This window comes from Salvia splendens, chromosome 6 (assembly GCF_004379255.2).
Source record: "Salvia splendens isolate huo1 chromosome 6, SspV2, whole genome shotgun sequence".
Taxonomy (NCBI): Eukaryota; Viridiplantae; Streptophyta; class Magnoliopsida; order Lamiales; family Lamiaceae; genus Salvia; species Salvia splendens.
In genome coordinates, this window is record NC_056037.1 from 18,518,421 (window position 1) to 18,590,509 (window position 72,089).

General features: G+C 39.8%; 5 protein-coding genes and 3 pseudogenes across 5 annotated transcripts in view; 1 reads left to right on the plus strand and 7 right to left on the minus strand.

Moving 5' to 3' along the window:
• LOC121809876 overlaps nt 1-506 on the minus strand; it is a 1,174-nt gene extending 668 nt beyond the window's left edge. Inside the window, exon 1 of the mRNA XM_042210709.1 lies at nt 379-506. Coding sequence (XP_042066643.1) covers nt 379-500 — 122 coding nt within the window. The 5' untranslated portion in view covers nt 501-506. The remainder of the gene's footprint in view (nt 1-378) is intronic.
• Nucleotides 507-5,873: 5,367 nt separating this feature from the next.
• On the plus strand, nt 5,874-17,290 carry LOC121808917 (polyubiquitin-like). The gene is made up of 3 exons (XM_042209476.1): nt 5,874-6,135; nt 17,035-17,121; nt 17,205-17,290. Exons 1-3 carry the CDS (start codon nt 5,874-5,876, stop codon nt 17,288-17,290), a joined length of 435 nt encoding a protein of 144 aa, XP_042065410.1.
• A 12,689-nt stretch (nt 17,291-29,979) lies between these two features.
• Nucleotides 29,980-32,271, minus strand: LOC121808918 (annotated as a pseudogene).
• A 225-nt stretch (nt 32,272-32,496) lies between these two features.
• Nucleotides 32,497-33,225, minus strand: LOC121808919 (G-type lectin S-receptor-like serine/threonine-protein kinase At4g27290). The gene has a single exon (XM_042209478.1). The coding sequence runs from the start codon at nt 33,223-33,225 to the stop codon at nt 32,497-32,499; it is 729 nt and encodes a 242-aa protein (XP_042065412.1).
• Nucleotides 33,226-34,276: 1,051 nt separating this feature from the next.
• Nucleotides 34,277-37,562, minus strand: LOC121809875 (annotated as a pseudogene).
• A 5,321-nt stretch (nt 37,563-42,883) lies between these two features.
• On the minus strand, nt 42,884-43,993 carry LOC121809788 (probable glutathione S-transferase). Its single transcript, XM_042210589.1, has 2 exons — nt 43,590-43,993; nt 42,884-43,401 (listed from the first exon to the last, which is right to left on the minus strand). Exons 1-2 carry the CDS (start codon nt 43,902-43,904, stop codon nt 43,051-43,053), a joined length of 666 nt encoding a protein of 221 aa, XP_042066523.1. The 5' UTR covers nt 43,905-43,993; the 3' UTR covers nt 42,884-43,050.
• Nucleotides 43,994-53,897: 9,904 nt separating this feature from the next.
• LOC121807253 lies at nt 53,898-61,716 on the minus strand (annotated as a pseudogene).
• Nucleotides 61,717-67,464: 5,748 nt separating this feature from the next.
• Nucleotides 67,465-68,451, minus strand: LOC121808920 (probable glutathione S-transferase). The gene is made up of 3 exons (XM_042209479.1): nt 68,271-68,451; nt 68,137-68,189; nt 67,465-67,815 (listed from the first exon to the last, which is right to left on the minus strand). The coding sequence occupies exons 1-3, from the start codon at nt 68,449-68,451 to the stop codon at nt 67,465-67,467; spliced, it is 585 nt and encodes a 194-aa protein (XP_042065413.1).
• Nucleotides 68,452-72,089: the final 3,638 nt, after the last annotated feature.

Below are 72,089 nucleotides of genomic sequence, written 5' to 3' on the forward strand. Positions count from 1 at the left end.
AATACGCACGCGTTGTTAGAATGAGGGCTTATGAGAATGTATGTGTTATGTTTGGATAGGAAAAGATGCACATCCGAAACAAGTGAAGCTCATAGCGAGTCTTGCATCGGTAGCAGCGGCTGCGGTTCTTATCTGCCTTGGCTTGATTTTCTTGTGTGTTTGGAAGAGAGAGAAGGATTCAAATCACTATAATGAAGGTATGAATATTGTGATCAACATTTATGGAAAGAGCAAATGAAAATAATTATCATTTTGCAGGGAGATTTAGTGGAAGCCTAGGCCATGAAGCAGATCTTCCATTCTTCAACTTATCATTAATCTTGAAAGCTACAGACAACTTTTCAACAGACAACAAGCTTGGGGAAGGTGGATTCGGACCTGTTTACAAGGGTGTTCTTGAAAACGGACAGGAAATCGCGGTGAAGCGCTTGTCCAAAGCCTCGAAACAGGGAGTGGATGAATTGAAGAACGAAGTGATCTTGATAGCTAAACTTCAGCATCGGAATTTGGTGAGGACGTTAGGCTGCTGCACGGAGGGAGAAGAGAGCATGTTGATCTATGAATACATGCCTAACAATAGTCTTGATTTTATCTTATTTGGTAAGCCCTTTCTGGTCAAGTAGAAATTGGACCCCGTTCCACGGCCCCAGCCGGAACTTGACGGTTTTACCCCTCCTCACCACTATCCTGTCGGGTCCAGGTGAGCCGTGAACTCACCTGGACCCGGGTCATCGTGGGCCCGCCACGGCGACAGGTAGGTCTCGACACGCGCGTCGAGATCCCACCCTAAGCTGATCATCCCGGGCAAATACGTGTCTGGGAATGATCAAAGCTTTGCCACAGGAAAGCTGTATCAGGTACGCCGTTGTAGACATCTTTCACCACCAGATTCCCACAATAACTGTCAAACCCTAGAAGACACAATTCAATGAAAGAATCAAGGAAAGAAATAAATCTATTTTAGGAGAATACCAATTAGTGATTATACCTAGAATAGATTGATATGTTTCCAAATATACTTGTATTTCTCTCCTATAAAAAGAGATCATTGTATACAATGTAAAACACACAGAAATACAGAAATAAGAGAATCATAAACTTTGTTCTCTGCAATTCACCATGCCTAGCCTTTTATCCCTTATCCCTCTCGGTTACCATCTTCAAGATGATATCAAAGCAGGTTATTAAGGTGGGGACTCAGAGAGAGTTCATCACCGTCCCAAGACTACCTTTCCCGACCGTCTGTCCTTAACCCTGTGAGCAAACAAAATGTCAGAAACCACCGAGAGTTCAAACACAGATGCACATAACACAAACACTTCAAACCAAACCAATTTTCCACCAGATTTCGCGGCACAATTTGCCGAATTCCTGAAATTTAAGGAATTTTCATCAGGGCAGAGCCCGAAGAACCCCTCAACCTAGCCAGAATCGCTGGGGGAAGTAACCATCAAAACAAAGCTCAACGGGAACAACTATCCCCTATGGGCCAACCTGATGAAGAGGGCAATTGGCGGTAAAGGGCTGACCTCTCACATGATAGGAGTTTCAGACCCCGAACCGCCGATAACCGACCCAAATTACCCGAGGTGGCAGCAGAGAGATCACTGCACCTTCAATTGGATTATCAACAACATCGAATCCGACCTTGTAAACGAAGTTTCTCTATACGCGACCGCCAAGGACCTTTGGGAGGGCCTGGCAATCACGTATGGCAGCGGGAGAGATCCGTTTCAGGTGTACGACCTACACAGACAATGTATGATGATCAAACAAGGAGGAATGACCTTGGAAGCATTGTGGCAAAAATTACAGGATCTGTGGATATCCATAGACGCCCGAGATCCAAGCACGATTGACCATCCTCCGTCAATCGAGAAAGACAATCAACGGACCCAAAGGATGAGGGTGTATCAGTTTCTTACCGCACTCGATGAAAGGTATGAATCAGTCAAGAAGAAGATCATCAACAAAGAGCCATTACCGACTCCTCGAGAGGCATACGCGATGGTGAGGCGCAATGCCCACAATGCGTGAATATTGAAACCTACCGAACAACCAGGCTCCGGAATTGGAGCCGGACTGATCGTATTCGACCGCAACAGGGCCAGTCAGCCTCCACCGCCACCACCGGCGCCGTCCCAGTATCCAGCCAATCACCGCAAAGGCGACGAAGATAAAAGCAAATTGTTTTGTAGCCATTGCGGAGGAAGAGGCATACAAAAGATACCTGCTTCCTCATTCATGGGTATCCCGAATGGTGGGATGAAATGAAGAAATCCAAGCTCCAGAGGGCGGCGAATCGTGGCGGACCGAGGGCATCGGCATCGGCATCAGCAGCAACGGCGGTCGGAGGCCAAGCCGCCTACGCCGAGCACGCGGCGGGTGGCTTCGGTACTCCAACCACCACCGGAAATTATGGCGGACGCGGGGAGGAGAAGGCCGTGGCCACTGTCACGGCGGTGAGAGTGCAGATTGGAGGAGAAGCAAACGCGGCGGACCCGTCTAGGGTTTGGAGTGAAGGTAAAGGGGGGTTATCTCATTTGAACCCTCTAAGTTCTGCCAAGTCACGTTTTTTACCCCATCCCCATAGACCTATTGTTTCCAGCCCCAAAACTCCTCACATATTGCACCCCGTACCCCACTTCGAAAATAACTCCTCTAAACTCCCCAAAATTCCTCATAAACACATTCCAGCCCCTAAACCTTGTGAAAATCTTGTGATACATCCCACAATAAAATGCCAAAATTCCTTTGAAGCCTTGGCCATGTCATCTACCTCAGAAATAGGAGAAAAGAATAAAAATTGGATTTTTGATTGTGGTGCAACTGACACAATGTCTTTTGATATGTCTGATTTTGAAAGTATTTCCAAGTCAAATAAAACCCATGTTCAAACTGCGAGTGGAGATCTGGCACCTGTTCAGGGGGCGGGAACCATCACTATCTCCCAAACCCTTCGACTCTCGAATTGCCTATTTGTTCTGTCACTATCTCACAAATTATTGTCAGTTAGTCATGCGACTAAAGAATTGAACTGCAAGTTACTAATACAGCCTCGTTTCTGTTTACTACAGGATACCCAAACAGGGACGACAGTTGGGCGTGGCACTAAATGACACGGACTGTACTATGTGGATGAGGTGGCCCATCAGAGTACTGCGTTGCTGTCTCACGGACTGACTGATAAGTAGGCTTGGCTTTGGCATCGCCGGTTAGGGCACCCATCTATAGGATATTTCCGTCTACTTTTTCCTAAGTTGAATTCTTCTTTTACCTTTAATTGTGAAACATGTTTTTTGGCCAAAAGCCATAGACATTCGTTTAAGTTAAATAATACTAGAGTGAAAACTCTCTTTTCATTAATTCATTCGGATGTGTGGGGTCCTGCACCTGTTACTGGGGGATTGGGCTTTCGCTATTTTTTGTTGTTTGTTGATGATTATACACGCATGACTTGGGTTTATTTCTTAAAAACAAAATCTGAAGTTTTTGACAAGTTCACCCAATTCTATACCTTCGTACAAACTCAATACAAACACAATATCCAAATCCTTCGATCCGATAATGGGGGGGAGTTTGTCAATTCTAAAATGCAGTCTTTCTTTACTGAAAAGGGATTAGTCCACCAAACCACCTGTCCACATACTCCTGAACAGAATGGTGTAGCAGAAAGGAAAAACCGATATATTCTAGAAGTCACACGAGCCTTCCTAATCGAATCCCGAATCCCAAAATCTTTTTGGCCAGAAGCCGTAGCCACTGCTGTCTACCTTCTAAACTGTCTCACTACCAAAATCATGGACTTCAAAACACCTTTGGACATCCTATCTGCCCAAGCCACTATCCCATCATCTCTTCATCTAGAACCTAGGATATTTGGGTGCTCCGTCTTTGTCCATATTCCCAAACACGAGTGGTCTAAATTTTCCCCTTGTGCTGTTAAATGTGTTTTCCTAGGGTATGGCCGGAATCAAAAGGGCTACAGATGCTATGATCCTAAAACAAGAACCATGTATACCACCATGAACTGCGACTTTGTTGAGGGAGAATACTTCTATAGCCAACCTAGCGGTCAGGGGGAGAGTCGACCAGAAATTCTGGAAAATGACTCACTAGGCTGGCTACCGACACCAATACCCGAACCTACACCTACACCCGTACCCGAACCTACACCTACACCAATACCCGAGCCTACACCAAACCAGGAAGAGAATCACAACAGTCAGGGGGAGGGAAACTTGATGAGTCCAAGTCAACCTGTTCTAAACGTCGGTCCACCAGAGACAGTTAGCGGTAACGCCGGGCCGTCAAGTTCCAATGTGCAGGACGAGGAGTTCGGCGACACCTCGCTATCTACCCCGGTCAGGGATCCTGAGGTAAATAGTCTTAACTCTGGAAATATTACTCCTGTGGACGAAACTAATAGTGACAGGGAGAATGAGTAAATTGAGGAACAAGCAGACATGGGTAATGAGTTACCGCTAAGGAGTACAAGAGGCGTTCCTCCTCGGCGATACTCTCCAGACTGGAAAGGACGAAAGTCCCAATATTCTGTAACTAATCTTGTGCATGGACATCTCACAGAAATGGCTAGAGCTTTTGAAGCTGCCCTCTATGAGGATGAGATTCCTCAATCCTTTGAGGAGGCGATGAAACACAAACATTGGAGGGAGGCAATGAAGAAAGAGATAGATGCCTTAATAAAGAATGGAACATGGGAGAAGTGTACTCTACCAAAGGGAAAGAAGCCAGTAGGATGTCGATGGGTCTTCACAATCGAAAGACGAGCAGATGGTTCAATAGAGAGGTATAAAGCACGACTGGTGGCTAAGGGATACACTCAGGTCTATGAAGTGGATTATGCAGAGACGTTCTCTCCGGTAGCCAAGATAAATACAGTTAGAACACTGCTGTCTATAGCTGCATCTAGAGATTGGCCTTTACATCAGCTGGATGTCACTAACGCCTTTTTACATGGAGAGTTGGAAGAAAATAAGGAAGTCTACATGGAAGCCCCTCCAGGTTTTCTTAGAGAATTCGGAGACGGACAGATGTGCAGATTAAGGAAAACCTTGTATGGACTAAAACAGTCTCCCCGGATATGGTTTGGGAGATTCTGCCAGGCAATGTTCAAGCATGAGTATGAACAAAGCCACTCTGACCACACATTGTTCATTAAGAAGAAGGACGGCAAGGTGACATGTCTGATCATCTATGTGGACGACATGATTATCACAGGAGACGATGAAGAGGAAATCAAGAATCTGAAGGAGAATCTATCTAAGGAGTTCGAGATGAAAGAGTTGGGGGCACTGAAATATTTCCTTGGAATCGAAGTCTTGAGATCGAAGAAGGGAATCTTCCTGAGACAGAAGAAGTACGTACTGGATTTACTAGCAGAGACTGGTTTACTAGATTGCAAGCCCTCAGATATTCCTATGGTACCCAACCATGGATTGAAGATAGAAGAAGGAGCAAAGCTAGTAGATCGGGAGAAGTATCAACGATTGGTGGGAAAGTTGATCTATCTCTCACATACTCGACCAGATATTACCTATGCAGTTGGTATAGTCAGTCAGTTTATGCACAAACCGCAAGAAGACCATATGGAGGCTGCCTTGAAGATTGTAAGATATCTGAAGGGGACTGTAGGATACGGAGTACTCCTAGAAAAATGAGGAGATCTGGAGGTTCATGGATACACTGACGCTGATTGGGCAAGCAATCCAGTTGACAGGAAATCTACGGGAGGATACTTCACGTTCGTAGGGGGAAACCTGGTCACTTGGAGAAGCAAGAAACAAAAGGTCGTTGCCTTATCTAGTGCGGAAGGAGAGTTCCGAGGAATCAGGAGTGGTTTAACGGAGATTATGTGGTTGCGGAGGTTACTTACGGAGATAGGATTTCCTCCAACACAGAAGAGTCAGTTATTCTGCGACAACAAGGTGGCGATCAGTATTTCAGAAAATCCAGTGCAACATGACACGACTAAGCATGTGGAAGTAGATCGACATTTCATTAAGGAGAACCTAGAAAAAGGAGTCATAGAATTTCCATTTGTGAGGTCAGAGGATCAGTTGGCAGACATCTTAACCAAAGCTGTTAATTCTAAAATGTTCAAAGAAGTTTTTGGCAAGTTGAGCATCGGAGATGCCGCGGCTCAACTTGAGGGGGAGTGTCAAACCCTAGAAGACACAATTCAAGGAAAGAATCAAGGAAAGAAATAAATCTATTTTAGGAGAATACCAATTAGTGATTATACCTAGAATAGATTGATATGTTTCCAAATATACTTGTATTTCTCTCCTATAAAAAGAGATCATTGTATACAATGTAAAACACACAGAAATACAGAAATAAGAGAATCATAAACTTTGTTCTCTGCAATTCACCATGCCTAGCCTTTTATCCCTTATCCCTCTCGGTTACCATCTTCAAGAATAACTCTACAGAGGGATTCTGCACTTTTTTCGTCGACGACGACGACCAAATGGTACCGTTTGTTTCGTTCAGAAGCAGTAAAATTCCTGACTCCGTGACTGTTAATGAGCTGGATTTTGTTGGTAGCGGAGATTCTCTGTTGGCGACCCAGACGTACGTGTTGGGTTTAATGTTGTGGTAAGATATGCCGAGATATCGATTTGTGGAGCTGCCGAGGCTGAAGAATCCGAGTGCGAACATGCCGCCGGATGAAACGAGTGTTTCTCCATCTCTCAAGCTAAAAGAATGAGTTGCAGCAGAAATTGTATGGATTATGAGAGATGAGATGAGTAAAGAGATGAATTTATCACGATGCACAATCATGCTTGGCTGCTTGCTATTGTTTTTTTTTACTTGTCTCTGTTTTTATTCATTTCTCTTATTCTGAATGATAGTCTCTGTAGATAGTCATATGATGTTATTGGAAGGACCACTTATTAATCACCAAGTAACATTACAATAATTGACTTATTAATCACCAAGTAACATTACAATAATTGATTGGGTCCGTAGATGCAGTATAGTATGACAATGGATAAAATGATATTTTATTTGTAAAAATCAAACTGATATTTTATTATTCATATACAATTGAAGTATAGCAAAAAAAACAGAAAAATAAGATGCTAGTTAATAAGAGCATCCACTACGCTGTCCCCCCACCGTCCCTTAACCGTCCCTTAAACTACTATTTGAGTGCCACACTGTACTTTATTCCTCCATCCCTTAACTAAGGGACGGAACCTGCAACGCTCCGTCCCTTAACCGTCCCTTATTCTGTTCCTTAAATTACTATTCATTCAATTTCATTTTTTATTTTTTTTTCCAACCCAATTCAATTAAAACAAACACACTTTATTAAAAAAACACACAACATAAAAAAACACACAACATAATTTAAAATACAAATCTGGAGGAAAAAAAACTACTCCGCAGACGAATCATCCTCCGAAGGCGGTCGAGGTGGAGGGGGTGTCGGAAGGCTAAGTCGTGCTGCCATATGCACAACTCCGTTCCACCTGGCCGCGTATTGGGAGGGCGAGTAGCGGGAAACGTCTGCCATTGTGGCGTTCATGTACACCGCCATAAGTGTGTCCGAGCCTCCCTGCGAGCCCGATCCCGTGGCCGCCTGGCTTGATTCGCCTCGCCCCTTCCTCGCTCTAGTCGCTTTCGCCGCCTTCGTCCCTTGCGGCCGACGGCGCCCACCTCCAGATCCTCTTGCATCGCCGACCGTACCCGCAAACTCCTGCGATTCAACCTCATGTGGGCTGATGCCCTTAGCGGTGTCACCACCAGACGAGTATTGGCCACTCTCCGTATGCTTGGTGCGCTTCGAGTTTGAGCCCGAGCCGGAGCGGAAACCGCCGGCCCACCGTTCCTCGTCCTTTACGGCCTGCCAAACATCAATAAATCTGAATTGTTGACGGGTATCCTAGTAGTAGGCGCGCAAAGCGGACGTCAAAATGTCGGTTGCCGTGGAGCCGCTTTGGTAGCGCGCCGTTTCGGCCGAGTAGATGCCGCATAATTTTTTGACCTGTCGGTCAACTCGGTCAAAGTAAGAGCGGAGCATTTTATATTTGCGCTTGCGGGAGCCTTTCGGCTTTATCTGGTGGTAGACCTCGCAGACCTTTTCCCAGAAACACTTCCGGGGTTGTTGATTCCCGACGATGGGATCGTACGAGACGGTGATCCAGGCTTTGTACACCGCCAGCGTTTCGAGGTTGCTGTAAGGATGTCGGCCTAGATCCTCTTCCTCTTCCTCCACCTCGTCCTCGCCCGCTTGGGGTTGTACACGGCCTCGGCCACCTCCACCGCCTCAGCCACCTCCACCGCCTCGCCCACCTCCCGGCATGGGATCAACGGGAAAATCCTCCCGGATCTGGGATAATCCCTGCGAATACCGCGGGGCGGAGGGACGGGCATATGCATCAATGTCAAAATTGGGTGGTTGGTACCCACCCGGCGTCGCCGAACCCTGGGTCCCCGGCGTTGACGAACCGGAACCTCCCAGTGTGTTGATCATGGTCTCCCAATCGCCGAAGGCGTTGAGATCCCACCCCCTGTAACCGCCGTAGTTGCCGTCGCCGGACATCTTGAGTTGTTATATAAAAATTTGAGAGAAAATTGAGATGATAGGAAGAATAGATGTGTAGTTGTGTATGAAATGAGGATGAGTTTAGGAGTATTTATAGAGTAAAAACATTGATTAAAAAATAAAAAAAAACGGTATTATTACCGTTAGAACTTTTTTTCCATTTATTTTTATTTTTTTAAAATTCTAATTTTGTAAAAAAAATATTTATTGCGTCAGCACGTGACGACGCCCACTCGCTGGCCGGCGAGTGGGCGTCACGCACGACGCCGGGTCGCGCCACGTTGCCTAGGCGCGTGGCGAGACGGCCCGTCGCTTGTCTCGGCGACAGGGACGCAGGACGGGGCGCGGGACGGGACGGGACGGCCAGCTGCAACGCGTCGCGCGACAGACCCGTCGCTCCGGGACGGGTCGCGGGACGCCGACGCGACGCGTAGTGGATGCTCTAAGAGCCATATATTTGAACATATAAAAGTGGAAAACAAAAGTTTTGTAGGCACTTACCATCTGCGCTGTTGGAGAACCACGTCTATTTTTATATATACTCCCTTCGTGTTCCACGAAAAATGACCCTTCTTTGGGCTATATAAGTTTTTATTTAACTTTATTTTATATGTTAAGTGTAGAGAATAAAATAAGAGAGAGAAAAATAAAATAAAAATAAAAGTATTTTTATTTTACTATTAAATCATCTTGGTTGGAAACTTGGGACAAATAAAAAATGGACCATATTCGATCGGACGAAGAGAGTACTACTCATCACAATTACTGGGAGATGAGTGACATTTTTATAATTAGTTTTAAAACTCTCTTTATATATTAATATTACTAGGAGATTGAGTGACATTTTTATAAGAGTGAACTATCCTAATAGTCTCTGCTCTTGTCGAAAAATACATAAATGATCCCTAAAAAATATTTATAGCCTTTGTGGTCCCTAAAAATCACATTTTTAGTACCTGTCGGTCTTTTATACCCCTTTACATTTGAAAAATCCCGAAAAATCGGCGTGCCTACGCTGACGCCGCCATTGGAGATGCTCTTATACCCCTTTACATTTGAAAAATCCCCTAAATGCCATGGAGGGCATTTTTGGTATTTGGAAATCGCATTTTTGGTACATCTTCATTCTTGCATTTTTTTGGACATATATAAAAGCGCATTTTTACAACATAAAATATTTTCTTTTGATTTATAATTCACTATTTTTTTTAATAATTACTTGAATAACATATAGATTGAGCTTTAAAATAAAAAAAGTTACTTTAGTTTACTTTAATATTTTTATTAAAAATATTTGCAAGAGTTCGCTTTAATTTACGGTAGATATAATTCACTTAAATTTTAATTATTATACTTTAAAAATATTTTCTTACTATAAAAATATTTTAATTAACGTAATTAAAATGTTTATTTTTCACTTAAGTATAGTAACATTAAAATATTTAAGTAACAATTTTTAAGTAAAAAATTTAGTATAGTTCATTAAAATATTTTTTCTTCTCAAATTAAAAAATATATAATTAAATTTTTTAAATGAAAATATGTCACAAGCAAAACTATAGATAAATATAAATTACGATAAATATTTTATCTTCTATATTAATATAGATAAATATAAATTACGATATATTCACCATTGAAGTCTTTAAAACTAAGATTTTATGTATATAATACCTGGCAAGTAGAAACTTATATGAATAAATCTGTCTTGAATTAATATTTTTTTAGTAAATTAAGTTAGTTAAACTAAACTAAGAGTAGGGTCCAAATTATAAATGATGTGCAAGATTATTATTTATTGAAAACTTTTCATATTTGTACTTGGGTCTAATTTTTGAGATGATCTTAAATGATAAAATTTGTCTATTTTTTGAGGGATGGAGGGAGTATTATCTATTTGCAATTTGAGGAAGTAATTGAACTATTCGTAAATTCAATGTGTGAGAATAATATAACTTTGGTGGTAACACACGTAATTATCCAATAGAGCTAAGATTAAATTGTAGCTTGATTTAGTTAGTAATTAGCTGCGACAGTGTATTGTGTGTGAAGTATGCTATTTTATGTGTAATACGTGTGTGTGATTTGTACTATTGAGTATTGTCTTTGTGTGTTGAGAAAGAGAACTAATACTTTTTTGTTAGTCTATTTTTATATTTGATAATATTTTAATTATTTTTTTCATTCGTATCATATTTTATCAGTTTCGTGTTAAAACTCACGTCGTCTCCAAAATCTTTATTTTTATAGGTATCATATTTTATCAGTTTCGTGTTAAAACTCACGTCGTCTCCAAAATCTTTATTTGTATAGGACGAAATGAGTATTAAATTGACCCTTCACCTCAAAACATCGAGCTAAGCACTCATTAAATTAAGTCATAATTTAATCTTAGCTAAAACAAATGTTAACTTATGCCATTATTGAAATTAATATTGATTTATCACCTCAATGCAAAATTACGAGTAATACTGTTTGTATTTTTATTAATTATTTATTGTATTTAAGATATCCATTGTCAGTTAATTAATTACACATGTTATTGGGTCAACTTAACTGATTTTATTTTATCAAGACATTTTTATTTCTTGACAATTATTTGGGATATTACTCATATTAGTCCCAAAAACCAAGAAATATAGCATATTTTTTGTATTTTCAACGAATTTTGAAATTGATCTAAATTTCAAACTCTGCATTCTGTGTTATTTTCGAACCTGACCCAAATACAATGTTTCATGCGAAAGCTTATTTTGTATGGGAAAATTGTTAAATATTTATGACATTTCGGATAAACTTTAAAATTCGTGGCAAGTACTATAATAAAAAGTCATGTAAAAAGTCACGTTGATTTCATTGTACCGAGTAGGATAAAAACCATATACATTGGTCGGATATGGTGATTGATAACACAAAAAATGTAAATTTTGTGAATTTTATACCAATTTTAATGTTCGTGGAAAGTAATATAATTAGGCTAAAATCGTGATTTTATGAATCAATATCTCTTATTTATTACTCCATCCGTCCGCCAATAAATGTATCATTTCACTTTGACTATATTTGGTAAGTGGACTCCACATTCCACTAACTCATTCCGCTCCCATTTTATTATAAAATCAATATATGAAAGTAGGTCTCACATTTCACTAACTTTTCTACCCACTTTACTATATAAAGTCAAACAATTTCTTAAAACATGCGCCAGTCAAATATGAGACATTTAATCACGGACAGAGGGAGTATATTGAAATAAATTCCAACTGAACACAATTTAAATGTAATAATAATAATGCTAGCACATGTAGTAGTAATTGCAACCAAGGCAACGATAAAGGTACATATATAATCGAACATTTTTTAAGATTTTATATTAAAAATCAATTTATAAATATTAATTGATTTAAAATAAATTACATAATAATCATGTTGCAATAATTTAATTTTTTTAAAATTTTAACTTAAATATTTGCATATTTAAGGAAAAAAATAATTTTTTACTAAATATTGTATAATTAATTCGAATCAAGCTCGAAATCATGTTACAATTTGGCATAAATTTTTTATATCATTCCTTTTTTATTGCTACATAATATAACTAATAACAAAATTAATTTTTAATTAAATTCAATTAAATCTAAAAATTAAGTATATCATGTAAATGTTCAATTTATGTACATTTATCTTTATTCTTACAACTATTACTCAAGATTTCAGTATTTCATTGGGTTATACAAAACTTTCACCTATTGACAAGTTGAAATAGTAAAAAATTAATATATTATGTTCAATATTATATGCATAATTTAAAAATACTTCATTGTCTCGTAAAAATATGACATTTTGGATGACACGATAATTAATACATAATTTGTAAAGAAAGAGAGAGATAGAAAGAATAAATAATTATAGTATTGTCAGTAGAGAATGAGACTCGTCTTATTAAAGAGAAAGAAATTACAAAAATAGAAGAGAATATTTTTGTGAGATATTCCAAAATGAACAATATCTGTATTTTTATAGAACCAATAGAGTAATCATTTTTGTGATCTCGTCTATTAATAATTATCATAAGGGCACCCACAGTGGGGCGGACGATAGGCCGCTCGATGCCTCGGGCGTGCCATCGTCCGCCACTGTGGGTGCACGGACGATGGACGATGCATCGTCCTCGCCCGACAGATAGTCCGCGGAGGAAGCGCGGACGATATGGCATCGTCCGCCCACTGTGGGCGACGCGGACGATGGCGCGGACGATGCAACGCGTTTTTGTTTTTTTTTGAATTTTGTCTATTTATTAAACCTCGTTTCTCATTCTATTTTTCATACGAACATTTCTCGCATCTCTCATTTATCTCATCTCTCACATTTCTCCATCTCTCACAAACCAAAATGAACCACGACGACAACCGGAGTTCCTCGGAGGGCGGTAGTCCGACCTTGACTCAAGCCTTAAATGCAGTCGTTCAGGACGCAATGGCGGAATGCTTAGCCGAAATGCAGCGCGAGGAGGCGGAGGCGGCGGCGGAGCAGATCCCCAGGCCTATTCGACGTCGGACGTTTGTCCTCCGCGAACACGCCGCAGCTCACGAACGTCTAGTTGCAGACTATTTGCCGAGTAACCACGGTGGGGCCCGACTGATTTCCACCACCGGTTTAGAATGCCTCGTTACCTTTTTCTCAGCATTGTCCAGACGTTGGAGTCACGTGATGAATACTTCCAGTATCAGAAAGATGGCATCGGCAAACCCGGACTTACGCCGTTGCAGAAGTGCACGGTTGCACTCCGTCAGTTGGCCTACGGCACCAAGGCGGACATGTTCGACGAGTACCTCCACGTCGGAGAGACAACAAGCTGCAAGTGCCTGAAGAGATTTTGTAGGGGAGTTGTGGAGGCTTACAGCGACACATATTTGTGAAAGCCGACTGCTGTAGATTGCCAGGGCCTTATGAAGATGCACGAGACTACGCACGGATTTCCTGGGATGCTAGGGAGCATCGACTGTATGCACTGAGAGTGGAAGAATTGTCCGACGGCGTGGAGAGGCCAATTTACTAGTGGATACAAGGGCAGCCACCCGACGATGATCCTCGAAGCTGTCGCTGACCATCGGCTCTGGATCTGGCATGCGTACTTCGGTGTAGCCGGTTCGAACAACGCCCTCAACTCATCTACCCTCTTCACCGAGCAATGCAATGGCAACGGCCCGGCCATCGAGTTCACTGCCAACAGGCGCCAATACCACATGGGGTACTACTTGGCCGATGACATATACCCAAGGTGGCATGTTTTCCTGAAAACGATCAGCTGCTCAATCGGTGAGAAGAGAGTTTTATTTGCGCAAAAGCAAGAGGCGGCACGGAAGGATGTGGAGCGGGCATTTGGTGTGCTCCGATCACGGTGGGCAATAGTGAAAGGGCCGACGCGTCTCTGGTTCAAGGAAGTTCTCGCCGATGTCATGTATGCGTGCATTATCTTGCACAACATGATAGTCGAACATGAAGGTGGGAGCATCACCGATTGGACGGATGATGAAGGTGCATCTAGCTCATCCAGCACGCCGACCGCGCCCCCCGCTCAAGGATTACCGACGGGCTTCAGTGAGGTTCTATCTAGACATGCCTCAATGCGCAACCAATAAGATCATGCTCAGCTCATGAATGACATGATTGAAGAAGTGTGGGACCGTAATCGTCGTCGTTGAGTTTGCGTATTTTTTTTAATTTGTATTGTAATGTATTAATTTTATAAATGAAATGAAGGTTTTTTCCAATTTTTGTATTTATTTAAATATTCAAATAAAAGAAAATACTTAGGGTGCTCCACTGCAGGTGAAAGGATAGGAGGATAAAATGCGGCATAAGATGGGCTTGCGCGCATTAAAATACCTATCCCAATGTAGTCCTTTCACCACATCAGTATCATTCGTTATTTTGAAATTAAGAGGCTTTAAGTTTGAAACTATCTGTCACTAATCATTCCTTGTGTTTATTACTCAAAAGATATGTCATTTCATTTTATTCTCATTTTAATCAATACCATCATTTCTTGTGTTTATTAATCAAAAGATATGTCGTTTTATTTTAATTTAGTCAGTACATTTATTTCATTAGGCCATCCACAACGTTGTTCCTATACCGTTCCTAAATCGTTCCTTAAACTACTATTTGCGGGCCCACTGTACTTTTTTACTCCATTCCTTAACTAAGGAACGAAACCTGCAACCCTCCGTTTCTTACCGGTTCCTTAAATTACTATTCATTCAATTTCATTTTTTATTTTTATTTCCAACTCAATTCAATTAAAAAAACACACTTTAATAAAAAACAAACACACTTTATTAAAAAACACACAACATTAAAACAAAGTTACAACTTAAACTTAAAAAAAAATAAAAAGCACACAATTAAAATCCTAAAAAAATAAAATTACACAATTTTAATAATTTCATCCGCCAAAGTTTGCCCAAATGTGCTCAATTAGATCCTGTTGGAGTTGGGTGTGGGCGCTAGAGTCGCGTGTCCTTGCACGAATAGATAACCGTTCTTGTATAGACGGATGCGCTCCACTTCGAGGCGGACTACTTGCGGTTGAGCTTCCGGGGGATTCGGGGTCGAACCAATTTCCCGCCTCGGGTCCTTCGTCTTGGACAATCATGTTGTGCAAGATTATGCACGTATACATGATGTCGACCATGTTCTCCATGAACCACGTACGAGCCGGGCTTTGATGATGTTGAAGCGCGCTTGGAGAACCCCGAACGCCCTCTCCACATCCTTGCGAGCAGCCTCCTGCTTCTGCGCAAAAAGAGCCTGATTTGGGTTCGCAGACCCACTGCACGTCTTCACGAAGGTAGGCCACTTCGGGTAGATGCCATCGGCGAGATAGTACCCCATTTTATAAAGCCGGTTGTTGGCGACGAAGTTGATGGCCGGCGCTTTACCATCAAAAACTTCGGTCAAGAGGTCGGACTGGTGGAGCACGTTTACGTCGTTGTTCGACCCGGGGACCCCGAAGTACGCGTGCCAGATCTAAAGGCGGTAGTCAGCAACGACCTCGAGTATAACGGTTGGGTGGGTGCCTTTGTGGCCGCTCGTGTAGGACCCCTTCCATGCCACCGGGCAATTCTTCCATTGCCAGTGCAAGCAATCGACCCTGCCGAGCATCCTGGGGAATCCGTGCACTGTTTGGTGAAGGTCGAGCAGGAACTGACAATCGGTCGTGCTTGGCCTCCGGAGAAATTCGTCGGTGAAGGCTGCCCGGACGCCTTTGCAGAATTTGAGCAAACACATTCGCCCAGTGTTGTCTCCGATGTGGAGGTATTCGTCGAACATGTCGGTCGTTTGTCCAGTCGCAAGCTGGCGGATTGCTGCAGTACATTTCTGCAGCGTCGTGTGGCTGGGACGGCCGACCGCGTCGAACCCTTCCTAGAAGAACTTTTCCCGGGCTGCCAAAGTATTGACGATGTGGAGAAATAACGGTTTCCCCATGCGGAAACGGCGACGGAAGTACGTATCTCCCCAAACCGGGTTATCGCAGAAGTAGTCGCGTACTAACCTTGCGGCGGCTTCCTCCCGGTTACGATGGATGTACGTACGGGAGCGTCGTTGGGGCGGCGCGGCTTCTTCCGCCTCCCGTCGTCGATCTTCTTCAAGTGATTGTTCCAATATTTGACGCATTTGTTCAAAAGGATCCATTAATTTGATTAAATTTGGGAGAAGAAAAACAGAGTTGATTTGAGATGAAAATTGGGGTGGAAATAGAGAGGATTTGAGAGGAATAGATGTGTGTTTGTGAGTGAAATGAATATGAAATAGAAGTATTTATAGAGTAAATAAATTATAAAAAAAATAAAAAAAAGTACAAAACGGATACCATTGCCAAAATATATATATATATATATATATATATATATATAGGGTAGTGTTAATCTCCTTTTCCTCTCTTAGATTTAAGTTCCTTCTTAATTTGGGTCGTTGGATTTGGTGGATGGAGGGACCAGATGAAATCCCATTTTTTACTCCCGTGTTGCATTATATGGTGGATTTTGTGCATTATAAGGGTAAACTAGTAAAATAACTAAATTGAAAACGCCCAAAACAGAATGAGCGAATTTTCAGCGGAAATTTGACACAACCTTCCATCTACTCACACTCTCTCCTACTCCAAACGTCTATCCCTCTCTCCACGTCTCTGCAATTCGTCTTCCCATTTTCTACCACCCTTCAAGCCCTAGCCGCCACCGTTTTTTGTCGGGTATCTCTAGAAAGTGATCGTTTTTGTCGGTTCCATTCTCCAACTCTCACTCCGGTAGCGCGCGAACAAATTGTTGAAGGCGTCGACAAGGTAGGGTTGCAAAAGGTTTATATGGTGTTCGATGTTAATTTGAAGAAAATGGGGTGTGAAGAATTGTTGATGGTAAATTGATGTGATTTACGTTTGAAATTATGTATAGGAATCCCACCGGATCAGAAGCGATTGATTTTCGCCGGAAAGCAGCGTGAAGATGGCCTAACAATTGCTGATTACAACATACAGAAAGGTAATTCTCTCTCTCCATTTCTAGATTTAGTTATGTTGTTACACTCTGTATTCTGATTAGCGGAGTGATGAATAATTCTGTAGAGCCGACTCTGCATTTGGTATTGAGGCTTAGGGGAGGTATCATTGAGCCTTCGCTTATGGCATTGGCTAGGATCTACATCAAGTAGTCTTCATTTGCGCATTCGTCGACAATTTTTGTAAATGGGTGGATGGGTGAATGTAAAATTCTTGTGTGCATTATTTGATTGTTTGGGTACATTATTAATTAATGATTACACATTATTTATCATGTATTATCCATTATTTGACTGCTTATGTACATGGGTGATTGGGTGAATGCAATATTCATGTACGCATTATTTGATTGAATATGTGCATTATTTATCTAGTAGTATACATTATTCATCTTGTATTAGGCATTATTTGACTGCTTGTGCACATGGGTGATTGGATGAATGCAATATTAATGTGCGCATTATTGGATTGAATCTGTCCATTATTTATGTAGTAGAATACATTATTTATCAATTATTAGGCATTATTTGACTGCTTGCTGAGGGACGTGGGTGAATGGGTGAATGCAATATTCCTATGTGCATTATTTGATTGAAACTGTACATTATATAGCTAGTAGTTTACATTATTTATCAAGTAATTGGCATTATGTGACTGCTTGTGTACATAGGTGCATGAGTGAAAACCAGAATTCCCAAATCTGCTTGTATAATATTCCTTTGTGCATATCTGATTGAATTTGTACATTATTTAACTAATAGTATACATTATGTATCAAATATTATGCATTATTTGACTGCTTGTGTACATATGTGAATGAGTGAAAGTTATATTCCTTTGTGCATTATTTGATTGCTTCTGTACACTATTTATCGAGTATTATACATTATTTACCAAGTATTATGCATTAATTGACTGCTTGTGTACATGTGTGAACTGTGCCTTATATAATGACAATGCGACACAATATTGATAGCTTCCCATTTAAATAATGTTCTGATGTTGTATGTTGGACAGCAGCGAAGCAGCTGAGATTCAGGAGCAATGAAGTGAAAAAAGTCCCAGATAAATACTGTGAAAGCAGATGGATGTAGATGAATCTTTACATTATTAAACTAGTAGTATACATTTTGTATCAAATATTATGCATTATTTGACCGCTGTGTACATAGGTGAATGGGTGAAAGTCATATTTCTTTGTGCATTATTTCATTGCTTCTGTACACTATTTATCAAGTATTACACATTATTTACCGAGTATTATGCATTAATTGACTGTGTGTGTACATTGGTACAACCACCACTGTTTAAAATCACCAAAAAAAACGTCTCAGCCAACATTTACATTATATATCATAAATAGTCCATTACAGAAACTAAAATAACCATTATAGAGTAATATATGAACATTATATGTATCAGTAAAAACTACTTCCCTACCCGAGACGATATATAAACCCTAGATGAATGACTGAAACACGTGGACTTTGGCGGCGGTTTTGTAACTTAATACATACTACACCCTAGCCTCAAAGATTGCTAAACCCTTGGGGAATACATGAAACGTGCTCAGCAAACATTTACATTACAGATCATAAATCGTCCATAACTGAAAATAAAAAAACCATTACAGAGTAATATATGTACATTATGTGTATAGGTAAAAACTACTCTCTAGCCGAGATGATATCTGAACCCTAGATGAATAAGTGAAACTCGGGCATTCAATTGGTCATCCTCGTTCGACTTCTTCTTGCCTTCCCTATTGCATACAACATAATACGAGGTTGTAACGTCGCCTATCTCTAGGGATTGGAATTTCTGACCGTTGTATATTATTAAGCTATTTCTATGCATTATTTATCCTGTTTTATGCATCATTAGACTGCTGTTGTACATGAGTTTAAGAATGAATGCACTCTTTGTATGTTCATTACTTGAGTGATTCTGTACATTATTCGGCTATTTGAATGCATTATTTATCTTGTTTTATGCATCACGTGGTTGTTGTCGTACATACTATACCCTAACCCCTAGGCTTGTTAAACCCTTAGGGAAAACAAGAACCGTGCGCCAAACATCAAAACACGGCACAACTTAAATTAAACGGGTCAGGATAAATGTTCATTACATATCACAAATAATGCATTACATAAACTAAAACTACGCATTACACTACATAATATGTACATTATGTATATCTGTTTTAAAATATACCTACGCGTTATGCATGTGCAACCCCAAACGAATTACTCCAACTCGTGTATTTGGACAACTTTTTTTAGACTTAGAACATACTACACCCTAGCCCCTAGGCTTGTCAAACCCTTAGGGAAAACAAGAAACGTGCGCCAAACAACGACACACGACACAACTTAAATTAAACGGGGCAGGATAAATGTTCATTACATATCACAAATAATGCATTATAGAATCTAAACTACGCATTATACTATACAAAATATACATTTTGTGCAACCCAAGACGAATTACCGCAGCTCGTGTATTTGGACAACGTTTTTTAGACTTAGAACGTACTACACCCTAGCCCCTAGGCTTGTTAAACCCTTGGGGAAAACAAGAAACGTGCGCCAAACATCGAAACACGACACAACTTAAATTAAACGCGTCAGTATAATCGCTTCATTACATATCACAAATAATGCATTACAGAAACTAAACTACGCATTATACTATACAATATGTACATTATGTGTACGTTTTGCGCGGCTTCGTCCCTGTCGAACTACACGAAGCCATAGCCCTTCGAGTTCTCGTTGTGATCGACTGCGATCTTGCAAGAGAGCACAGTTCCGAAGGCAGAGAAGGTCTCGAAGAACGCCTTTGTGTCGATTGCTTGATCCAGATTCTTGATGAAGAGATTAGCATATCCACTTTTCCGGAGGCTAGGATCTCTGTGAGAGAACATGATCCGGATTGGCTTTCCATTGACATGAGTGAAATTCAAAGCATCTTTTGCATTAGAACCTGCACATTATCACAATTTTAAGCCATCAAGCATAAAACATTTCACTCAGGAATTGTATCTATCATCACTTATAAGCTGCTAAATGAGAATCATAATTCATGAGGAAATACGAATTGGAAAATTGTACACACACAATTCATTCAGATTGGGGATCTAAATAATCAAATCACGCCATCATCACTATTAATTCAATGATATTCCAACAAAAAAATATGTGGCGTAATGAATTAGAGATGCATGCTAATGAAAAAACAGAATGAATCACGATCACCGTCGATCAAAGAATTGAAATTGACGTAGGCATATCCGAGCGACGATCGACGCGTCACATCTCTGCAAATCCTGACGGAGGCGACGAGCGCAACGTGGCTGAACAGATCGTAGAGCTTGCTCTCCGTGGAAAATCTGTATTTTTTCGATTTAGATTCGATAAAGCTATTAAACACCAATTATGAGCCGTGTGGCCGAATGTTGATAAAACGCGGTTTGAAGCAGAAAGTATTAAACGAAATCTGAATGAATTTTGATGAAAAACTGCAATAATCCTCCACGGAGGAAATCATGGAGCATTCCATAACCAACTACAATAGATATTCTCTATTATGCCCTTCTCACGTTAAAAACTCATGAAATCTGATAATTCCAATTAAAAATGTAGTCCATTGGATCAGCCTAAATCAACGCATGAGATTAAGAAGGAGATTGGATTAATAAGGGGAAAAGGATTTGAATACAATCCTATATATATATATATATATATATATATTAATTAAATTCGTATTTTTTTTAAAAAAATGAATTATTGCGTCACGTGACGAAACCCACTCGCGGAGCAGCGAGTGGGCGTCACGCGTCGAATGGGAGGCCGCCACGTTGCCTCGGCGCGTGGCAGAACGTGTCGTGCCGCGGGCCGCGGCAACGACACCCGGCACAGCATGGGCACGGTTTGACGACGACACGGCGGCTGCAACGCGTGCCGCCGTGGAACCGTTCCTCCGGAACGGCCTAGGCACCTCAACGACACAGCGTTGCAGGTGCTCTTACACACGCATTCCATTCCGAAGTCATGTCACTCATGTCTAGTGTTTCTAATCAAAAGAGTATGTCATTTCATTTTTATTTTATTTTAATCAACACTTTCATTTCATTACACGCATTTATTTCCAAATTTTCAGTTGATCTTGATAGATCTGACTGCGTTTGTTTGACTAAGGCCATTAGCAATGGGGCGCCCTAAGGCGCGCCCTATGGTGCGCCACGTCATCAGTTTTATCCTCCTATCCCCACCTACAATGTGGCGCCCTAAGGCGTCCTATGCATTTTCATTTTATTTAAATATTTAAATAACTACAAAAATTGGGAAAAAAATTCATTTCATTTATAGAAATTAATAAAATACAATACGAATTAAAAAAAATACGCAAACTCAGCGACGGCGGTTACGGGCCCACACTTCTTCAATCATGTCGTTCATGAGCTGAACATGGTCATGTTGGTTGCGCATTGAGGCCTGTCTAGCTAGAACCTCATTGAAGCCCGACGGTAATCCTCTAGCGGGGGGCTCGGTCACCGTGCTGGACGAGCTAGATGCACCGTCATCATCGTTCCAGTCGGTGATGCTCCCACCCTCATGCTCGATTATCATGTTGTGCATGATTATGCACGCATACATGACATCGGCGATGACTTCCTTGAAACAGAGACAAGCCGGCCCTTTCACAATTTCCCACCGTGCTTGGAGCACACCAAATGCCCGCTCGACATCCTTACGCACCAACTCTTGCTTTTGCGCAAATAAACCCTCTTCTCACCAATTGGGCAGCCGATCGTCTTCACAAAAGCAGGCCACCGTGGGTATATGCCATCGGCCAAGTAGTACCCCATGTGGTATTGGCGCCTGTTCACAGTGAACTCGATGGCCGGGCTGTTGCCATTGTATTGCTCGGTATAAAGGGTGGATGAGTTGAAGACGTTAATGTCGTTGTTCGACCCGGCTACGCCGAAGTAAGCATGCCAGATCCAGAGCCGATGGTCATCGACGGCTTCGAGGATCATCATCGGGTGGCTGCCCTTGTATGCACTAGTGAATTGGCCTCTCCACGCCGTCGGACAACTCTTCCACTGCCAGTGCATACAATCGATGCTCCCTAGCATCCCAGGAAAGCCGTGCGCCGTCTCGTGCATCTTTATCATGCCCTGGCAATCAGCGGCAGTCGGCTTGCGCAAATATGTGTCGTCGTAGGCCTCCACTCCTCCCCTACAAAATCTCTTCAGGCACTCTCGGCCTGTTGTCTCCCAGACGTGGAGGTACTTGTCGAAAATATCTGCCGTGGTGCCGTAGGCCAACTGACGGAGTGCAGCCGTGCACTTTTGCAACGGTGTAAGGCCGGGTTTGCCGACGCCGTCTTCCCGATACGTTAAGTATTCATCACGTGATGACAACGTCCGGACAATGCTGAGAAAAAGGTAACGTGGCATTCTAAACCGACGGCGGAAAACAGTCTGTCCCCACCGTGGTTGATCAGCAAAATAGTCTGCAACCAGACGTTCGTGAGCTGCCGCGTGGTCGCGTCGGACAGACCTCCGACGTCGAATAGGCCTGTGGATCTGCTCCGCCGCCGCCGCAGCCTCCTCACGCTGCATTTGGGCTAAGCATTCCGCCATGGCCTCTTCAACGGCTCCATCTAAGGCTTCCGAGGTTGCCGAGGTCGAACTACCCGACTCCGAGGAGCTAGAACTAGTGGCGTCATCGTCGTGGTTCATTTTGGCATTTGAGAGAGGTAGAAATGTGAGAGACGAGCGAAATGAGAGAGGTGAGATATTCGTATGAACAAGTGAATGAGAAACGAGGTTTAAATAGCCATAAAAAACGCGTGGCATCGTCCGCGACCATTGTCCGCCGATCCCGCAATGGGGCGCCCTACGTCACGGACGATGGCCTATCGTCCGCGCAATCGTCTGCTGAGCCCACAATGGCGCGGACGACAGACCATCGTCCGCGACGTAGGGCGCGGACGATGGCGGGCACCCACAATGTGGGCATCGTCCGCGCCCGAGGACGATGGACGCCATCGGACGCCCCATTGCGGGAGCCCTAAGAGCATCCACAGCGGTGTCCTTGCCGACGGACGTGCTCTTGCCGTCGGCAAGGACAAGCCGTGTCTGCCGCTGTGCTCTTGCCGACGGCAGGGCGCTGCTCTATGCATAGAGCACGTCCGTGCCAACGGCAAGAGCATGAGGCGTCGACGTGGCATGCTCTGATTGGCCCGTTGGTTTATCATTTTTTATTATTATTTTTTTAAAAAATCGAAAAAATTTGAATAATTCAGATTTGATAAAAAAAAATATTTTCCCACTTCCTAATAAAATATATCCATTTTTTCCGCACTTTTAATTTATTTTTTCATTATTTTACCCCAAAATTCATACTTTCATCTATAAATACTCTCATTTCAAACACAAAAAATGACACTATACCAAACAACTCTCTCAATCTCAATTTTTACGATTTTAATTATGTAATTTTTAATTTTTAGGATTTTAATTATGTAATTTTTTAATTTTTTTATAATTTGTAATATTATTCCGGGTAATTTTGATGCATTTTAATATTGCGGAAATATTTTTATTTAAATTGAATAATAGAATGGTGGGACCCTTGAGCTTGTCCTTGCGGAAGAGCACGGATGTGGGTGTTTTGCTCTTGCCTAAGAGTAGGGAGTAAAAGTGGGTCCGGGCCCACATCCGTGCTCATTGGCAAGAGCACGGATGTGGATGCTCTAATTATTAAATGGTTTTAGTTTAAATCTTTTAGATATAATTAGCGCATCAATATATTTAAACATTGATACTTATAGAATTTCTATAAATTTACATTTTTTTAAATGGCCTTCTACAAACTGTCTGCTATATTGTAGATTTAAAGTGTTCAACAAATCGGTGCGATATTTGTTACAAATTGAAGTGAGGCAATGCATTTAATGGGGGTGTAAATGTAGTTGAGAAGTAGGTGATTGATGATCATATTTATTAGTAACTCTTTCAAAAGGAATAGAACATGTGTATCAGTACAAATATAAGGCCATCCGCAATGGGCGGACGATGGCACGCCCGATGGCGCGCATCGTCCGCGCCATCGATCGTCCGCGCCCATTGCGGATACGGACGATAGGTCGCGGACGATCGTCGCGGCCGATACTAAGGGCGCGGAGGATGGCGCGCCCGATGCCCATCGTCCGCGCCATCGTCCGCCCCATTGTGGCGTACACGGACGATGGCTGCGGACGATAGGCATCGGGCGCGCCATCGTCCTCCCCATTGTGGCGTACACGGACGATAGGTCGCGGACGATGGCACGCGGTTTGGTTGTTTTATAAATAGAGTTCATTCGTTTTACATTTCATTTCACAATTTCACTTTCGAAACTTACATTTACATAATTACTACGAAATGGCTTCAAGTCCAAATAGTCCTATGTTTAACGGTGTAACTTCTTTTTTTATTAATGTGTCCCCGTTTTTTACACAATTGCACCGACTTAGTTTTTTTTTTTGTAAGTTGAACGGTGTAACTTCTTTTTTTATTAATGTGTCCCCGTTTGTTATTTCGACCTTTTTATTTACTCGTTATTAATTGTTAGTTGAAAACATTTAAATCAATTAAACAAATAAATAAAATGATGATGTGGCGCGCCATAGGGCGCGCCTTAGGGCGCGCCTTAGGGCGCCCCACTGCAGGTGGGGAGGTAGGAGGATAAAACTGCTGACGTGGCGCGCCATAGGGCGCGCCTTAGGGCGCGCCTTAGGGCGCCCCATTGCTAATGCCCTAATCACTTCCGAGTTCCATCATCATGTGTAGCCCAAATCTATTTCAATCACGTCAGATTTTTCACAACACAAAACTGTTACAGTAAGTCTCTTCACCACCCTTCAAAAACTCAACAATTTTTACATATACATAGCCCACAACTCCACGTTTCATCAGATTCAATCAACTTCAAGCAAAACCGAGAAGTAGAGAAAACGAAATTTGAGAGAGGAAGGGGCAATGAGGAAGAGATTGGCGCTGACCGAGATGGCGCGGGCCTGGACGGTGACGAAGATGGATGGTGTTGAGCAAGTTTAAGGAAAGTATGCCTTGTATGTCTTGTTTGTTATTCTGAATGTGTCGCGTCTTTATACATGACATCATTTGGTCTTGAACGCTTCAGCTAAACAATATTTCTTTTCATTTCGTGTATTATTGAGATAATACTCATTTTGAGTTGTTGATTGTCAAAATGATATTATGATTTTATTCGAGCTATTCCCTTTTATTTCGAGCTATGGTCGAGTTGTGCCATTTTTTCCCTTTCTTCTCTGCTTCTTTAACCCTCCTCTACTCGCGATCAATCATGTTTTCTATTATTAGAAAATGCGGTCGTGACAAAATGGTATCAGAGCAATTTTTATTTCCAGATGGATGGTGTTGAGCAAGTTTAAGGAAAGTATGTCTTGTATGTCTTGTTTGTTATTCTGAATGTGTCGCGTCTTTATACATGACATCATTTGGTCTTGAACGCTTCAGCTAAACAATATTTCTTTTCATTTCGTGTACTATTGAGATAATACTCATTTTGAGTTGTTGATTGTCAAAATGATATTCTGATTTTATTCGAGCTATTCCATTTTATTTCGAGCTATGGTCGAGTTGTGCCATTTTTTCCCTTTCTTCTCTGCTTCTTTAACCCTCCTCTACTCGCGATCAATCATGTTTTCTATTATTAGAAAATGCGGTCGTGACAAAGTGGTATCAGAGCAATTTTTATTTCCGTTCTGGACCCGAGAGTATTTTTCATTCATAGTCTAGACTCGTTTCGCTAGACTAAAAAGTTGTATATTGAAGTCTCAACATCCCGACTCGCCACACTCAACAGAAGAGGTAATTTATTTTTATGAGAAACTTTTCTTTTTATAAGAAAGTAAGATGAGAAAGAAAGATGAGCAAGAAATATGAGGAAGTTTTGAGGAGGATGATGAAGTGTTTTACATTAAAGATAAAAGTTGATTGATTGCTTTGAGAATGTTAAAATTTTAGGAAAGTGTGAGAGTTTGAAGTAAAATGCTATAGTGACATTATCTTGAGGTATGAATGACGTTAAATGTGATAGATTTTCTGTTACTTTATTATTTATAAATTCCATCTTTCTAAACCTATTAAAACTACCATTTTTTTATAAATTATAAAGTAAGAGAAAAAATATAATTGAAAAAATATTAAAGCCTCTACCCACTATAAGTGAGACATTTTATTTTGCAGCAAAAACGATATTATGATTGGACAAAGTGTAGTAGATAACGGGCCTTAGAGCATCCACAATGGCGCCTAGCCGAGCCCCGGCGCTAGGCGGTGCGCTCGACGAACCATTGTAAAACCGCCTAGCGGTTTTCTGAAAAAAAAATCGCCTAGCGCTAGGCGATATAGGCGCTCGGCGATGCGCTGGGCCATCCGCTCGGTGCCACTGCAGGGTCCGGATCGCCGAGCGCATCGCCCAACGGTTTTTTTTTAATTAATTTTCGAAACACTATATATACGCGCTTTGCACGTCATGTTCATTCGCACCACTTGTTTGAACGAGTTTTCTTTCTATCTTAATTTTTGTACAAGAGCAACAACGCGAAATGGAGAACAACAACGAAGGTACTCCAGTGACGAGCGGGTCTCAAACTCCCCCGGTACCTGTGGGAGGTGGATGGGGTCCGATGCCAGGGTACTACAACATGTACCCGTGGCAGGGGATGATGCCCGGGATGGCAGCTGGGGGAGTATGCCGGAGTGGCAGGGGGTACCGGGGATGCAACCCGGTATGCAGATGATGCCGGGGAGGGTGCCCGGGATGCAGATGATGCCGGGGAGGGGGGACGGCGATGCAGCCCCCGATAGGAGGGGTACCGGCGACGCAGGGGACGCCGGGGGAGGAAAACGTCTATCGCCCTAGTTTTGATTTTTTGACTGCTTCTTCGCACACATCGACCCCAACGGAGGCGCAGTTCACGCAATTTGAGACTTTTTCCTTAGAGGAGTTGGGGCTTGATATTCTCGGAGTTCCGGATACTCCCGTTCAAATGGGGGGAGTAGTGCGGGGTTGTCGCGCCCCAAAGAAGAAAGGCAAGGGGAAGAGGGTCGGCGAGTCGTCGCAGCCGGGTGAGGAGGACTGCTCGGTATGGAGGAGGTGGACGGATGCGGAGAACGTTGCGCTGTCCAAGGCGTGGGTGAGTGTTTGCGATGATCCCTCACTTCGAACAATCAGAGGATCGTCAACTTGTGGGCTAAAATAGCAGCAGCCTACGAGACATTTTTCCCGGAGGGGAGGCCACGCACCGGGGAGGATTGCCGGAAGGCTGTTACGGTTTTGTATACTAGAAATCACCTTTCGAGTGATTGGATACTGTAAAACTCTAATTGTTATTTTCCAATAAATGCAACAGATTATTTTTTATCATAATGTTGTTATGTTTTACATTTAATGGTTGTTTATTGCATATTTAAATGTATAAGCAAACGTAACAAAGTCTAAGTCTTTGTTTTAGTAGACCGGTTGTGGGCGTCGTCCAATTTAAGGTAACACGGTCAGTTCTAAACAAAGAAAAAAAATAAGAATTTCACAACCTAGATAGGCCTAGACTACCTATCGCGAAAGGTTGCAATGTCAGTCCGATTATTTCTAAGCCTTATTGAAATAAGATGACGTTGGTGTGGTATAGCACTGAATGGATCTAACAGCAAGACGAGTCTTTATGCTATCTACTGAAAGACGAGGTCTTGATAATTAATTTCTTAATCAATGTACGTTAGCATTGAGCATACGATATTGAGTATCTACTACTTTGACTTACCAAAGGTGCGAGTTTTTCGTCACCCAACAATCCAGGTATATTGGGTAGTGGCGATCATTATCTAGCGGTGCTAGGATTGCTATTGCGTTGAATCGTGCGTGAGGAGAGTCTCGTTTGATAACATCCACAAGAGGAGCTCGAAACAAAGTTTTATCATTCGGAACCTAGCTAGTTGGAGTTTAATTACTCTATGAATAATAAATAAGAGTTTCTTGCTAAGTCCACTCTTGGAGATTAAAATATATTAATTAATTAAGTCCATAGCAGACAATAATTAATTAATGAATGTTTCTATCTTAAGCGCGGGAAATAAATTAAATGCAATTAAAAGAAACCGGGAATACTTGTAATTTTGGATTTGGAAGACAATGCAATATTACTTCTGTAGTGGCTGCTTGTAATATTCCAATATAAGCTTATATTAAATTGTGGGTTCAATTTAATTAGTAAAAAGCTAATTGGGTGAGGCCTGTTCAAATTCTTCCTTAGATCTCTGACTGGGTCCAATATGTGACTTAATATAAATAGGAGAATAAAAGAGACAGAAAATACAATTATTATTGTTGAGAATTTTCGTCCCCCTCAGAGAAAGAGAGAGTTCGAAATTTTGACGTTGGTGAGATTTGCCCACACAAATATCAGCGTATAGTCCGGGACACCAGTCAGAAGGTCCGAGGTCGAGTACTGAAGATCTTCACGTGGAGAAGACGCAAGCCATCATCGATTCTTGATTGAATCAACAAGGTAAATTGGCTAATTCCGTAGTAAGCATGTTTTAGGGATTTTATATGCTAAAGCATGTTTTAATTCAAGTTATGAGCATGATACATGTGATATTTACGCGAATAGAATTTGTCTAAATAATCTGCTAAATAGATCAAATTTATGTGATCGGTAAAGTCCTGCACGCTTCCGCTGCCAACCCCTTCAAAGGCGTGGGACCGAATCAGGGCTGCGGTCTCCTAATTTTCGGGCTTGTACACCAACGCCATCCGCATGCAGAGCAGTGGCCAAACGGAGGATGACTGCAGGAGGATAGCGGAGAAAGCCTTCCCCCAACCCGGGTTGTATAAGGATTTCACCTACTGGAACTGCTTTTTGGTACTGAACGAATCCGAGAAGTTTCGAGCAGGTGTCGACGCTGGCTGGCCGAAGAAGCAACGACTGAACTACACCGGTGATTACAGCGGCAGCAGCGGTGGTTCCCACGACCTCCCCGAGACGGCCCAGGTGATCCCCACCCCTCGTTCGTTCGCTCGCCGACCTTGCCCGGCTGGGCAAAAGCGGGTGCAACGGGAGGCTAGGGGGTCGCGGGGGGTTCCCAGGAGGTCCAGTCAGCATCCCCCTTGGCCAGTCCACAGAGGATCTCAAATTCTTCGCGCGTCAACAAACGCGCGCTCAGATGGTCAAGACGTTAGCCGAATGGCGGGCGGCGACGGACCCCGAGGAGAAGAGTTTTCTTCACGCTTTGCTCGTGAGCATGCGTGACGATTTGGGTGGAGGCGGCGGCTATGGTGGCGACGGAGGCGGCGGCGACGGTGGCGACGAAGGCAGCGACAACGGTGGCGACGGTGACGACAGAGGCGACAGAGACGAGGAGTGAATTTTTTAAATTAATGTACTTTTTTTAATTAATGTACTTTTTTGATTTTATTGTATTTTTTTTAATTAATGTATTTTTATAAATTTTAATAGTATTATTAAATTTTCCCGTATCTGTGTCATAAATTTAATTCCGTATGTTGTGTGATTGTTAATTATTTGTTTTATATAATTTTGAGTGATGGGGCTAGGCTATGGCTGGGCTATTTGCTTGTCTTAATGATGAGCCAGGAGGATTTTTAGGGCTGATGATGTGGCAGGAGAAGTTTGAGGCTAGGCTATAGCTGCGCTATTGCTGGGCTATTCCTATCGTGGATGCTCTTATAAATGATAGAGATATGAACTTATTTAATTTCTAAGGACCCAGCAGAGTTAATTTGCCATTGATAGACGAGACTCATAAAATTGGGGATGTCAGTTTGGCGATGCAACACGATTTTAATAGTATAGAATTAGGGTTTGTACTTAAAATCGAATCTGGCAGATATTCATATTTACATCCTTCGTGTTGAAGGAGATCGGATTTGAAGGTGCGTGCTCTCTTTTTGAGAATAATATTGCTTGTACACTGATTTTTCACTTGTGCACAATCGAATTTGTTTATGAAATAAAATACCAGTAATATACTATATGACAAAGTAAAGAACTGAATGATGTGAGAATTTAGCTGCTGCGATTTCCTATCTTCCTTGGATCAATGACATGCTTACTTGATTCTCTGAATTTGTAGCATTACACTTGTGAGCAATGCCAACATCTCTCTCTGTGAAAAATAAATTCAGGCTCTTTAGCTTCAGCTATTGATATTTCATTCCCCAACATGAACACCACCGAAGACATGCTTGGCCTGTCTTCCGGCCTCTTTTGCACGCACAGTAACGCCACGTGAATCGAGCGTAGCGCTTGCTTCGTGTCTAGTGAATCACCTAGAGAAGTACTATCTACTAGTTGGCTTGTCTTGTCTTCTTTGTATAGTCTCCACGCCTGTGCAAAATGGGAATTTATTGTTGAGTTAGTTTTACGGTAAGCATGTTAATTCGACTAGCGAATCACGCATTTATGCTTACGTGACCGAGAAGGTTAAGATCATGATCATGATCTTTGAGGCAGAATCCTCTGTATCTCTTTCCGCTGACAATTTCTAGCACGAGAACACCAAAGCTGAAAACATCTGATTTGACTGAGAATACCCCGTCTATTGCGTATTCTAGAGACATGTATCCACTACAAAAAAGGAAAATTGTGTTGTAGTGTGAATAGGAATTAGAAGGATAGGTGTTTGTTGACACGCTTACTATGTTCCAACAACTCTGCGAGTTTTAGCTTCTGTTTCGTTTCCTTCGAAACTTCTGGCTAGGCCAAAGTCGGATATCTTGGGGTTCATGTCAGCATCTAGCAGTATATTGCTGGTTTTGAGGTCTCGGTGGATGCTTCTCAACCTGGAATCTTGATGAAGATATAGAATTCCCTTAGCAATTCCTTTGATAATATTGAAGCGTTTTTCCAGTTGAGTAGTCTGCTTTTTGTTTGATCTGTATTAATAACATATTGTGGAGTTAGTACTGCAATTTATTGTATCAAAATCTATGTGTTGCTATGTTTAAAATTGTCACCAAATATAATCACGTCGAGGCTACTATTAGGCAAGTATTCGTAGATCAACATGTTCTCCTCTCTTTCAATACAGCCTCCTAGAAGCCTCACCAAATTCCGATGCTGAAGTTTGGCAATCAATATCAGTTCGTTCTTCAATTGATCGACTCCTTGTGAGGAGTTTCTGGCCAAGCATTTCACAGCAATTTACTGTTCATCTTCCAGCATGCCCTACACACATAACTTGTCCATCAAAAATATGTGTTTATACCACATTTCTTTGAATTAGAAAATAAATGGTTGTGTAATTTATACCCAGTAAACAGGTCCAAATCCCCCCTCACCAAGCTTGTTAGCCATAGAAAAGTGATTGGTAGCTTTCAAAACTGTAGATAAACTGAACAATGGCAACTCTGCTTCTTTGCCATTGCTTAAATTAAGTGCCCCTGCCCCTGCCCCTGCCCCTGCCCAACATATTGAGAAACATATAGTACTACTCTTTTTGGCATATATATGTATTTGAATTACACCAACTTTATACCTTCTTTTCTCCTTTTATTCCAACAGCAAAGTAAGATGATAACTAGGCACAGAACAAGCCCTGCCACCGATGCGAAACTCGCTACGAGGATTGCTCTCTTCTTCCTTCCAGATCCTGCATTCGAACAAATAATATAAGGGAGGATATGATCAAATATTATAGAGGAGGATATGATCAGTTGATAACTTTCTTCAATTCATAACTGACAACTATGTCCACAACATGCGTTATAGATTCATAACGTAGGTTGTTGACATAGTAGTCAGTTACCAGTTTAAGAAAATTATCAACCTAACAACGAGACCCTATTTCACCTGATTCAACGGAAGACATTCTGATATAAAGATCTTGTCCAACTGCAAATACAGTTCTGATGTCCAGCAAGTCCCCATAATAGAACAGGCATCCACCTCCCTCTTTGCTGATATCCAGCCGTGCATACGCCAAACACGAACAGTTCCTCGAGCATACTGCCTCACACTCATCAAGGCTAATCCTCCCACCAATGATCGACGAGTTTCTGGAGTCGGGCATTTTCAATCCAGAGTACTTGAAGAACACATCATCCCGGCAGCTGAGGTGCGGAACCCTCCTAACACATCCACCCGACCAATCTGCTCGACTCCAGCTCCCCTGATCCCTGGGCTCAAATCTGTCGAGGCACTGACAGGGAGGTGATTCCGCAACGTTGCAACTTCCGTATGCACCGCACTTATTGTACTCGTCGCAGATGTCAATCGGAAATCTGTTGTAGACTCTTCATGCTCGATTTCCTTCGTTCCAAGTCCAGCGGACCCCATTGCCATCCGGATACAATGTGAGCCTAGTAACTACAGATAACTGCACGACATATTCCGAATACATTACTTGCTCTCTGTTCATCTCTAGTGCTACCCTGATATTCTCAGCATCTGTAACAGTATATGCTATCCCGCTAAACTGGACCCCGTTCCACTGCCCGTATCTATATCTGACGCCTCTGCCTCCTTCAGTGAAGATCTGTGGATATCCAGACAGGTCCATGTGTGTTCGAAACTCCCCGGGAGCAGGATCATCGTTGCTCCGCCACGATGACATGTAAAGCTCCTTCCCTCTGATCAAATCCCATCCCATTTTCATGCCAGGTAAATAGGTATCCGTTGGATGATCGAAGTTCTGCCACAGGAAATTCTCCGGCTTATCATCATCTGCATCCTTGACAACAAGATTCCCCGAATCTAGCAATTGCACGGTTGGATTCTGCACAGTTCGTGATGCGTTGGTTGACCATATTAGGCCGTCTGTTTCGTTAAGAAGATTCAGAGTTCCTGCCTCTGTCAGTGTTAAGACGCCGGTATTATTCGTGAGTGGAGCTTCTCTGTTGGCAACCCAAACCATGGTCTGGTTCGGTATGTTGTTGTACCATATGCCCAAGTACTGGTTCCTACTTTTCCCGGGCAGAAGAAGCCGAGCGCGAACTTCCGCCCGATGAAACCAGTGTTTCTCCATCTCTGATGCTCTCAGAAATGTTGATGGAATCAGTTGCAGCACAAAAAATGGTATGGATAAACAAAATGGCTAAAAAGGACTTCCAAATTTCTTTCATCTTAGTACTTCAAATTAATCTTTGTTTCTTGTATTTTTTTGCAGTTTTGGCTGGTGCAGCAATGGTCTTAGCCTCAGATTATAATGAAGAATGTGTTTGAAGTTTATTTGATTTCTGCCATATTTTATGATTGGACTTGCACTCACATACTAGCTAGGTCATATGTTACTGCTTTTTCTATTTGCAGGTTTTGGAAATTTCTTAGGTAGTCATTCAGTAGTTTTAAATTTTATTAGAGTTGGCCAAGAAATTTTGTCAAACATTGAATTCCACCTGTCAATCAATTTATTAATTAAAATGTAAAGTGACATGACTGAAATCCCTTATTAATATGAAGAAATTAGACCAAAATGTTAGTAAAAGGGTGGAGTTTGAATTTCATATTTATATAAGCGTTACATGTCAAGTTGGGCGAGTTTATGATTGTTAAATGTGCTTATACTATAAAATAAGTGGACCAATGAGAATAATTTTATTTGTTTGTTTAGGTATGAGGAAATCTGATAGTGGTTAATTTGTGGTAAATACATCACTTATTCATAATATTTCACATTTGTTTTATATCAATATAAAAAGTTTGAAATTTACATAAATCATACAAAAAGTTTCATTCGTGTTTCAATGTAATACATTCCGTTATATGTGTTTAAACGGCGTGAACTCCTTTTTTATGTGAAGTACAAAATGTTTCATCATTATTTCATATTGGTATAAAAAGTTTTATGATTATTTCATATTAGTACAAAAAATTTCATCATTGTTTTATGGATTATGGAACTTTTTGTGTGATTTTTGTAAACTTCAAATGTTTTTGTATTAATATAAAACAAAGATGAAACATTTTGTATTGAGTTATGTATTCAACCCGTTTAATTTCAGGTTTCGACTCATAGCGAATGTCAGAATGAGCTAGTATCTCTGTATATTGGCAACTAATATTACGAAACTTTTAAAAAAATTGTTTTCTCCCACAAACTTAAACATGACATATAATAAATATTACGAACTTAAATAGTTATTCAATTATTCTCGTCAACTACAAAATTTGGCTATATTACGTTTGCTATTATATCACATAAGATATGGTTACCAATGAAAAAATGATAGGGATGCGAGAAAATTTCCTATCTTCCTTGGATCAATGACATGCTTACTTGATTCTCTGAATTTGTAGCATTAGACTTGTGAGCAATGCCAACATCTCTCTCTGTGAAAAATCCAGGCTCTTTAGCTTCAGCTATTGCTATTTCATTCCCCAGCATGAACACCACCGAAGACATGCTTGGCCTGTCTTCCGGCCTCTTTTGCACGCACAATAATGCCACGTGAATCGAGCGTAGCGCTTGTTTCGTGTCGAGTGAATCACCTACAGAAGTACTGTCTACTAGTTGGCTTGTCTTGTCTTCTTTGTAAAGTCTCCATGCCTGCGCAAAATGGGAAATTACTGTTGAGTTAGTTTTACGGTAAGCGTGTTAATTTGACTAGGGAATCATGCGTTTATGCTTACGTGACCGAGAAGGTTAAGGTCATGATCTTCGAGGCAGAATCCTCTGTTTCTCTTTCCGCTCACAATTTCTAGCACGAGAACACCGAAGCTGAAAACATCTGATTTGACTGAGAATACCCCGTCTATTGCGTATTCTGGAGACATGTATCCGCTACAAAACACGAAAATTGTGTTATAATGCGAATAGGAATTAGAAGGATAGGTGTTTGTTGACCCTTACTATGTTCCAACAACTCTGCGAGTTTTAGCTTCTGTTTCGTTTCCTGCGAAAGTTCTAGCTAGGCCAAAGTCAGATATCTTGGGGTTCATGTCAGCATCTAGCAGTATATTGCTGGTTTTGAGGTCTCGATGGATGATTCTCAACCTGGAATCTTGATGAAGATATAGAATTCCCTTAGCAATTCCGTTGATAATATTGAAGCGTTTTTCCCAGTTGAGTAGCCTGCTTTTTGTTTGATCTGTATTAACATATTGTGGAGTTAGTACTTTAATTTGTTGTGTATCAATGTCTATGTGTTGCTATTCAGAGGATCAAAGTATAACTAATTTTAAATGCATAACTAGAGAACACGAACTAAATTCGTGTTCTCTAGTTATGCATTCAAGTAGTGGTTGCCCTATATCATTACTCTGTGTTGCTATGTTTAAATTGGTCACCAAATATAATCACGTCGAGGCTACTGTTAGGCAAGTATTCGTAGATCAACATGTTCTCCTCTCTTTCGATACAGCCTCCTAGAAGCCTCACCAAATTCCGATGCTGAAGTTTGGCAATCAATATCAGTTCGTTCTTCAATTGATCGACTCCTTGTGAGGAGTTTCTGGCCAAGCATTTCACAGCAATTTACTGTTCATCTTCCAGCATGCCCTACACACATAACTTGTCCATCAAAAATATGTGTTTATACCACATTTCTTTGAATTAGAAAATAAATGGTTGTGTAATTTATACCCAGTAAACAGGTCCAAATCCCCCCTCACCAAGCTTGTTAGCCATAGAAAAGTGATTGGTAGCTTTCAAAACTGTAGATAAACTGAACAATGGCAACTCTGCTTCTTTGCCATTGCTTAAATTAAGTGCCCCTGCCCCTGCCCCTGCCCAACATATTGAGAAACATATAGTACTACTCTTTTTGGCATATATATATGTATTTGAATTACACCAACTTTATACCTTCTTTTCTCCTTTTATTCCAACAGCAAAGTAAGATGATAACCAGGCACAAAACTATCCCTGCCACCGATGCGAAACTCGCTATGAGGATAGTAGCTCTTTTCTTCCTTCCAGATCCTGCATCTTTTCCATTCGACACAATACATAAAGCACTATACAAAAATTTGAATGCATTGATTTTATAATTCACCTGATTCAGTGGAAGACATTCTGATGTAAAGATCTTGTTCAGCAACACCAAGTCCAGGTACAGTTCTGGTGTCAAGCAAGTCCCCATAATAGAACAGGCATCCACCTCCCTCTTTGCTGATATTCAGCCGCGCATACGCCACACAGGAACAGTTCCTTGAGCATATTGCCTCGCACTCATCAAGGCTAATCCTCCCACCAATGACAGAAGAGTTTCTGGAGTCTGGCATTTTCTGTCGAGAGTACTTGAAGAACACATCATCCCGACAGTTGAGCGGCGCCCTCCTAACACATCCACCCGACCAATCCGTTCGACTCCAGCTCCCCGGATCCCTGGGCACAAATCTGTCGAGGCACTGACAGGGAGGTGATTCCGCAACGTTGCAACTCCCATATGCACCGCACTTATTGTAGTTATCGCAGCTGTCAATCGGAAAGCTGTTGTAGATGCTCCATGCTTGATTTCCTTCATTCCAAGTCCAGCGGATTCCCGTGCCATCCGGATCCAATGTGACTCGGCTAACTACAGACAACTGCATGACATGTTCCCAATACATTACTTGGTCCTTGTTCATCTCTAGCGCTAACCTGAAAGTCTCATCATCCGAACCAATGTACGCTATACCGCTAAACTGGACACCATTCCACGGCCCGTGTCTGTATCGGACGCCTCTTACTCCTTCAGTGAAGATCTGTGGATATCCAGACAGGTCCATGTGTGTTATAAACGCACCGGGAGCAGGATCATCTTTGCTCCGCCACGATGATATGTGGCGCTCCTCCCCTCTAATCAAATCCCATCCCATTTTCATGTCGGGTAAATAGGTATCGGTTGGATGATCGAAGCTCTGCCACAGGAAATTCTCCGGCCTATCATCATCTGCATCCTTGACAACAAGATTCCCCGAATCTAGCAATTGCGCGGTTGGATTCTGCACGGTTCGTGATGCGTTGGTTGACCATATTAGGCCGTCTGTTTCGTTAAGAAGATTCAGAGTTCCTGCCTCTGTCAGTGTTAAGACGCCGGTATTATTCGTGAGTGGAGCTTCTCTGTTGGCAACCCAAACCACGGTCTGGTTCGGTATGTTGTTGTACCATATGCCCAAGTACCGGTTCCTACTTTGCCCCGGGCTGAAGAAGCCGAGCGCGAACATTCCACCCGATGAAACCAGTGTTGCTCCATCTCTGATGCTCTCAGAAATGTTGATGGAATCAGTTGCAGCACACAAAATGGAATTGATAAACAAACTGGCTATAAAGGATTTCCAAATTTCTTTCATCTTAGTACTTCAAATTAATCTTTGTTTCATGTATTTTTTTCAAGTTTTGGCTGGTGCAGCAAAGGTCTTAGCTAGGTCATATGTTACTGCTTTTTCTATTTGCAGGTTTGAAAATTTCTTAGGTAGTCACTCAGTAGTTTTAAATTTGATTAGAGTTGGCCAAGCATTTTTTGTCAAACATTGAATTCCAATTGTCAATCAATTTACTAAATAAAATGTTCAGTGATATGACTAAAATCCCTTATTAAAAAGAAAAAAAGTAGACCGTAATGTTAGAAAAAGGGGGAGTTTGAATTTTATATTTATATGTGCGAGTTGGGCTAGTTTATGATTTTTAAATGTGCTTATATACTACTCTCCTTTGTCTCTAAAAATTTGTAACATTGCATTTTTCTCTCGTTTTAAAAAAATAATAATAAATAGCTAAAGTGGAAAGAATGTTAAATGAGAGAGAGAATAACGTAGAGTCTATCTCTTATGTTACCATTGCGAATAGTTAAAAGGGATTTGAATGGTGTCGGAGAGTTTGGGCGGCAGTGATCCCCCGTCACCACCGTGGGCAGGGCGATCGGTGTAGTCTTGTTAGCCATACATGAGACGGTGGCTACCACCAAGGATTTGGACATTCTGAGAAATAGGCAATTTTTAGTTTGTTGAAAGGTAAATCAGCACCGCTATTTTTTGCAGCCAATGTTAAGGACACTAAGAATTGTAAATGCAAGGATCACTATAGTCAATATTCATGTAATCCATTTTGTTTAACATATCACATGCTCCCTCTATCCCATCTCTCTATCCCATAAAAATATGTACACTTTTTATTTTTATCTGTCCCATAAAAATATGTGCAATTCCATTTATGAAAAAGTTTCCCCAAGTCGCTATTCCCTCCGTTTCATAGAGTAGTGGAGTCATTTTGTCATTTTAATACGTTCCATAGTAGTGAAGTCATTTATCTCTTTAGTAAAAGTAAACATATTTTTTCTAAGTTACTTTACTCTCTTACTTTATTCTCTCTGCTCTCTTCCTTTTTCATTTCCTACTTTATTCTTCATTTACTTAACCCACTTAACACAATTTTCCTTAATCTTCGTGTCGTAAGGTAATGCCTCCACTACTATGGAATGGAGGGAGTACTTTACTCTCTCTTATTTTATTCTCATTTCATCGCTCTATCCTTTCCATTTTCTACTTTATTCTTCCATACTTAACCTACTTAACAAAATTTTTTCTTAAATCGCGTGCCGAAATGAAACGCCTCCACTACCGCGGAACAGATGGAATATTGCATTACAAAAATATTAAATTTTGCATATTTTCAAAAAATAAAAATTTACATAACTAACAAAAATCAAAATTTCATAATTTAAAAAGAATTAAAAACAACTCCCTCCGTCCCCCATTAATTGACACCGGTTGACTTGGCAAGGTTTTAAGAAATATAGTAGAAAGTGAGTGTAAAAAGTTAGTGAAATGTGAGTCCTATTTTCATATATTTATTTTATACTAACATGTGAGTGATAAAGTTAGTGTAGGGTTCATTACAAAAAATAGTAAGAGTGTCAATTTAGGGGACGGACGAAAAAGAAAATTGGTGTCAATTAATGGGAGATGGAGGGAGTACATGATTTAGAAAAGTTAAATCACATAATTTAAACCCAAATTAATCAACCTAATGAGGCCTTAAGCCTATAAATAAACTTTACATGTTGGTTAAGCTGCTCATCGATGGTGCTGGTCACACAAGCGGACCCACATAGAGGCTTGGGTTTTTCATGGACCCTAGCCATTTGAAATGTGAGTATATATTTTATATATTGGAATCTTGAATTTAAGATGCTCGGTCAATGAAGTTTGACCAATAATAAATGTGACGAGACATTTAATTTTTTGAAAATTAAATGATATAGCGTGGATCTACGTTCCGCGTAGATGACCGTAGTATATTCACTTTCTCAAATCCGATTCCCGGTGAGTGAGAAAAAGTGGAATAAAGTTGGTCACATTGTAGCTTTTAATAAAGCTACGAGATTAAAGCTTAGGGAGTAATTAACTAGTGTTAATTATCCCACATAGGAGATGAGACACATCTTTTAATGTGTATTTATTAAGTGACTTTACTACACTTAATAATTATAGTGGACTAAGATGGATTGAAGAAGCCCACACGCGCGCCGAGCCGTGCCCGTGCTCTTGGACTTGGACTTGGACTTTTGGTGGTCTTTGGGCTTGGTGCGACCCAAACTTAATGTTTTAGACCAACGCTTAGTCAGCGAGACCAGTGGCATGACACATCGTCAACTTTGACGCAGTCAAAGTCTACGAGGCTGCCACGTAACGAAGTCCACATGTTAATTAAAATCGACTATGTGAAGTAAATAGATAATATAGCGGATCCGCTAACCAAAGGGTTAAACCGTGATCAGATGACTAAACTGTTAGAGGGAATGGGTCTAAAATCCACAAACTAAAGGAATAATCATAGTGGTTACCCAACCATGATGACTGGATATCCCAAGAACTTGGTTCAAAGGGAAAACTAAGATATGAGAGTTCATGAGAAACGCTCATCTACATCTATTCCCTAAAGAGCAATAGAGTGTTGAAAAACCTGCCTAAGTGGTAAGGCTAAGTCTATGACTTTTAATGGTTTTTAAGGATCTCAAAGAGATGAAGTTCTCAAAGAGACCAAGTAGGGCAAGGTACTTGACTAAGAATCACCTATGTAAATGCGAAGTGTGGTCGCTTCACAAAACGCATTTATGTATCCAAAGTGGTGTCCAAGACCGCAATGGACACAAACTGTGAGAACGGAAGAGGTTGAGGTGTTTAAGTGTTAACATTATTGTCTCGGTACACGCCGTAGAAGAATAGTTCAAAGCATCACGCTACTACTCCGCCTGTGTATCCGATGGTGCTATCTATAGATGGTTCATTCTCAATCTATTTATATCTCATTCCAACTCTAAGATAGAAACATAGGTCGACAAAGCGCAAGGGAAAGGGCAAGGTTGTGACCATACTTTCGACTCCACATCCAGAGAGTATCGAGGAAATGACAATGAAAATGAAATAAGCCAATGACGTCAACTTGATGTCTTTGTATTACCATGCCATGACCAAAGACTTGACCAGACCAGCCAGTGGCAGACGCAGGATTTTTATACATAGAGTCCAAATCACTATTAGCGATTGCTTTATATTTTTGGTAACCACGATAAAAACAAATATAAATGAAAAAAAGGAATCAAGTCAATCCAACCCTAAGATAGAAGTGGTTGTGCTCCCCTAAGTATTAATAAGGATTGACTTGATTCTTTGAGGGGTTAGCGACGAATAAATTATCGTAGAGTGGCTGTGCTCTTACTGGAAAATAATTTGATGCAAAGATGGAGTGACTTGTGAGTTGTGCGGATCGAAGTTGAGCTTATGTGGGTTGACTCAAGACTTCAATATAATCTCCGAGTTGTTTTTTTTATGTTCTTCATTATCCATTAAAAGAGAAAAATTGATTAAAGAAAATGAAAAGGAAATGAGGAAGTGTAGTCGAATGTGTGTGAAATAGATTTATTTATAGGGAAACTATACAGGATGTATTTAGATTCATAAGCTAAATAGTGTTTAAAATCAAAACACTTGTAGTCCATTGGATCTTATGATCTAACGGTTAGATTAATGACACGTGTCATCTAATAATGTAGCTTGGCTAATAATGTACTATTTTAGTAAAATAATATAGCATTTTAGTTTAATAATGTAGCTCAATTAATAATGTAGCATCTTAGTCTAAGTAGCTTATCTCAACCATCCAATCTAAAAATTCAATGGTTGTGATTTGTTTGATGCTTAACACTAAAGAGGCAGTAGGACCATAATATACCCCATATATATAAGTTAAAGAAGAAATAAAAATTCCCACTAGGCTTTGCAGGCTGTTGTAAAATTGTAACAGTTCAGTAATATTATGAGATGAGAATAAAAAAAATCTTTAACCCCATAAAAATGCATATATATCATATAATATCAGCTACGACATTATATATATGCAAAATTGTTAACACTAATTTGGACCCCCAATACAAAAATCCTACGTCCGCTACTGGTTACAGTGCCATGCTTTTTCCAGTAAGCATGCTTTAGGTCATTCCCTAAGCACGCCGCGGCTGTCACTACCCTTAGGGTATCCACTATGGATAGCCGCGGTTGAGGGCGGAAGCGGGGGCGGTTATAGTGGAGTTGGTGTCCGCCCGCGGGGCGGACACCGAAATGGGGGCGGTAGGTGGCGGACGGGCTTCAGCCGACTCCGGGGCGAGGACGCGGCTCCTCCGAGGCGGACGCGGCGATAGGCGCGGTGCCTATAGTGGCGGCACTGTCCGCCGCGCCGGTTGACGATTTTCAATTTTTTTTTTCATTTTAATTCACCTATAAATACACCCCACTCCATTCATTATCTTCACACCATTCCAACTCGACATCACTAAAAATTTCTCTCACTACAATTTAATTTTAAATTTAATTATAATTATAATTATAATTATAATTATAATTTTAATTTTAATTTTAATTTTAATTTTAATTTTAATTTTAATTCGTATAGTCGTCTTCTTCTAATTACGTATAGCCCGATAAATTTATTCATAATTACTTGAAACATTATAAAATGAAAATTGATTATAAAATTTGGGGGCTATTGGAGGTGTCCACTATAGTGGCGGAAATAAAATTTTGGGGCTATGGACAACAAATGGGGCGGGGCTATTGGGGGTGTCCGCCTTACAGTGGACACTCTTAGAAGTTGCATTCCTCGGTGAGTGATGTATCATATTATTGTGTGATGTAGACTATATATACACACACATATGTTTGATTGAGTAGGACAACTTTTCATTTGATGAAAAGATTTACTTAACTTAAATATAAAAGTATAATTACTTCACATTCAAGCTATACATGTACTCTCCCTTCGTTCTTTAAATTTTGTCACAATTTGATCGGACACGGTGAGTTAAAAAAGTTAGTACAAAGAGGATCCTACTTTTACACATTAGTTTTATAATAAAATTTAAGTTGGAATGAGTTAGTGTAATATGTGGTCCACTACCATGGTAAAAGTTGAAATGTGACAAATTTTATTGGACGGATGATAATAGAAAAATATGAAAAAAAATTAAGGGACAAGAAGTACAAGTTAATACTAATACTAATACTAATACTACTACTACTTATTAATCCAATTTAAAGTTATTACTAATACTACTACTATTTATTAATCCAATTTGTAGGTTCTAAAGCCTTTAGTGGAAAGCTTATATAATAAACGATAACTTAGAGGGAGTAGTATGATTTGTTATGAGTTGGTGGCCTAAATGGCCTCGAGTCTGGACAAAACTCACCAACTGTACTCAGAAAAATAAAAAATCTCAAATCTGTGCGCTACACATTAATTATTTCAAGAGATAAGGATACATGTGGTGATGCACCTCGGCATCAACATCAACAATTAAATTTCTCAACCACCAATATAGAAAGAGAGAAATAGGTGGTTTTATTATCGAAAACACGAGACATAGTAGTAAAATTAGGAGGCATCGATGCCAAACACCTTCCTTAGCATTAAAGCAAAGTCGTAAATCTTAGCCGGATCGGGCAAGGATTCCGACACAAAATCAATCTCCAAACACCTCTTGACCCACTCACTGAGCTTGGGGCAATGCTCTCCTATGCTTAAACCACCGCACGTTTCGTAGGTGTGGAACCACGTCGAATATGTGACCAACGCAACATCCAAAAACCCGAAGCTCTCGCCACCGAAGAAGGCCTTGTCTCCAAGCTCCGATTCCAATTGCTTCAGAATCTCAACGAATTCCTTCTTTGCCGCTTCTAACTCTTCCCCACTCTTAGTCCACACCATCCTTCCAACAGCATATAGCTGCAACATTAAACAAATAAACAAACCATTTAATAAAGCAATCAAATTAATTAGGGCATAATAGAAGAGAATAAAGTAAAAATGAAAGTAAAGTAAAAAAAAAGAATATAATAATAAAACAAATGCGGTAACATTTACGTAAAGAAGAAATGTGTAATAAACTCTAACAGAAAAAGAGGGAGTAGTACCTTTTTGTCTATGTAATCAGCCCAGAACCTAGCTTGAGCTCTCTGGTAAGGATGAGAGGGCAAAAGAGGGTATTTTTGGTTCCAAACCTCGTCGATGTACTCAACAATGACGAGCGATTCGCAAACGGGTTTATCATTATGAATCAAAACGGGAATTTTCTTGTGAACGGGGTTTGATTGAAGAAGAAGCTGGCTTTTGTTGCGCAAGTCCTCCTCTCTGTACTCGTATTGCACCCCTTTTGCGGCTAGCGCCACCCGAGCCCTCATTCCGAACATGCTAGCGAACAAATCTAGTAGAATCACCTTCTCCGCCATTTTTTCTTTCTGAGATTTTTAGTTTGTTGAGAGTGGTAAACCACTACTATTATATAGAGAGGAGATGAGTGCATCGTTGGATGAGTGTAAGGTAGGGCTCCAACAACCAAGAAAAAGTATTTCAATAAGGTTTGAAACCTACCTTATTACTATAAATTATAAAGCACAAAAGGTTTTATGACTTTATTTAATCCAAAGTACATTTTTACTTTTTAACATTATTGTTTTACATAGTTTAAGTGTAAACTTATCCACTAACTATTAGTAAAGTATTACAAAATTGATATCTAAAAATGATAGGATTTCTAATTTCTTCATCTTTAAAAAGTAGATTATTTATATCTCATTATAAATATGAAACGTTGAAACATTTCCTAATCTTTATTTTTTATTCTAACTTCATTTTCTATTTATTAACTCGAAAACAAATATTCCATCCGTTTCTTGTTAATAGTGGCATTTCTTTTCGGCACGAAGTAATAAGAATAGTGTAAAGTAAGAAAGATGAAGAGAGAATAAAGTTAAAGAGAGAATTACTTTTTACCAAAAATAAAAATAATAATTAACTTGGAACTTCCGAAAATAGAAAAATGACCCTATTAACATGGAACGGAAGGAGTACTACATAAAATCTCGTATCAAAAATCAAATGTTTCATATTTAATGGGACAGATGGAGTAAATTCTTTCTATTTCAATCCTTTACTCAAATAGATCTTTCCACTATAGGATTTTTGTTTGTAATAAGGTGGAACTCATTCTTCAGTATCAATTTTAACTTAAGTGATGTAATATAGGATACAAATAAGGCTTTAACACAATGGTGTGATTAAATATTAGTATAATACTCCCCGTCTCAACTAAGTTTGGGTCTTATTCCTTTTTGGTATGTGTTCCAACTAAGTTGAGACATTTCTTTTTTTGACAAAAAATAAAACATTCAATCACTCTTACTTTATCTCATCACTTGCTTCACTTGCTTTACTTCTTTGTCTTTCCTACTTTATTCATGTCTCTTACTTTTCAATATATGTTTTTAATCTTCGTGCCCAAAAGTTTTGACTCAACATAATTAAAATAGTTGGAGTACAATTTTTTATGCTTATTTAAATTATACGGAGTAAATAATTTTAAATTTAATTTGAATTCTGATTTTAATGAACACTAAGAAATTGTGAAATGCCCAAAATATATGATAATCACCTCATATTTTCAACAAAAACAGATTATTTTTATGTTTTCTCATAAATATAGATTATTCTAGGTTGTCCTATAAAAATAATAATTTTTATTTTTTTATTTAATAAAGTGTATCCTATATTTTAATTATTTTTCCTTATGATCTCTATTATTTAATTACTTTGTTAAATAAATATATAGTACTATTAAATTTTGTACTGTTTGATAATTGATCTATTTTTATAGTAAGTGGGTGATATTACCTCAGCGATGACGATACTTATTCCGAGAATATATCCGTGGACATAAACAAAACCATTGTCAGATATTTCATTTATGGTGGGACCTTGTGCATGAATCCAAATTCATGTGCTATTTTTTGCTAGATATTAGTACGAAGTATCTTTTCTTATTAATTCAACATTTTACTCCACCCCAATTAGTCTTCACGTCCTGACTATGTTCACATCATAAGGTCATTTTTGTGGAATTCAGTTACAGGTACCATTTTTTTTAGTAAAAATAAAAAATAATTGTCATTTAAATTTTTTTAGTTAAGTTCTGATTGCCTCCTCATCTTTATTAAATATCCCATATTTGACCGATCCTAGTTTTAAGAATTATTTGACTGTATTAGTAAAGTGTGTTGAAAAAATTAATGGGATGTGAATCCTACTTTTATACATTAGTTTTATAATAAAATGTAAGTAAAAATGAGTTAATCAATGTAGGATCCACTATCAAATATGGTAAAAGTGAAATGAGATATTTATTGGGGACTGTCCAAATAAGGAAATATGAGACATTATATTTAATGGGACCGAATGAAGTATTATTTAACTTCAATTATAAAATAATAACTCTAATTTTTTAGCGTACCATAATATTAATATTAAAAATTACTCCCTCCATCCCAAGGAAGATGACCCCTTTCTTGGGCGGTATGAGAATTTATGCAACTTTATTTTGTGCATGAAGTGAAGAGAGTAAAGTAAGAAAGAAGAAATAAAATAGAAAGAAAGGTGTTTCCATTTTTAGTAATTGGTCATCTTAATTGGGACAAATAAAAATGGAAAGTGCGTCATCTTCAATGGGATAGAGAGAATATATTATAAAATCAAATAATTCATCCGTCCCAAGTTACTTGAGTCGTATTCCATTTTGGGTTGTCCCAAGTTACTTGAGTCATTTCTCTTTTTGACTAAAAACAAAACATCCAATTACACTTACTTTATTCTTTCTTTTACTTTACACTCTCTCTGCTCTCTTACTTTATTCTCTCTTCTACTTTATTTTACTTTATTTAACTCACTAAACACAATTTTTTAAAATCTCGTGCCGAAAAGAAACGCCTTAGGTAACTTGAGACTTTATTATTTCTTTTACTTTACCCTCTCTCATCTCTCTTACTTATTCTCTCTTCTACTTTATTTTATTTTATTTAACTCACTAAACATAACTTTCTTAAATCTCGTGCCGAAAAGAAACGCCTCAAGTAACGTGAGACGGGAGGAGTATGATATAACAACAAAATAACGTTATTATAGTTTTAGTGTTAATAAAAATATGTTGGTATTTCCAAATTGACTTGTTTATAGTGTCATATTGTTAGGATTTTTAGCGAAAAACTAGCAAACTCAAATAAATTCACTGAAAAAAAACTATTTGGTCAACTATAGGAATAATTGAATTCACATGCAACAAAAATTAACTGTAAATATAAAGAAAATTACATAGTAAATTTCTATGGCTAGTAAACATATCATTTGATTAGTAAATGTCCAATAGAGTTGCCTCAGTCTAATCTCTATAGACCTACCCTAGCCCAACAACACAACTTTATAAACAGGAGATTGCAGAAGAACAATAACCCTAGGTTCTACAATAGAGAATTTTCAGCCCTCACTCTTCCATAGTAAGAGCATCCGCAATAGAACGGATGTCCCGACGGACATCCCAAAAACACCTTCTGCCACGTCATAAGGATATCCCACTCCACAATAGCGGACATCCCAATAAAAAAATCAAAAATACGGACATCCCAATAAAAAAAATCAAAAATTCGGACGTCCGCCCCGACGTCCGCGGAAACCGACGGACGACCTCTCGTCCGCAGGGACGTCTGCGTCCGTCATTGACGATGCAATAGCGGACGTCTGGGACGGACGTCGCGCACGCCGGTCGGACGTCCGTCCCGACGTTCGCTATTGCGGATGCTCATTGTGTTCATGTTTTGTTCTTCCCATTAAAGATCAGTCCTCAATTTCCAACAAGCTCCATCCACAAAAAACTTAGATCTAGAGTTAAGGAAATAGGTTAGAAGATTCGTCACGTGGACAAGGTGTAAGCTATGTAATTTAGATTTATTATGTGAATTAAATGCGTAATCATTATGTTCTTGTGTGTTCTAAGTGCGAATTGAACGATACACACGTTAATAAATTCTATTGCAAATTTATTTAATTTGTTAATTCCGTTGTGCAGACCCCTTTAGATTTACCCTCTCCCACTACAAAAAAAAACGCAAAATAGTGACGGAATTAGTGACAACATCCAATAGCTCAACAAGTGATAGAATTAGTGACTAAAATGTGCCGGTCACTAATTAGTGACAGATTACTCCGTCACTAACGCGAATAAGTTGCCTACGGTTTCTGTTATATAGCAACTTTAGTGACGGATTTTCAAGTCACTAAAATTTTTACGGACAAGTTTATTAATGACGAATCTGTCGAAACTTGATCTGTCACTAATTTGTTAAGTGAATAAATTTCACTGATTGGCGAGTTTTTTGTAGTGTCCGACTATGAATCAATTGGATACGAAGATGGAGCGAATGGTGAGTTGTGTGTATCAAAGTTGAGCTTATATAATCTTCTAAGTTGTTTTTTATATCCTTCATAATCCGTTGGAAGAGAAAATTTGAACTAAGAAGATGAAGGGAAAAATAAGGAAATGTAGTTGAATGTGTGTGACATAGATGTATCTATAGGGATAAATCTGTTTAAAAATTAAAAAAGAAATAAATTCCCACTAGGTGTTGTATGCTGCTGGAAAATTGAAATATATTTAAAAAATTATTTCATATATTCATATATTAAAATAAAATAAATAAATTAGATAAGCCACGTGACAAGCCCTGGTCGGCTCACCCATGTACGGGCTCGAGCACACCTAGGTGTGGAGATGAGGCTTGCGTGGGCTGTTGCATTGTCGTGCTTTTCCGATAAGCATTGTGTTAGGATTACAAGCAGATTATGATTGCAAGAGTGTGAGTGTGTGTGTTTGATCGGAGAAGAATCAAGAGAGTTTCGCAAAAGGAGAAATCGTATTGAATTTGCAGAGAAACGAAAATAGCTGAACTAACTGAAAAGAAACAAACTAACGGCTATTTAAATCTAAGCCAACAAACGGTCGAAAGAATCGAACGCTCAGGATTTAATCCATCTTAAAACGCGAGATCCGACGGTTGCTGAAGCGTCTCAGCTCCTTCGATTTCTTCAGTGTTGATCAGCTCGATTGCAGCTCGATTCATCACTCAATTTCTACAAACTCCACCTTGATGACTCGATTGCCAATCAGCTGCCCTTCTTGAGATTTATCAAACTCATGCACAGCTCCAGCTTCGTCTTTGGTATTGGTTTAGTCAGCATATCTGCTGGATTATCCGCTGTGTTAACCTTGAAGACCCTTATCTCTCCATCTTCTATCCTCTCCCGAATGAAGTGTAATCGCACATCAATGTGCTTACTTCTTTCATGGTATACTTGATGTTTTGCTAAGCATAAGGCACTGCTATTGTCACAGCCTATGCTCACTGACTCTTGAAGTATACCAAAGTCTTTCAACATGCCTCTGAGCCATGCACTCTCCTTCACTGCTGAGGTTAATGCCATGAACTCAGCCTCGGTAGTAGACAATGCAACCACCGATTGCAAACTGCTTTTCCAGCTGATAACTGAGCCAAACAAAGTGAACAAGTACCCTGACTGTGATCTCCTTGTATCCAAATTCCCAGCAAAATCAGAGTCAGTCCATCCCACCAAAGCATCTCCCTTATACTCACTTCCACCATCAAACATGATCCCATAATCAGTGGCTCCTCTCAAATACCTCATCAGCCACTTCAAGGCAGACCAATGCTCCCTACCATAGTTAGTCATGTACCTGCTAGTTACTGATATGGCTTGAGCTATGTCTGGCCGTGTGCATATCATGGCATACATTATACTGCCAATGATATTCGCATAAGGAATTTTCTGCATTTTCATCATCTCAGATTCTGTTTTTGCTTTCTGCTCAGCTGTCAGCTTATGTTGCTGCCCCATTGGCACAGCCACACTTTTGATGTTATCCATCTTGAATTTCTTCAACAACCTGGATACATAATCACCTTGGGTGAGCCATATCTTACTGCATTCTCTCCTCCTCACAATAGACATTCCCAGAATTCTTCGGGCAGGCCCCAGATCTTTCATTTCAAAAGCCTCACTGAGATCTTTCTTCACTTGTTGGACTTCACTCATATTGACCCCAACCAACAACATGTCGTCCACATACAATAGCAAGTAAGCAACTGCAGCTCCACCCACATTCTTGATGTACACACATCCATCATAGGAAGATCTCAGAAAACCAGAATTCTTCATGTGCTCATTAAACTTCATGTGCCACTGACGGCTGGCTTGTTTCAACCCATAAATGCTCTTTTTCAACAAGCAAACCTTGTTCTCATCACCAGCCTTCACAAAACCCTTGGGTTGAGCCATGTAAATGGTTTCCTTGAGCTCACCATGTAGGAAAGCCGTTTTAACATCTAGTTGTTCTAGCTCCCAGTTCTTCCTTGCCACTATAGCCAATAAGATCCTGATAGAGGTGTGTTTAACCACAGGGGAAAACACTTCATCATAATCAATCCCATACTCTTGTGTGAAACCCCTTGCAACTAACCTTGCCTTGTATCTCATTTTCTCACCTTCTGCCCCTTCTATTTTTCTTTTGAATATCCATTTGCAGCTCACAATTCTCCTTCCATCTGGTCTCTCCACCAGCACCCAAGTCCCATTTTTTAATAGAGAATCAATCTCATCAACCATGGCTTTCATCCATAGTTTCCAATCATTGCTGCCAACTGCATCTTCATAGCTGCTTGGTTCATAATACTCCATTTCCTCAGCAGCCATTAGACAGAAGAATAGATACTCAGCATCAGAGTACCTGTTGGATGGCTTTACAGTCCTCCTCACCCTATCCCGGGCTAACTTCCAACTTCCTTGAACATCAGAATCTGTCTGTTGCACTGGCTGCTGCACTTGCTGAGGTGATTGTGATTGAGAATTGGTTCCTGTGTCAATCACATTATCCTGCACACAATCTTGAATATTAGGATGCTCCACCTCAATTCCAGCAGTTTCAAACTCAGTTGCTCTTGCATTATCATCAGAGCTGGCAGTACTTGGCCCTTTCCTAAATGGTAGATCATGCTCCCAAAACACAACATCTCTGGAGATAACTATCTTCCCATTACCAGGCTCAGTGCACCAGAGCCTATATCCTTTCACTCCCGGTTGGTAGCCCAGCATGATACACCTTATAGCTCTAGGTTCAAGTTTCCCCTGCCTCACATGTGCAAAAGCTCTGCAGCCAAAGGTTCTTAGATTCCCATAACTGCATTGTCTCCCAGACCACTTATTATCTGGTATCTCTCAATTCAAACTTGATGCAGGACATTTGTTTATCAGCACAACGGCCGTAGAAGCTGCCTCAGCCCAGAACCGCTTCTCCAATCCAGCAGCAAAGAGCATACACCTTGTTCTCTCCAAGATGGTGCGGTTTGCTCTCTCCGCAACACCGTTTTGTTGTGGATTTAGAGGAACCGTTCTGTGCCTTTTAATCCCTTTTGACTTACAAAACACATCAAAATCCTTTGATAGATATTCTAGACCGTTGTCAGTCCTTAAGCATCCCAAACTTTCCTTCTTTTCTGTCTCCACCTCAGTGCACCACTCCTTGAATCTTGTGAGAGCCTCTGACTTTTCTTTTAAGACATAGATCCACATTTTTCTGGAGTAATAATCAATAATGCTCATGTAATACTTCCCACCTCCAATGGATTGAACTTGGGCAGGTCCCCACAAGTCGTTGTGGGCATAATCAAGAGGCCGGGTGGATGTATGAATGGCCTTTGGGAAGCTCAGCTTCTTAGCCTTCCCAAGCACACACTCTTCACATTGCACTGATTCATCCTCAACTTCATCACAGTGGATAAGCCCTTTCTTCACTAGCTCTTTCACAGTACCAATGGCTGGGTGTCCCAGCCTAGAATGCCATGTTTTAAGATTTTCAGTGATGAGTACACATGCTTCCTCAGTGCTGTCATTCTGGATACTTGCTGTCATGTAATACAGACTGCCAAGTCTCCTTGCTTTCATCAGTGTCTTCCCTGCCTTGCTGATGACCATTACACCATCCTCAGATACAAATTTGCAGCCCTTCCTTTCAAGAGAGCCTAGAGATATCAGATTCCTTTTAATCTCAGGAATGTATCTAACATCACTGAGCAATACAATGCAGCCATTCTCAGCCTTCAGCTTTATGGTACCAATCCCTCTAACAGAGCAGATTTGGTTGTTCCCCAGAATTACTGATCCGGAGGTCTCCTTCAAATCTTCAAACCAAGCAAGATTGTGACTCATATGGAAGCTACAACCCGAGTCCATTATCCAAGAGCCACTGTCATTCTTGTCTATAACATTCAAAGCCACTGGAAGCTCACCTTCTTCAACTTCCTCAATGGAATTCACAACCTTCCCACCACTTTCTTGCTGCTTTCTTTTCCAAGCAAAGCAATCTTTCTTTAGGTGGCCCGGTTTCTTGCACCAATGGCAAGATCTTGTTTCCCTTTGTTCACCCGGACTAGGCTTAGGAGCTTCACTATATTTCTTGTATGGTTTCTTGCCCTTGAACTTCTTCACATTCAAGCTTTCATGGACTGAATTTCCAGATTTCATCTCAACACCTTGCAGCTCCTTTGATCTCAAGGCAGCCTGCACCTCCAGAAAACTCACCGTCCTTTCCCTTCCATATAATATAGCATCCCGGAGCTGATCATAATTGGATGGGAGCGCATTTAATAACAGAATCGCTTTATCCTCATCCCCAATCAACACATCTATATTTTCCAGATCGTCAATTGCTTTATTGAAATCCTCCAACTGCTCCAACACCCCTTTTCCCTCCAAGAACTTATAGGAATACAATCGCTGCTTCATAATCAATCTATTCGCAAGTGACTTAGTAAGATACAAGTCTTCCAGTTTAGCCATTATACCTGCAGCCGTTTTCTCCCTTGCAATCTCTCGGAGCACTTTATCTCCAAGGCAAAGAACAATCGTGCTATACGCCTTCGCCTCAAGCTCCGCACGTTGCTGAATCACTTTATCATCAAGATCCTTGTCCTCTGCCTCATTTCCTTTTTCTTTTGTCGTCAGAGCAGATACAAGACCTTGCTGGGTGAGCATAGCCCTCATCTTCATCTTCCACAGGGCGAAATCGTTCTTGCCATTAAATTTCTCCGCCTCAAACCTCGATGCCATCTCTGTCGCAGATCCGTTTCCTTCTCGCAAGAATTGAATCAATTCTCAAATTGCGCTTCCCACAGACGGCGCCAATTGTTAGGATTACAAGCAGATTATGATTGCAAGAGTGTGAGTGTGTGTGTTTGATCGGAGAAGAATCAAGAGAGTTTCGCAAAAGGAGAAATCGTATTGAATTTGCAGAGAAACGAAAATAGCTGAACTAACTGAAAAGAAACAAACTAACGGCTATTTAAATCTAAGCCAACAAACGGTCGAAAGAATCGAACGCTCAGGATTTAATCCATCTTAAAACGCGAGATCCGACGGTTGCTGAAGCGTCTCAGCTCCTTCGATTTCTTCAGTGTTGATCAGCTCGATTGCAGCTCGATTCATCACTCAATTTCTACACATTGTTTAAGTCATGCGTCACTGCACTTAATTAGAGGTTGCATTCCTTGTGAGTCTTCTTCAAGTATCCCAAACTCATATTAATTGTGTGATAGAGACCATATGTTTGTTTGAGTAGGATCACTTTCATTTGATGGAAAGTTACTTACTTTAAACATGAAAGCATAACTAATTCAAAATTCACGCTATGCATGTATGATGTAAAGTTATTAATATTTTAATTTAATTTATATTTTTTAAATCCAATTTGTAGTTTCTAAAAGTATTCATAACCGGTATTGGGAAGGGGAGTTGCAAAGGCGCGGCGGGCGTCACCTCTGTTGTGACGGACGGGTGACGGGCGTGGGGCAATGCCCATTTCGGGCAGGGAATCCGCGATGGGGGGGAGGGGGGAGAGAGAGGGTAAATTAAGAGAAATGGGATGAAAAAGTGGATAAAATATGAGGAGAGAAGAAAAAGTAGGTAAAGTATGAAATGCAGTATAAACTTTCCACTTTTAGAAATGTGACTGATTTTTTTTTTACATTCCAAAATAGTAAAATGAGACTATTTTTCGCGGTCAGATGGAGATGGAGTATTATTTTCACACCAAAAATTCAATGTATGTGAACGAGTTTAGTGGAATTGTGGAAGGCACTACTCGAGCTATGACAAAATTCGCCAAGATGAAAAAAATGAAAATCTCACAAATGCAGATTTCAATTAGCGTAGCTATTGTGATGACATTTAATCAACATTAAATTTCTCGACTACCAATATAAAGAGAGTTGGTTTTATTATCGAAAACAGAAAGATAGATAATAGAAAAATTAGGAGGTGTCGATGCCGAATACCTTCCTTAGCATTAAAGCAAAGTCGTAAACCTTAGTGGAAAAATTAGGAGGTGTCGATGCCGAACACCTTCCTTAGCATTAAAGCAAAGTCGTAAACTTTGGCCGGATCAGTCAAGGATTCCGACACAAAGTCTATCTCCAAACACCTCTTCACCCACTCAATGAGCTTGGGGCAGTGCTCTCCAATGCTAAAACCACCGCACTTTTCGAAGGTGTAGAACCACGTCGTATACGTTATCAACGCAACATCCAAAAACCCAAGCTTTCACCACCGAAGAAGGCCTTGTCTCCTAGCTCCGATTCCAACTGCTTCAGAATCTCAACGAATTCCTTCTTCGCCGCTTCTAATTCTTCCCCACTCTTAGTCCACATCTTCCTTCCGGCATCATATAGCTGCAACATTAAACAAATCAATAAACCATAAAATAAAGCAATCAGATTGACGGGGGCATAACATAATAGAATAAAGTAAAAAAGAGAATATAATAACAGAGAAAAATATGTTGATGTTATGAAGATTGACTGATCATAGCAATGCAAGTGCATGGAGGCTTAAGATGGAGAGCACAACACCAAATCAAGAAAGAAGTTTGAAAGTTAGTTGAGCTAACGGCTACTCGCCGTTGGAGTTCTTGAGTAATTCGGTTACAACCGTTTCTTGATTGAAGTCCTGATTCACTAGTTTAGTTCAGTGATTGTATAAGTAGTGTAGTTAGCTCATTGTAGAAGGGTGATTCATTCATTTTTGTAAACACCTCTCGGATTGTCATTCAATAAGATTTGGATTCAAACTCTCTCACAAATATCTTTCTTCTTCATCTCAATACATGTTCTAGTTCTTAATCGTTCGATTAATCTTGTCTTTTCAACAATTGGCGCCGTCTGTGGGAACTAATTGATCGATCAACGGTATTGCAATGGAAGCAAGGCTCGAAGTAGAGAAGTTTACGGGGAAGAATGATTATGGCTTATGGAAAATGAAGATATGGGCGGTTCTGGTGCAGCAAGGCTTAGTCGCGGTTCTGACTTCGGCTAATTTGGATGAAAAGGGGAAGGCTCATGCACAAGATGAGAAAGCTCAAGCAAAGTTCGATGAGATGCAGTTAAAGGGCCATAGCGCAGTGATCCTATGTCTTGGAGATAAGGTATTGCGCGAAGTTCAAGGGGAGACAACAACATCTGGAATCTTGAAGAGGCTTGATGATGTTTACCTAGCCAAGTCTTTGGCTAACCGCCTGTATATGAAGAGAAGGCTCTATTCATATAGTTTTTCTGAGGACAAGTCAATCGTGGAGCAGTTGGAAGATTTCAGTAAGTCGGTGGATGATCTTGAGGCAGTTGATGTCAAGATCAATGATGAAGATAAGGCTATCTTGGTTCTCAATGCCCTACTCAACTCTTATGATCAATTGAGGGATGCGATTCTCTATGGAAGGGATAAGGTCATCACCTACAATGAAGTTCATGCTGCACTCATGGCCAAAGAGTTGCAGAGAGGTAATTCAAAAGCATCTGATTACCAACCTGAGTCACTCAATACCAAGATATTTAACAAGAAGAGGTTTAAGAAAAAGGTTGATGAGACTAGGCATGAAGGCTCTGGAGTAAAAGAGACCCGATCTTGCCACTGGTGCAAGAAGCCAGTTGTTAAGGATTTACTCCTTAACCTCGCACAAATTCCTCCGTGAGGTTGCGGGAACGTTTGCCCGTCGATCGCACACGACAAGAACTATGATCAATTCCCCGTGAAGTCGCGGGATCCTTGCCCGACGATCAACGACGATAGGAACTAGGGTTTGATATTGAAGAAGAAGGGAAACTAGCGTAAATGTCTTTATTTCTTGATTGATAATTATGAAATATTCCCACATATTTATAATGTGGAATCCTCAACAAATAAATCTAATCTAATCTTAACCAACTAAGCAAAATATACTATAAAGATATTAATTACTAAATTATGGGAGATATGGAAGATATGTCTCGTATCAACTCCCCCACGGTTGAAATCCACCTTGTCCTCAAGGTGGGAACCACGACACACGGATGAACATCGCGAACAGAAGCTCTGCCGGGGCCTCCCCTCCTGGATCAAATGCACCAAATTGTTGTTTCGCACATAACGGAATAGTTGAATGCCTCCATTCAACCTTATAGCTCCATTTAACAACAAATTCTTCAATTGATTTGTGCTCACACAGTACTGGAACAGGAGGTGATGGCTTCTGAAAACAACTGAGAAGGTACATGCTCGTTGCCTCTTGCTTGGCACATTCAACTTCTTGAATCCCAGTCAAATTTGCGTCTAACTCCGGCATGGCATCCCCTGCTTTCAATCCAGCATTAGCAATGCTCCTGGTCTTCTCCTTGGGCAGACATTTACTATCACACGTTACAGCAACAATACGTCCCTCGTCAATGCCCTCAACATCCGAGCTTCCTAGCAAGTGACTCACATCATCAGGTAACCTGCTACCATCACTCGAAACGGAATCTGGAGAAACCAATTCAAAGTCACCGGCCGCCACGAAACCCCCTGCCTCGTCCGTCCTCATCGTCGCTGCAAAATTGACATTCGCCGCATCAGATCCGTCAAAATGCGGGGCTTTCATCTTCTCGTAGCGCGACTGTTCGAAACGAAGCTGATCCAAACGAGGCGTGTCGTATTTCGGCTGTTCGAAAATCACTTGATCCAAACGGGGCGTGGCAGAATTGCCCCCTCCCTCCAGGCGGCCCCATGCATTGTCGCATGTCGACATGGGTCTGCCCGATCGATGCTCCGAGCTATGCGCCGGATTATCCCACGCTGTGGGTTATCTGCTGCGATTCCCCACGCCGCTGAGCACTTCGCGATCCCATGGTGACGCCCCCGAGAAGTTCGCGTGAAGCGGCCCATGCGTGGAATTCCCGCCGCCAAACCCTAGATGTGGCAGCGCAGAAACTCCCGTCGCCGTCGTCAACACAGCCCGATGCCGCGTCTTGTCGTCTCGCCCTCGCTGCCATTCAGAGTATGGTGGATCGGGGTCGGGCCTCGGCGGCTCCCACTCTGTCGCAAGTCGCCCCGGCTGATCGGAGAGCCGATGCGCGGGGTTATCCCAGGCTCTATGACGGCGCCCCCGAAAACCATCGCTACCACCGCCGTACCTATCCCACGTTAGTTGCTCTGTCTCCAGCGGCTGATTCGCGACCTTGAATGAAGGACCGACGAACCCTAGGTTTTGTTGAGAAGCCACGTCTGTGGCTGGAGATATAATCGGGCGTAGCCTAGTCGTCTCGCCTCTACCCCTCTGCCGATCCTCGTAAAGCGGCTCAGGCTCGGGCCTACCTTGTTGCGGTAGATGTGAAGAAGACCCACCGACAAACCCTAAGTGTGGAATTGAAGATACCATCGCTGCAGTCAGGATCGCATTCTGCCGTCCAGATTCTTCTCTCCAAGGCCGCCAATCTTGATATGGCGGATCAGGATCCGGTCTCGGAGGCGGCTGTGTGGTGGCTGACTGTTGTTCCGCCTCGTCCAGACGAGCCTCGATGCGGGCCAGCGACGCTAGGACGTTCTCGAAGGCCAACCCCGGCGCATCCAAAGCACCGCTCGTCGCAGGCAGAGTTTCCAGCCCGCGGAAGGTGCCGGCGGAAGAATTGACGATCGATTCCGTGCGATCCACGCCACGATTCGCCATTGAAAATTGAGTTCGACAATGAAAGCGCCAGTTGTTAAGGATTTACACCTTAACCTCGCACAAATTCCTCCGTGAGGTCGCGGGAACGTTTGCCCGTCGATCGCACACGACAAGAACTATGATCAATTCCCCGTGAAGTCGCAGGATCCTTGCCCGACGATCAACGACGATAGGAACTAGGGTTTGATATTGAAGAAGAAGGGAAACTAGTGTAAATGTCTTTATTTCTTGATTGATAATTATGAAATATTCCCACATATTTATAATGTGGAATCCTCAACAAATAAATCTAATCTAATCTTAACCAACTAAGCAAAATATACTATAAAGATATTAATTACTAAATTATGGGAGATATGGAAGATATGTCTCGTATCACCAGTGCATTTAAAGAAAGATTGCTTTGGATGGAAGAAGAAACTGGCCTCAGAAAATAAGTCCCATACAAATGTAATCAGCAATGATGGAGAAGAAGATGCAGAAATTATGAATGTGATAGATAAGATTGAGAGGGGTTCATGGATAATGGACTCCAAGTGCTTTTTTCATATATGTCCACACCTTGACTGGTTTCAAGATCTGGTTGAATGTAATGGATCGGTTTTGCTAGGGAATGACAATGCCTGCAGCATCAAAGGGATTGTCAGCATAAAGTTGAGGCTGAATGATGGATCAGTAAAGATTCTTTCTGAGGTTAGATATATCCCAGAAGTGAAAAGAAATCTTGTGTCTCTTGGTACTCTTGAAAGAAATGGTTACTCATTTGTCTCTGAGAATGGAGCAATGAAGATTTGCAAAGGCCAACAAGTGAAAATGGTGGCCAAGAGAGGAGGTAGCTTGTACTATTTGAATGCTACTGTGATAGTTGGTGAGTCTCATGTCACTGTGAGAAATGATATGAAACAATGGCATCTCAAATTGGGACATCCAACAGAAGGCACTTTGAAAGCCATGATCCAGAAAAAGATGATTGAAGTGAGTAGTCTGGAGAAAATGGAGCACTGTGAAGATTGCTTACTAGGAAAGACAAAGAAGCTTTCATTTCCAGCAGGTATAAGAAGGCATAGAACTGTTCCAGCTAACCCCAGCAGAATGGGGTTAGAGAGGATGAACCGTACTCTACTGGAAAGGGTTAGGTGCCTCCTGTCTTCTTCTGGTGCAGGCAAGCAATTTTGGGCAGAAGCAGTGACTACTGCAGCTTACTTGATTAACAAATGCCCTTCCTCTAGCATAGAAGGCTCAATACCAGATGAGAGGTGGTATGGATCAAAGCCAGACTACTCTAGATTGAAGCCATTTGGATGCAAAGCATTTGCACACTTGAAGCAGGGGAAATTAAATGCAAGAGCACTGCAATGTGTCATGCTTGGGTATCAGAGAGGTGTGAAGGGGTATGGGCTTTGGTGCATTGAGCCTGGGAATCAAAAGGTGGTGATCAGTAGAGATGTTGTTTTTATTGAAGACAACATGCCTTTTCTGATGAGCAAAACTGATAAGGAAGCTACTGATCTTTATGCTCCTTTGACTGAAGTAGGGGCAAGTACTTCTTCCTCTGATAGTGTGAGCATAGAGACTGATGAAGCAGGTGGAGTTCAAGGGAACTAGGAAATTGAAACTGAGGATCTACAGCATCAGCAAGGATACACACAACAATATCAGATAGCAAAGGACATGCCAAGAAGAGTCAATGTGAGGCCTCCAGCAAGATTCAATTATTATGAGATGTTGTATTATGCTCTACATGTGGCTGAACAAATGGAGACTACTAAGCCCAGTTCCTATGCCGAGGCTATAAGTGGACCAGAAAAAGATCAGTGGATTCAAGCCATGAAGGAATAAATTGAGTCTCTGATAAGCAACAAGACCTGGATTCTGGTGGAGAAAGCTGAATTCAGAAAGATCATTGGATGCAAATGGGCGTTCAAAAAGAAAATAAAATCAACAAGTTCACAGAAAGTCAGATTCAAAGCTAGACTTGTTGCAAAGGGTTTCAACCAGGAAAAAGGGATAGACTTTAATGAGGTTTATTCTCCAGTTGTGAAGCATAACTCCATTCGAGTCCTATTGGCAGTAGCAGCTAAAAGGGATTCGGAGCTGGAGCAATTGGATGTTAAAACAACATTTCTGAATGGAGATCTTGAGGAAACGATTTATATGGCTCAACCACAAGGTTTTGAAGTTCCAGGTTCTGAACAAAAGGTGTGTATGCTTAAGAAAAGTATATATGGTCTTAAGCAAAGCAGTAGGCAATGGTACTTAAAGTTTGGTGAAAGTTTGTCAAAACTGGGCTTCTCTAGATCTCTTTATGATAGTTGTGTATTTGTGAAGATGCAGAAGAACAAAGCTCTTGTGTATCTTCTTTTATATGTGGATGATATGTTAGTATCAGGCCCAGACATTGAAGAGATCATAAAGGTGAAGGAGCAGCTGAAATCAGATTTTGAAATAAAAGATGTTGGCAATGCAAGAAGGATCCTTAGAATAGATATAGTCAGAGATAGAAGCAAGAAGAAATTATGGCTGTTCCAGACTGATTATATTCAGAAAACACTGAAGAAATTCAGAGTTCATAACATGAAAAGCACAGCAACACCAATGGCTATGCACTTCAAGTTATCCAGTGATCAGAAAGCTAAAAGTGATGAAGAGAAAAAGGAAATGCAGTTGGTTCCTTATTCTAACATTGTTGGCAGATTAATGTACTTAATGATATGTACAAGACCTGATATAGCACATGCTATAAGCACAACAAGCCGATATATGACAAACTTTGGAAGACAGCACTGGAGTGCATTGAAATGGACTCTAAGATATCTGGGAGGTGCAGATAAGCTGGCTATATTGTTCACTGATGAAGGTGGAGCAGATGAGGAGCCTTTGGTAGGCTTTTGTGACTCAGACTACTCTGCAAACCTTGACACAAGAACGTCACAGACTGGGTATATATTCACCTTGTTTGGATCAGCTATATGTTGGAAGTCAAGTCTGCAAAGTGTGGTGGCTTTATCAACAACTGAAGCAGAGTATATTTTCTTAACTTCAGCAGTGAAAGAAAGTAAATGGCTGCTTGGGCTTGTAGCTGAGTTTGGAGTGGGGCAGAGAGGTGTAGCAGTTCACTTTGATAACAGTGGAGCATTGTGTCTTGCAAGGCATCAAATGTTCCATGAGCGCAGCAAACACATTGACGTGAGGCTGCATTTCATAAGGGATGAGGTGGAGAGTGGCAGGGTGAAGGTGATCAAGATTGATACTGCCCATAACCCTGCCGATATGCTCACTAAGCCTCTAAGCAAAGAAAAGTTTGAATATTGCTGCAAACTTGTGGGATTGTGTGCAGTAAATTTCTGAGCATTGCTTTGTTAAGCCAAGGTGGAGATTGTTATGAAGAATGGCTGATCATAGCAATGCAAGTGCATGGAGGCTTAAGATGGAGAGCACAACACCAAATCAAGAAAGAAGTTTGAAAGTTAGTTGAGCTAACGGCTACTAGCCGTTGGAGTTCTTGAGTAATTCGGTTACAATCATTTCTTGAGTGAAATCCTCATTCACTAGTTTAGTTCAGTGATTGTATAAGTAGTGTAGTTAGCTCATTGTAGAATGGTGATTCATTCATTTTTGTAAACACCTCTCGGATTGTCATTCAATAAGATTTGGATTCAAACTCTCTCGCCTTCATCCCAATACCTGTTCTTGTTCTTGATCGTTCGATTCATCTTGTCTTTTCAACAGTTGACTTTACCAAAATAGAAAAATGTGTAATCAACTCTAATGGAATATTCCAGAAAGGAATATGTTCCAACACTAATGGAACAAAGGGAGTAGTACCTTTTTGTCGATGTAATAAGCCCAGACCTAGCTTGAGCTCTCTGGTAAGGATGGGAGGGTAAAAGGGGGTTCTTTTGGTTCCAAACCTCGTCGATGTACTCAACAATGATAAGCGATTCACAAACGGGTTTATCGTTATGAATCAAAACGGGGATTTTCTTGTGAAAAGGGTTTGATTGAAGAAGAAACGGGCTTTTGTTGCGCAAGTCCTCCTCTCTGTACTCGTATTGCACCCCTTTTGCGGCTAGCGCCACCCGAGCCCTCATCTCGAACAAGCTAGTGAACAAATCCAGCAGAATCACCTTCTTCGCCATTTTTCAGTTTGTTTGAGAGTGTTAAACCAATACTATTATATAGAGAGCATGGTAGTTATTAAGTGAGCGCATTATTGGATGTGTAAAGTAGGGTTCCAACAATTAAGAAAAAATATTTTTCTAACAAAAAGAGAAAAGAAAAAGTATTTTAATAAAAAACTACCTTATGACAATAAATTGTACAGCACAAAAGTTTTTAATCCACAAAGTGCTTTTTACTTTATTAACATTATTTTTTACATTTTGTCCTACTAGTGCAAACTTATCGATTAACTAGTAGAGTATTACAAAATTGATATCTATACTTAGGCATGTCAATCGGGTCAGCCCACCGGGTTTCGAGTCAACCCTATTCGGGTTGCGGGTCAATCGGGTTTGAGCTAATCAGGTTGTGATTTTTCCGGGTTATAAAAGTTCAACCCTAACCCTAAAAGCTCGGGTTTCGGGCTAGCCCATCGGGTTAATCGGGTTGCTACCGATAAAATTAACATGCGATCAATCCAATAAATAATGATGAAAATTAGTTATATTTATAAAACGTAAAATATTTAATTATGATAAATTTGAGATATATGCTTAAATTCAAACATAAATATGACCAAATATTAATATTTGAGATTTATGCAAAATAAAACATAAACATCAATAAATTTTAAAGCATGTTTAGAAATTTAAATATATTTTTTAGTGGATTTGAAGTTTCTAATTCATTTATCTATTATTATATTAATAAAAACTTAATATATAATTTATATATTAAATATATAAAATGGAAAGTTATTTTTTCAGTAATTTATATTATAAAATAATCAATGAAGTGTCGAATTATAGTTAAACAATAGAAATTTTATCGGGTTTCCGGGACAGCCCATTGGGTTTTCGGGTCTGGCCCTAACGGGTTGCGTGTTAATCGGGTGCGGGCTAATCAGGCTGTAATTTTATCGGGCAGAAAATTTTCAGCCCTAACCCTATAAATTTGGCTGGCTATTCGGGCCAGCCCACGAGTTGCGGGTTAAATTGACATCTCTATCTATACTAATACTTCCTCCAGCTTTTAGAAAAATATAAATTATTTTTATTTTAAATCTTTAACCAAGAATAGATATTTCTATTTTAGGAAAGGTTTTTCCTCTAGTAAAATGAGACTCATTTTTTTGGTATTATTTTAAAGTTAAGTAATATACGATACAAATTAGGCTATAATACAATGGAGTGATTATATATTATAGTTACACACTTTTTTATACTTATTTAATTTATAATAATTTAAAATTTTAACTTGCATTCTGATTTTAATGAAAAAAAGAATTTGTTAAATGCCCAAAATATATGATAATCAAACTTCTTATGTTCAGTAAAATAGATTATTTTTAAGTTATTCCATAAAAAATAGATAACTTTTATTGTTTTAGGTTGTCTTACAAAACTAATAATTTTTATTTTAGAAAACTTTTTACTTAATAAAATGAGCTCACTCTCCCTGATTTCAATAACTTTTTATTATTTATTTGTTAATTAATTATTTTAGCAAATACTCCATCCGTCCACAAAAAAATAAGACACATTGTGAATGACACGAGTTTTAATGTGGAATTGGTAAAGTAAGAGAGAAGTGAAAAAAGTAAGAGAATAGTAGTGTTAGTGGAATATGAGTTCCATATTATTAGTAAGAGAGAAAGGAAAAAAAAAAGAGAGAAGTTGTTGAAAACTTTCAATTTTTTAAATGTACTATATTTTTTGTGGACAATCAAAAATGACAAATGTGCTCTGTTTTTTATGGGAGTACTATGTATTAAATCTTTGTGTCGTTTAAAAATTGGTCTAAAATTATAGATGGAAAGTACGTCTAAAATTGTGAGTCGGTGATCAGTGGCGGACCCATGGAACCCCCATGAATTTCCAATATTAGTATATATATTATAATCAAAGAAACAATGTCGTAACCTAGCCCAGTTGGTTAGCTTTCTTGCCAAGCATCTTCTTTGCCTGTGTTCGGATCTCATCTAGCTCATTTTAGATTTTATCATTTTTAATTTTATTTTAACTATTTTTCTGATTTGGATTTTATCATTTTCAATTGTATTTTTATTATTTTTCTGATGTTTTTTTTATATTTCTAACATTAATTATACACAAAATATTCATGTTTTATGTACTTCATTAATTAATCTGTTCAAAATTTCTTTTAGCTAGTATATGTCTTTTTTTCTACAACTATTGTATACAAAATTTTTCTATGTTATATACTTCATTAGTTAACTTATTTCAAAATTTATTCATAATTAATAATATTAAATAATATATATTTATCTAGTTTCTAGATCATCTTATTATATATATCTCATTACGCATTTCCCTCGCATCGTAATAATATCACAACCTTCGGCTACGACATCAAATAATACTTTATAATTTTTATCAGAGAATTGGACCCCCAACTTCAAAATCCTGCGTCCGCCACTTTCGGTGATATTACCTCAGTGATGACGATACTTATTCCATGAAATATACTCACTCCGTCCCACCACAAGTGATCAACTTTCCATTTTGAGTTGTCCCACCACAAGTGATCAATTTCCTTTTTTAACAAAAAACAAAACTTCAACTCTCTCTTACTTTATTCCCTTTCTGTTACTTTTATTCTTTCATTCTTACTTTAATTCTCTTTTTATCTCTATTACTTTTTCTTCTCTCATACTATATTCTCTTCACTTTATTTATATATTATTTTCTTAAATCTCGTGCTCAAAAGAACTCCATCACGCATAGTGGGACGGAGGGAGTCCATTACATTGACAACCATTGTCACTTTGTCAGCTTTTCCATTGACAACCATCATCACTTTGTCAACTTTTCCATTTATGGTGGGACTCGTGTGCATGACTCCATGTGCTAAGTATGTTTTCTTATCAATTCAACATTTTACCCCACTCCAATTATAATATAATCCATTCGTTTTTCCATAGTTGAGTCATTTTGAATAGTTTCCTCATAGTTAAGTCATTTTCCTATATAGTAACTTTTTTTTTCTTTTTTACTTCACTCTCTCTTACTTTATTCTCTCTATTTTATTCACTTTCTACTGTATTATCTCTAATTTTTTTTCTCTTACTTTTTTATCTATTTATTTAACACACTCAACACATCTTTCTTAAACCTTGTGCCGAAAAGTTTTGCCTCAACTATGAATAAACGGATAATGTACTCTTCACGTCCTCCAAGAATACGTTCACATCACCAGGTCACTTTAGTGGAATTCAATTAAAAGCACTTTTGTTTTAGTTAAAAAAATGTCATTTAAATTTTTTTTTGTTAACTTCTGATTATTAATATAATTACTATTTAACTTCAATTATAAAATTATAACTTTGATTTTTTTTAGCATACCTTAATATTAAAATAAAAATTAATATTATAAAATCAAATATAATATAACAACAAAACGACGTTAATATGGTTTTAGTGTTAATTAAAATGTCAGTAGATCCAACTTGACTTGGTTAATGGTTATACTGTCATATTCTTAGGATTCGCAGCGAAAAACTAGCAAACTCAAATAAATCCACTAAGGTTTTGTTTGGTACATGGAATTAGGGTTGTGGAATTGGAATTCGAGCCTTCAATTCCACATCAGATGTTTGGAATAAAAATATTTGGATTTGAAATTGAATTGCAATTCCAAATCTTTCAATTCCACAATTTAAATTCCATATCAAAAGCAGAAAATTGAAATTCCCAATAGCCATTAAATTAGATAGCTTCATTATATATCCATAATACACTCTTCACACACTACACACGTTTTCACACACTGTATTCACTTCACATACTACACACACTACACACACTTTCACACATTCACACACTACACGCATTTCACACACACTTCATACAGTACACATTGCTCACATGACACACACTTCACGCACTAATGCACTTCACACACTTCACACACTTCATACACTACACATACTTACTACACACAGTACACACATTGCTCACACGACACACACTTCACACACTAACGCACTTCACACATTTCACATACTACACATATTTCACAAACTACACATTTTACAAACTACACACATTTCATACATCAAGCATCCGAGATTTTTTTATTTTTCAGTTTTTAGTTTCTTTTTTCAATCTGAACCGAATCGAATCGAAAAACTGGAATTTGCAAAAAGTTTAAACTGAATGAAACCGAAAATCTGAAAAACCGAACCAAATTTGAAATTTCAGTTTATGGATAGTGTTTGTGTAGTGTGTGTATTTTGTGTATAGTGTGTATTTTGTGTATAATTTATGTAGTGTGTGTACAATGTTTGCATAAATTCTTCGAATTCAATTTCATATCAGTAGTACTTTTTTTTCACAAAACATAGGATCTGAAAATGAATTAGAATTTAATTCCTTCCAATTCCATTTCAATTCCAATCATGTGTACCAAACAGAGCTTTTGGTCGATTTTAGGATTAACTGAATTCACATGCAACAAAAATTAATTGAATACTAGAACACGTAATTTACTTAAAGAAAACTAAATCATAAATCATAAATCATAAATATAGTTTCTACATTAGTGAATTTTCAGCCGTCACTCCTCCACAGTAGGGATCGAAATTCTTTTACTCATTGTGTTCATATTTTGTTCTTCTCATTCTAGATTAGTCCTTTATTTTTAACAAGCTCCATCCACAAGAAAGTTAGATCTAGAGTTTTGGAAATAGGTTAGAAGATTCGTGGTTGAGTACAGAGACAACACGTTGAGAAGGTGTGAGCCATGTAACTTAGATTTATGATGTGAATTAAATGCGATCATTATGTTCTTGTTTGTTCTAAGTGCGAACGGTCCACACATAAACAGATTCTATTGTGAATTTATTTAATTTGCTAATTTTGCTGTACAAACCCCATTATATTGACCTTGTTGAATTGGGCTCCGAACACACAGACAGCTATTGCAGTTGTGCTCCGACTATGAATCAATTAGATGTGAAAATAGAGTGAATGGTGAGTTGTGTGGATCAAAGTTGAGCTTATATGAGTTTACTCTGAAACTTCTAATATAGGTCGAGTTGTTTTTTATATCCTTCGGAATCCAATGGAAGAGAAAAATTGAATATAGAAGATGAAGAGGAAAATAAGGAAGTGTAATTGAATGTGTGTGAAATAGATGTATTTATAAGGAAAAATCTGTCTAAAAAGTAAAAAAAAGAAATAAATTCCCACTAGTTGTTGCATGCTGCTTGAAAATTGAAATATATTAAAAAATAATTATTTAGTATATTCGTATATTAAAAATAAATAAATAAATTAGATAAGCCATGTGGCAAGCCCTGGTCAGCTCTCCCATGTGCGTGCTCAAGCACACCAGGGAGTGGAGCCGAGGCTTGCGCGGGCTGTTGCATCGCCGTGCTTTTCCGATAAGCATACTTAAGTCATGCGTCATTGCCCTTAGAGGTTGCATTCCTTGTGAGTCTTCTTCAAGTATCCCATTCTCATATTATTGTCTGATATAAACGATACGTTTGTTTGAGAAGGATAACTTTCTATTTGATGGAAAGTTTTACTTACTTTAAATATAAAAGCATAATTAGTTCAAAATCCACGCTATAGTGACATGTACCATGTAAAGATGTAATTTTTATTATCAGTATCAACTTTATTTTCTCAAGTATAAATAACAATATAAAGAGAGATGGTTTTATTATCGAAAACACAAAGAGATAGATAGTACTAAAATTAGGAGGTGTCGATGCCGAAAACCTTCCTTAGTACTAAAGCAAAGTCGTAAACCTTGGCCGGATCGGCCAAGGATCCCGACACAAAGTCTATCTCCAAACACCTCTTCACCCACGCAATGAGCTTGGGGCAGTGCTCTTCAATGCTAAAACCACCGCACTTTTCGTAGGTGTGGAACCACGTCGAATACGTGACCAACCCCACGTCCAAAAACCCGAATCTCTCGCCACCGAAGAAGGCCTTGTCTCCCAGCTCCGATTGCAACTGCTTCAGAATCTCTACGAATTCCTTCTTCGCCGCTTCTAACTCTTCCCCACTCTTCGTCCAGATCTTCCTTCCAGGACCATAGAGCTGCAACATAAAAAATAAACAAACTATAAAATAAAAACAATCCGATTGATAAGGGCAGTAGAGAAGAGTAGTACTCCCTCCGTCCCTAATAATTTGTCACCAGTTGACCCGACACGGGTTTTGAAAAATGTAATAGAAAATGGGTTAAAAAAGTTAGTGGCACGTGAGTCCTACTTTTGGAGTATATTACTTTTATAATAAAATATGAGTGAGAATGTATCAGTTGAATTGGGGTCTAAAAAAAATTAAAGGTGACAAATTTTTTGGGACGAGCAAAAATGGAAATAAGTGATAAATTTTCAGGTACGAAGGGAGTAGTACCTTTTTGTTGATGTAATCAGCCCAAAACCTAGCTTGGGCTCTCTGGTAAGGATGGGAGGGCAAAAGAGGGTATTTTTGGTTCCAAACCTCGTCGATGTACTCAACGATGACAAGTTACTCGCAAATGGGTTTATCGTTATGAATCAAAACGAGGATTTTCTTGTGGATGGGGTTTGATTGAAGAAGAAGCGGGCTTTTGTTACGCAAGTCCTCCTCTCTGTACTCGTATTGCATGCCTTTTGCAGCTAGAGCCACCCGAGCCCTCGTTCCGAACATGCCAGCTAACATATTCAGCAGAATCACCTTCTCCGCCATTTTTTTAGTTATTTCTGTAAGATTTTTGGTTTGTTGAATTTGGTAAACCATTGCTATTATATATAGAGAATGTGGTGTGTGCGGGGTAATTATAACGGCCCTAGAATGAACTAACTAAAATTAGTAGAAAAATACTTTCCCTACGAAAAGTTTTTTATATAATATTCCCTCCATTCTAGTGTTACTTACTACTTAGGGTTTGAGATATTTATTTTGAGTTCGGCAATTAAGAAGAAAATAGTTAATAAATTAAGTAAAGTGAGAATGATGTTAATAAAGTAAAAGTGAGTATAAAATAGAAGAAAAAAAATGAAATAAGAGAGATTACGTTTAAAAAATAAAATAATTTAACTATGATGAGACATTCCAAAAAAAAAATCTAACACTAACGGAACAGAGGAAGTATTAATATTTGACTTTTTTTTATTTTAGTTAAATTTGAAAATTTTATTTCTCTTAGATTTTAAATTCGCACCTAATTCCTCTTTTTCTTGTTATTCTTCCTTGCCTAATGTTCAAACTTCAAATGTTTTATTTGATATGTTTTGGGAATTGAAATTAAGTAATGAACGTTTAATAATTTAAAAAGAAAGAAAATAGAGTAAATATACTAGTATAACATTGGTCATAGAGTAATTAAAATAAAAAAAGAAAACAATAACAGATATTATGTTGTTTTTTTAAATAGTAAATTACAAATTAAGTCTATTGTGTTTTAATTACAGTAATATAGGATAATCCAAAATAGAATACAATCATATAAATCCACACATATTATAATAATAATAATAATAATAATAATAATAATAATAATAATAATAAATAATGCTAGAATACAATAGAATATTTTAATGTGTATGAAATTCATAATACATTTGAATTCAATTTGTATTTTGATTTCAATGAAAACTTAGAAATTGTGAAATGTTTGAATTACTCCCTTCGTTCTTTTGAGTACGTGATTTATGAAAATGATGTTTTCATAGTTAAGTGACGAGAAAATTAAGTAGAAATTAAAATAGAATAACTTAATAAAGTAAAACTATAAGAGCATCTGCAATGGTGGACGGACGGCGTCCGTCCGTCCGTGCCAGCGGCACGGAAGACGTCGTTCGCCGCTGGCACGGCGCTGCTCGATGCATCGAGCACGTCCGTGCCAGCGAGCAGGTGACGTGTCGTGCGTTGATTGGGCAACGGCTATGCAGTTGCATTTAAATATTTTTATTTTTATTTTTAAAAAAATTCGGTTTTTAATTATAAAAACATATTAAAAATAAAAAAATATATTTTTCCATTCCCAAAAAATGGCCGTTTTTTCCCGTTTTCTATATTTTTTGATTTTTTTTGATTTTTTTTCCCCCAAAATCATCTATAAATACACACATTCATCATCCATTTTCCACGTCAAATCATCTCTCATTCATATTTTTCATACAACTTATCTACACCTTCATCTCTCACTCAAAACCTCAAATGGATTTCACCCATCTTATTGCGGAAGCGGAGCGTTAAGAACAAGAATACTACGAACAACAACGTGCCGCTTATGATGCATATGTCGCAGCGAATACCCCCGCCCCTCCTCCTCAACCAACTAGATCAACTCGCTGGAAGGACTTGGAAAGAGGTCGAAAACACGAATAGAATGGGGATCAAGTTATATGGAATGATAACTGAACCGATTGGATCAGTTAGCAAATGTCGTTGTCACTTAATCAATGCAATCTAGTTCTCGCCCTTTCCGCCTTGCCAAAGTAATTTATAACTCCCAATTTTGCACAACTTTAACAGTAAAGCGACAAGTTCGGGGTCGATCCCATAGAGAAGTTTGTGTGTCGAGTGTGTGAGTAGTGAACAGGAGGGTTGGCTGCTGCCACGCTTTAACTTGGGAGTTTTTAACTACTGGTTTTAATCTAGACAGAATTAAACTAGCTAGCTTGATCAATGGAAATTTAACTACTGGATCAAGTGAATTGCAGGTAATAACAGAAAAGTAAATGCGCGGATTAAAAGCGAAAATAACTTTGATTAAACTAAAAGCTGAGTACAACGTGAAATTTAAACTAAGCTAACACTTTGGAATCTAAGAAAGCGGTAAAAACTGAGAAAAATCTCAGCGGGAAACTTAAGATAACGCTAACAGAAATGAGTATTCTGCAGCACTCCCTTTCGGTCGCCCTTTAAACTAAGCTATCTAACTAAGCTAGAGAACTGAACTAAACTAAGTTAGAGAGCTGAACTAAACTAAATAACTAAGCTAAGCTAAACTAGACGGAAAGTAAAGTCTCGGATGCCTTCTTGTGGTGGCACATCCTCTATTTATAAGCTCGATTCGGCCGCCAGCTGGATAACGATCTTGACAGGGAATATTTGCTCATTCTGAGAGTGAGCGACTCATTGATTGCTACGTGCTGTTCTTATAGAATGACGACGCTTTTTGGTAACAGATTCGTGACTCAGCTCCGTCCTTGCGTCTCATATTCCAGCACATGTCGCCTTCTAAAACGTCGTCCTTGATAACAGAATGGTGCGCTATATCCAGCTCATTTCCTTACGTGTTCTTCTTCTAGAAGCCAGCGGTCCCCACCTAACTGCTTGATCGCTCCCCCTTGATCAACTCCCCCGATTCTTGGCCTTTTATCGCCTTTTCTACTTGCTTGATCAGTTCGGCCTTGCTGCCTTGGTTAAGTGGTATTTCTGCACATTTAACACTTGTTTTGAGTGATAAATCGATCAAGTAGCATGTATTTCACCCTTAAACCGATGCATGAAATGAGCCTTATCACTCACCGCTACATCCATCATGACCGGGAGGGAGCCCACGAAAGGCTCGTTGCCGACTATTTTGCCGACCCGCCGCGGTTTCCGACGGATTACTTCAGGCGTCGTTTTCGCATGTCAAAGCGCCTGTTTATGCGTATTGTCAACACATTGTCCGCCCGTGTTGAATTCTTCCAAACAGGTATAGATGCAGCCGACCGGCAAAGTATCACGTCGTTGCAGAAGTGTATGTGTGCCATCCGACAACTCGCTACTGGGAAAACGGCCGACCTCTTCTACGAGTATTTGAATGTCGATGAGTCCACTGGAATTCTTTGTCTTAAAATTTTTTGCGAGGGCGTTCGTACAACTTTTGGTGATGAATTCCTTTGGGCACCCACCACTGATGATTGCCAACGGTTGCTTCGTCTTCACGAATCAGTCCATGGCTTTCCCGGAATGCTTGGCAACATTGACTGCATGCATTGGAGGTGGAAGAATTGCCCGACTGCTTGGAGGGGGCAACACTTAAGCGGCCACAAAGGCGGCGGCCCAACACTTATCCTTGAGGCGGTCGCCGACTACCGCCTATGGATTTGGCATGCATATTTCGGCGTTGCCGGATCCAACAACGACTTGAACGTGCTATATTCTTCACCCCTCTTCAATGATGTGTTGAATGGTGTAGCACCGGCGATCGACTTCACCGTCAACGAAAATACATACCACATGGGTTACTATCTCGCCCATGGTATCTACCCAAGGTGGTCGACTTTCGTGAAGACGCTCAACAACCCGCAAGACCCGAGACGGGTTCTTTTTGCGCAGCGTTAAGAGTCCGCGCGGAAAGACGTCGAAAGAGCCTTTGGGGTCTTTCA

Coding starts and splice junctions, on each gene's coding strand:
- LOC121808917 (XM_042209476.1), top strand. CDS start 5,874: ATGTGGTTGCGGAGGTTACTTACGGAGATAGGATTTCCTCCAACACAG. Junction 6,136..17,034: donor AATGTTCAAAGAAGTTTTTG/GCAAGTTGAGCA, acceptor AATTATGTATAG/GAATCCCACCGGATCAGAAG. Junction 17,122..17,204: donor TGATTACAACATACAGAAAG/GTAATTCTCTCT, acceptor ATAATTCTGTAG/AGCCGACTCTGCATTTGGTA.
- LOC121808919 (XM_042209478.1), bottom strand. CDS start 33,225: ATGGAGAAACACTGGTTTCATCGGGCGGAAGTTCGCGCTCGGCTTCTT.
- LOC121809788 (XM_042210589.1), bottom strand. CDS start 43,904: ATGGCGGAGAAGGTGATTCTACTAGATTTGTTCGCTAGCATGTTCGGA. Junction 43,402..43,589: donor CTGATTACATAGACAAAAAG/GTACTACTCCCT, acceptor TTAATGTTGCAG/CTATATGCTGTTGGAAGGAT.
- LOC121808920 (XM_042209479.1), bottom strand. CDS start 68,451: ATGGCGGAGAAGGTGATTCTGCTGAATATGTTAGCTGGCATGTTCGGA. Junction 68,190..68,270: donor CCTCGTTTTGATTCATAACG/ATAAACCCATTT, acceptor TTTTGCCCTCCC/ATCCTTACCAGAGAGCCCAA. Junction 67,816..68,136: donor CTGATTACATCAACAAAAAG/GTACTACTCCCT, acceptor TTTATGTTGCAG/CTCTATGGTCCTGGAAGGAA.